The sequence below is a fragment of the Chrysoperla carnea genome, chromosome X, assembly GCF_905475395.1.
Source record: "Chrysoperla carnea chromosome X, inChrCarn1.1, whole genome shotgun sequence".
Lineage (NCBI taxonomy): Eukaryota > Metazoa > Arthropoda > Insecta > Neuroptera > Chrysopidae > Chrysoperla > Chrysoperla carnea.
Genome location: NC_058342.1, coordinates 9,230,586 through 9,302,674, shown reverse-complemented (window position 1 = coordinate 9,302,674; position 72,089 = coordinate 9,230,586). Strand labels below are relative to the sequence as shown.

General features: G+C 30.9%; 1 protein-coding gene and 2 long non-coding RNA genes across 3 annotated transcripts; 2 read left to right on the top strand and 1 right to left on the bottom strand.

Moving 5' to 3' along the window:
- Positions 1 to 18,393: 18,393 nt before the first annotated feature.
- LOC123302874 lies at positions 18,394 to 20,112 on the bottom strand. The gene has a single exon (XM_044885968.1). The coding sequence runs from the start codon at positions 20,110 to 20,112 to the stop codon at positions 18,394 to 18,396; it is 1,719 nt and encodes a 572-aa protein (XP_044741903.1).
- An 18,307-nt stretch (positions 20,113 to 38,419) lies between these two features.
- LOC123302425 lies at positions 38,420 to 39,364 on the top strand. Its single transcript, XR_006535506.1, has 3 exons — positions 38,420 to 38,581; positions 38,993 to 39,138; positions 39,206 to 39,364. It is a non-coding gene; the product is annotated as an uncharacterized LOC123302425 (long non-coding RNA).
- A 1,828-nt stretch (positions 39,365 to 41,192) lies between these two features.
- On the top strand, positions 41,193 to 42,146 carry LOC123302426. Its single transcript, XR_006535507.1, has 3 exons — positions 41,193 to 41,354; positions 41,766 to 41,911; positions 41,979 to 42,146. It is a non-coding gene; the product is annotated as an uncharacterized LOC123302426 (long non-coding RNA).
- The last annotated feature ends 29,943 nt before the right edge of the window (positions 42,147 to 72,089 follow it).

Genomic DNA, 72,089 nt, shown 5'->3' with positions numbered 1-72,089 from the left:
GATCGGATACAGAATCATCATTTAAAAAATCTACCAAACAAAGCACTGGGTATGTTGAGGGAAATATTCAATTTTTCCCTCTCCAACAATTATTTTCCAACTAAATGGAAAGTAGCCACAGTCATCGCCTTGCCTAAGCCAGGCAAACCATCACACCTTCCATCCAACTACAGACCTATTAGCTTGCTATTTACATTGGCTAAAGTTTTTGAAAAACTAATTCATCATCGTCTTCAACGCCATCTAGATATCAATAACATTATTATTAATGAACAGTTTGGTTTTAAAAGAAAACACGCAACGACACAACAACTACACAGACTGACACACGACATAATTAACAATTTCAAACGTAAAAGGTCTACACTGATGGTCTGCCTGGATATTGAAAAGGCGTTTGACTCCGTATGGCATGACAAATTAATAATTAAACTTCATAAGCTTAATTTACCATCCTATTTAACAAATATTATAAATAAATATATCAGAGACAGGTGTTATTATGTAAAGATCGGTGATATCAAATCCAACCTTAAATCAATCCCTGCTGGTGCCCCACAAAGATCAGTTTTGGGCCCCACACTGTTTAACATATTTGTAAATGATATACCAAAAACAAAAAATACCAAAATCAGTATGTTTGCTGATGACACTGCCATTTATACAAGTTTTTATAGAGCACGTGAACATCTTGCAATTTCCACAAATGAAAAAGCCCTTAACAATGTAAACAATTATTTCAAAAATAACAATATTCAAGTTAATACAACCAAAACCGAAGCAATTATTTTCTCCAAACAAAGCAGTTTACAAAAGTCTGTAATAAATTTCAATAACAAAAAAATAATTACAAAAAATTACATAAAATACCTAGGAATCGAAATGGACGCTAAATTAAATTATAACATCGCAGCTAAAAATCGTCTCGCTAAATCAAAGGCAATTGCTAATCAAATCAAACCTCTCCTTGTAAATATCTCCCCATTGAGAGGAAAATTCACCTCTATAAAGCTTGTATACTTGGCACATTAACTTATGCTATAGACGTGTGAGGTCCTCTTGTGGCCAAAACACATAACAAAAAAATTCAAAGTTACCAAAACAGATGGCTGAAGTTGATGTTGGATGACGACGCATCCAATTATAGTGACATTAACCACCAACGTACTAACATGGATAAAATAAAAACTATCATCAAAAAGCGGGCTTTAAACAGTAAATCTAAAGTATTAAATCACACAAATCCGCTCCTTAATACACTACACATAACAAAAAATCTATCAAGACGATCAAAAAATATAAAACTTCCATTTGAAATTTGTTAACAAACAAGAGCCAAAGGATTTTTCCAAAGAGCGAAAGGATTTTTCCACATTCAAACCTTCTTTGTATTGTTATTGTTTTTAAATATTTATATTGTTATTGTTAATTAATTTTTAATTAGTTTGTAAGTTAAAAATCATGTAATGAGGTTTTTGGAAATTTTGTCCTCTAATTATTATTTCATTATCATTATTAACTTTATTATCATCTTACTTAAGCATTGTTATTTGTTATTTATAAATTAACGTATCAAAGAACTTAGATTAACTCATATTATTTACTTAAGCAAACAAATGTAAAAACTATTGTATTCATTATCAATTAATAAACTTGAATTTGAATTTGAATTTCGGCGCTCACATACATTACAATACTTGTGAGGTTAACACACGTGTTATCCGTTCGTTAAAATATTGTAAATAAAATTTTATTAAAATGACTGGCAGAGGAAAAGGTGGAAAGGGTCTTGGAAAAGGGGGTGCAAAACGTCATAGAAAAGTTTTGCGAGATAATATCCAAGGTATTACAAAACCTGCAATTCGTCGTTAAGCACGACGAGGTGGAGTAAAACGTATCTCTGGTTTAATTTATGAAGAAACACGTGGTGTACTTAAAGTATTCCTTGAAAATGTTATTCGGGATGCTGTTACATATACTGAACACGCAAAACGTAAAACAGTTACAGCTATGGATGTTGTATATGCATTAAAACGACAAGGTCGTACTTTGTATGGTTTTGGAGGTTAAGAAAATATAATAATTTACTTAAAATATTTAGTAAATTTACTAAAGAATATTTAATACATCCGATAAATTTCAACAGGCTTTCCTTTTTGGGAAGCCACTAATTTTATTTATATAAGACTAAATAAATTTGTTAATAAATATAACATATTATATAAACATTAAATATAACAACAAATTATTTTGTTTATAACATACATTACCAAATATTTTTTTTTGTATTATATCTGCAATAATAAATTATAATTTGTATATTTTACAATATCTATTTTATTTTACAATAACTTCTTGAAGCTTTGATAAATTTTATTATAAAATAATATACTACAATATTTTTTATATATACAAGTTAAGAGTAACAAGTATCGATAGTTGATTATCGAATATATAACTAATAAAACATTTCGCCTTAATCAAAGATATTAAAGAATTTGCTATAGGATTTGTTATACTTTCAATAAATATTTTATTATTAAATTATATTTTTCATTTATTTTTTAAAATTATTAAAAATATTTTTCTAATAATTATAAGCGTACATAAACAAGTAGTAATGTAAAAAGAAAATAAAAAGGTAATGTAATGCATTGGCATCACACTGATTTACGATATATATTCTTATATCTTTTATTATATTTAAAATGAATAATATTGATATTCCTAATAATAGATATATTCAAGCTAATATATAATATTTTACATTACATATTATTATATTAATTGTTTATTTTATTTTTTTGTATATATAAAAATAATTTACTCTTATTTAAAAAATTTGATGGCTCTCTTAAAAAGAGAGCCGCTTTTATATGTTGATGTATTTTTATGTTATCAATTAAATAATATTTTCGATTTATTTATTTTGAACTTGTATACTTTGTAACAGCTTTAGTACCTTCACTAATAGCGTGCTTTGCCAATTCACCAGAGTAGATAAGCTATACCGTTTCTAGCCTACTTTTGCTTATTTTTACATGTTGTTTCCCATAAGGAATTCTAAGGTCCATTTTGCACTTTTTTGTTCCTTTTTATGTAATGCTGGTTGCCCAACCTTAACGCATAATGTATGTATATCGTATTCAATTACAACCCATCTGAATGACACTTATATCATACTCTTTACTCACCATTATTTGTAATTTAGCATACGTAGCGTACGTTGGTATAATTGTCAACATAACTTCTTCATGTATTAACAGCGAATATTATTAATATTATATGGATTGCTTAAAAAAAATTTACTTACTACTATAAGATTTGAACGCGGGGCCTCGTGAGTGGAAGTCTACTATGCTAACCACTCCCCCACAAGAGCTTGTTATACGATGGACAAAAAAAGTTAATAACTTAAAAACGTTTTTACAAAAATAATTTAAAATATTATATTCATGAAGGTCAACAACTGTTATTAATTAATATTCAAGTATATTATTTATACATAGTTTTCAATATAATCTTTTTGAATGTAATTTGATATTTAATTGTTTGTTACGTATATATTTAAACATTTTAGTAGAAATCATTAATTTGATTCCCATTTCTTAACTTTTTCTCACATCCAAATGTATATATGTATTATATATTTTTTATTTAAAGGAATATGATTAATTTTTCCAATAATAAAAGTTGTGAATTATTATTATTTAACATTCACAACTATAAATGCAACTTATATGGGCTAATTCAAAGGTACCTCACCTACTAACTTGGCATGACTGCATTTAATATACAGTTTTATATAATACTTATCGAATGTAACAGATACCAATAATACAGATAACAACAATTATGTAGCATTTTACAAGCGAGACCATCTGAACATAATTAATTTATAAAACTAATTCTGTATTATAAAAACATCATGAAGATCATTACCAAATGTAATTAAAAGCATTTTTTCTCCAGAAACTTACCTGCAATAACATCTACATAAAAAATTAGAAGCTCATCTGTAATAATGTTTAGATACAAATTTGTATCAAGGGAATATTATTCAAAGTGTTTTGTAAAAAGAAACTCAATTACATTATTTAGATTTTTATTTTATTAGTAAACAATATTGATATACAGTATAATAATATTAATATATACTAAATTATAAATAGATAGCTTATTTACAAGGTAAAAATAATTCTGTTACAAATTGTTGGCAAACTAATTATACTTAATTAATTAGTAATAAATTATGCAAACAAAAATGTAAAATATCAAACTTTAAATCTGTCTGTGACGGTACATATTGAATTGAAAAGTTTACTCTGTCTGCGACTGTACCTTATTGTTTTTCAACTTTAGTTCTTTTTATTACCACCAGTCGGTACACAAAAAAAACACAGCTTAGTAATTTTTCAAGTACTCTCAGCCTCTTTGTGTTTCGAACTGTCACAGGAACAACATGTTGGAATAATTAATTTAAATTATTTATTCCAGCATGGCTTCACTTTTTTTTAACACACCTTTTAGTGTGTGGCAATATAATTAAATTTATTAATTTTTAATTCTTTTTTTAATTCTTAGTAAGAATTCATATTTAGTTGCAATACGACAATGTTATCAAATATTTTGTGAAATGTCGTTTCATTAAAAAACGCACAGTTTGAATAGTGTAAAAGGACACTCTTCAATTATTTAAAATTGTGTAATTTAATATTGGTTTTTTCTACCTGTGTTTTTGTGACTTTTCGAATCCCATATGTGAGCACAGCCCCTTATAAGATGTAATTTAAGGAGCTGGATTCACGGTGATGGCAAGCTACATACAGGAAACTTTTCTTTTTTATTATATATTTTATATATAAGTAAATTTTTTTTCTAAATTCATATCGAAAGATATTTTTCAAAAACTTTGTATTTTGGTTTTAAGTTCAACATGTGAAATTTCATGTAAGTTTAAAAAAAAGGCTGATGCCTTCTGAATTTATATTTTTCTTAAGTATGTAAAGTCAGAAATTTATATTTTTTTTGAATTAATCAAATAAACAAACTTTATAGTTTTTTTTTATTTTAAACGTAGACTTTTTTTTATTTGTATTGTTAATACTTTCTGGGGGGGAATCGCCTTCGGCGTTATCTTTGGGCCTAGCACGCAGTTTGATCTGTTTCGGTTTTATTTTCAGACCGGGATGTTTCCCTTTAGTGACGCTGTTTAATGTTTCTTTTCTTTTTTTTGGATATGGTAAATATTAATCCGAGTGTTCTGGGGGTTGCGAGGAATTTTGGCTGAGGCTTACTTCTTGTTCTCGACGCAAGTCGAGAAACAATTAAGTATTTAAATTTAGGGAAGAGAAAAAATTCGTTTCTTTTTTTTTCAATTTCCTCACCAAAACATAATTCCCGCAACACTTGGTAGCGAGCGTATCACTTTGTTAGCAGAGCTTCGAGATCTACGTTTTACGCAACACTTTGTTAGCAGAGCTCCGCGATCTACGATTTTCGTACATTTGGTAGTGAGCGTAACACCTTTTTAGTTTTTTGCGTTATATCTGGTTACATTACTCTTTAAAAAAATCTACGTTTAATTTTCTCTAAATTTATTTTTTCTTGACTAGTAAAGTTTTCTTGTATGTAGTTTGTGGAATCACGTAAGTTGAATATTTTCGTATATAAATTAAATTTTGAAAATTAAAAAATTTTTACGTAATATTGGATATTAAGTAAAATAATATCTAATATTTTTTTTGGTATTTGTTCAAGGAATTGACATTATAAATCCAATTATATAACATTGACTAGTTTGAATTAATTAGATTTTGTTCTTGTCTTTTTACACATTTTATGTAATCTTAAAATATATTGCTATTTTGATTACTATAATTGGTCTACTGTTTACGTTGTAAATCCAAATTTTATTTCATAGTTTTTTTTTTGTATGTTTCTTTATTGGCTATTTTTAAATTAAAAAAGAAAAACTTTTTTATTTACATGAATATTTATTTTGAAACAAGTTCATATTTCATCAAAATTAATTCAAACGTTTGTAATTTTTACTTTGTTGAACTTTACTAATTTCTTTTTTGTTTCGTTTCGTTAATTTTTTTTGAGGAAATCGTATATATAAAAAAAAAAAAAAATGTCGTCGGACGACGAGGATTTTCTTGGTTTTCCAAAGCCTGTTAAAAACGAACAAGCCAACAACAAAAGAATACAAACAGAATTTGGTATGCTCGACAAAGATGTTCAAGTATCAGTTAGACAGGAGGATAAGACAATACAATGTTTAATAGATCCTGTACTGTCAACGTCGTGTGAAACTATGCAAGCAACAAAATATATTCATGTGGATCATTTAACACACATTATTTCATCACTAAATACCAAGATAAGTAAAGAGAAATCTCAAGATTTTAAATTTAGATTTGAATCTCTTACAAATAACATTAAAATTTTAGATTTATTTGATACAAGTTCAATTATTAATTTTATTATTGAAACCAATAGTGTTGTTTCATTAAGTTTAGTTGATGAAAATTCTCTTATTAAATTTTTAATTACAAAATGTAATTCTAATACAAAACCATTTTGGTCTAATCAAATTTCAAATAATAAAACTTGGACTTATATTTCAAACATTTTATTATCTGAGTATATATCTGCTGCACAATTGCAAATTGCAATTGATAGATACATTAGAAGAAGACAACTTCCAAATGAAAAGTTTTCTGATTTTGTAACTGATATTTTGAAATATTCGCAAATACTAATGCCTAAAGAGGACATTAAAATAGTTATACAAATTATATTTGCCCATGTTAATCAGAAAACCTTTAATTTGATTAAATTGCTTCCAATTCCTGAAACTTTAGTTTCCTTAAATTCTTTTGTAAGAAATTTACAAGAAATAATAACAAGAGAAAATTCATTTAATAAATTTAACTTGTATCAAAATAGAATACAGAATAGTTTTAATGATCAATATTCTGGTTTAGTTAATATTGAACAAAATGTTCAAAATGTTCAAAATGTTCAAAATGTTAAGGATCTTAAGCCTGAAACTACAGGGCAAAATGATAAAAAAGCTTCTGTTCAGATAGAAAAATCAAATTTAAATAAAAGTAAATCTATATTTTGTGTTTATTGTAAACGATCAGGACACAAAATTCAACAATGTATAAAATTAGCCAATAGAGACACAACAAGTTCAAAAAACTTGAACCATGCCACACACTAGGTTCTTCAAAAAATGCATCTTCGATGCCCTTAATTTATGTTTCTGTGAACAATATTAAAATATTATCTCTTTTAGATTCGGGATCAACTATAAATGTTATTTCTAGAAAAATGTTTAGTAAATTAAAAATTAAGAAAGTTATTTATGAAGATGAAAAAATTACTGTTACATTACCGGGATCAAATTATGTAACTATGAAGAAGAAGGTTACGTTACATGTCAAGATGAGTAATTTCAGCTGGAATTTAGAATTTTACTTAATGGAAAAATCCATTTTTGATATGATTATTGGAGCACCGTCTCTCAACAAATGTGGTATGATTTTAGATTTATGTAATAACAAAGTATTTTTTAATTCATTTAGAAATATTGAAATTCCTTTTGAAGAAAATTGCACACAATTTTTCGTTAATATTATTTGTGAATTACCACTAAATTTGTCAGAAAAGGATAAAGAATTTATGGATTCATTATATAAAAAGTATAAGTCAGTATTTTCTGAAATTCCTGGCCGAGCAAAAAATTATGAATATCATATTAAACTTAAAGATGATACACCAGTTTATAAAACTGCATATTTTTTACCAAAAGATAAATCTTTACTCTTAAAGCAACATTTAGATGAGCTTTTGAAATTAAATATTATAGTTCCTAGCCAGTCTAGTTATGCATCTCCTGTGTTTTTTGTTAAAAAACAGGATGGTTTTCGCATGGTAGCTGACTATAGGTTCGTTAATAAAAAAAATTGTGTTTGATCCGATTTCAAATGTATCGATCAATCACATATTTTCTAGTCTAGGAGGCGCAAAAGTGTTTTCTATCTTGGATATGTCAAAGAGCTTCTACCAGTGTAGCTTGAGTAAAGAGAGCAGAGATATTACTGCTATTAATACGCAATGGGGACAATTTTCTTTTGTTTGTTGTCCGTTTGGACTTAATATTAGTTCCCAATGCTTATATCGTTTTCTAATTAAAGAATTTAACGATTTGTTGAATGTGTGTATCTTAATTTATTACGATGATATTATAGTTTTTTCAAGCTCGATTGATGATCATAAAATTCATTTAAACCAGGTATTAAGTAGATTTAAAAAACTTAATTTAACTTTAAATCCAAATAAAAATAAATTTTTTATGGCACGTCTAAAAATTCTTGGCCATATTATATCATCAGAAGGTAGACGTCCTAATCCTGACAAAATTAGTGCTATTTGTGACATGCCAATTCCAAAAAATATAAAAGAATTACAAAAATTTATCGGAATGGCAGCGTTTTTTGCTCGCTATATTGAGCATTTTAGTTCTATTGTTGCACCTTTGAATGAATTAAAAAAGAAAAATGTTCAATTTAAAATAACTGATGTACATGTCAAAGCTATTTCTAAATTAAAAAGAGCTTTAACATCTGCACCAATTTTGAAATTTCCTATTTTTGACGATAAATATCCCTTTGTTGTGAGAACGGATGCGTCATCTGTTGGCCTAGGAGCCGTTTTATTACAAAATATTAATGGGAATTTACACCCAATTGAATATTGATCTAGAAAATTAAATCCCGCTGAAATGAGATATTCCGCGTATGAGTTAGAGCTTTTAGCTGTAATTTTTTCATTAAATACTTTTAGTGACTACCTTGTCGATAGACATTTTTTCTTAGAAACCGATAACAATGCTTTAGTGTATCTTTTTAATTCACCACAAAAATTTAACAAACTTTCGAGATGGATTTTGACACTGTCAAAATTCAATTTTACACCGAAACATATTAAGGGCATAGATAATACTGCAGCAGATTGTTTATCTAGATTGTTTTCGAATGGTAATTTCTCTACAAATAATTTTTTATTAAAAAATGATAATGGTAGTAATTATTCGGGTGAAGATCCATCTTTAGTTGACAATAATAAGTTGGTCAAGGATGAATCTTTACAAAACGACCCGGTTTTTCTATTAAATACTTTAGTTACTGAACCTCAGGGTTTTCTTTCAATTAAGCTTGCACAAGAGAATTGTAATCAGTGTAAATTCATAATGGATCAATTAAAAAATGGCCATAATGTTAATAACTTTTCACTTAAAGACGGTCTTTTGCTGCGCGAAGTTGGACGGAATAAATTAAAACGAATAGTTCTACCAGATTCAATGCTTGAATATGTCATTAAATATTATCATAATTCTTTATATGGTCAGCATGGTGCTGTAACTAAAACTTATAGAGAAATTGCCAAAAGATTTTATCATAATTTATTATATAAAAAAGTTGTAGAATTTATTAAAAATTGTACAGTTTGTCAACAATTTAAACCTTATAATAAAAATACGAATGTGCACACAAAGTCAACGGTTCCCACTGGTATTTGGGATAAACTTTACATAGACTTTATCGGTCCTTTAATTCCATCTTTGGATGGTGGAATGAAATATATTTTAGTTATTCTTGATTCATTTAGTAAATTTGCTATTACATACTCTACACGTAGAGCTACTGCGGAAGTGGTTCTTAAATTTCTTCATACAACTTTTATGCAATTTGGTTACCCTGCATGTGTTGTTAGTGATAATGCCAAATGTTTTGTGGCTCAAAAATACAAAAATTTTTTATTCAATCATGGTGTTAGAGCAGCTTATATTTCAAGCTATCACGCATGTGCTAATATGTCAGAGAGATTAAATAGAAATTTAATAATTAATATGGCGTGTATTATAAAGCAATATGCCTTGGAGCATAAAGCTTGGACTAAAGTTTTACCATATTTTACTTTTCAATATAACAATAGTTACCATACTTCTATTGGAACTTCTCCAGTCGAAATTTTTTTTAAACGACGTTTAAATAACACCTTGGATTTAGGGCTAGAAACTTATAATTATTTTACGGCAGATAAACCACCAACACATGAAGAGGTTAAACAAGCATTAGTTAAAATGAATCAAATTATAAATAAACGTAAAGGTAATACTGTAGATGTTAAATACAGGGTGGATCAGATAGTCTGTGTAAAACTTCCTAAGTATCGTGCGACCTTTGATACTGACAGTAAATTTTCAGTTAAATAAAATTTTACGTTTTACTGGACCAGTGTCGGTCGAGCTTTTTGACGAGAATGATAATACTTTATCTCGTGTGCATATTAGTCACCTGAAGCCCTATCAACCACAAATAGTGCAAAATTAATTTTTTTTTTCTTCTCTCTCCGCTTTATTCTCTTTTTCTTTATTCTTCGAATTTTTTTAGGGCGGGGGAGTGTTACAAATTGTTGGCAAACTAATTATACTTAATTAATTAGTAATAAATTATGCAAACAAAAATGTAAAATATCAAACTTTAAATCTGTCTGTGACGGTACATATTGAATTGAAAAGTTTACTCTGTCTGCGACTGTACCTTATTGTTTTTCAACTTTAGTTCCTTTTATTACCACCAGTCGGTACACAAAAAAAAACACAGCTTAGTAATTTTTCAAGTACTCTCAGCCTCTTTGTGTTTCGAACTGTCACAGGAACAACATGTTGAAATAATTAATTTAAATTATTTATTCCAGCATGGCTTCACTTTTTTTTAACACACCTTTTAGTGTGTGGCAATAATTAAATTTATTAATTTTTAATATTTCTTTTTTTAATTCTTAGTAAGAATTCATATTTAGTTGCAATACGACAATGTTATCAAATATTTTGTGAAATGTCGTTTCATTAAAAAACGCACAGTTTGAAGAGTGTAAAAGGACACTCTTCAATTATTTAAAATTGTGTAATTTAATATTGGTTTTTTCTGCCTGTGTTTTTGTGACTTTTCGAATCCCATATGTGAGCACAGCCCCTTATAAGATGTAATTTAAGGAGCTGGATTCACGGTGATCGCAAGCTACATACAGGAAACTTTTCTTTTTTTTATTATATATTTTATATATATAAGTTAATTTTTTTTCTAAATTCATATCGAAAGATATATTTCAAAAACTTTTTGGTTTTAAGTTCAACATGTGAAATTTCATGTAAGTTTAAAAAAAAGGCTGATGCCTTCTGAATTTATATTTTTCTTAAGTATGTAAAGTCAGAAATTTATATTTTTTTTGAATTAATCAAATAAACAAACTTAATAGTTTTTTTTTATTTTAAACGTAGACTTTTTTTTATTTGTATTGTTAATACTTTCTGGGGGGTAATCGCCTTCGGCGTTATCTTTGGGCCTAGCACGCAGTTTGATCTGTTTCGGTTTAATTTTCAGACCGGGATGTTTCCCTTTAGTGACACTGTTTAATATTTCTTTTCTTTTTTTGGTTATGGTAAATATTAATCCGAGTGTTCTGGGGGTTGCGAGGAATTTTGGCTGAGGCTTACTTCTTGTTCTCGACGCAAGTCGAGAAACAATTAAGTATTTAAATTTAGGGAAGAGAAAAAATTCGTTTCTTTTTTTTTCAATTTCCTCACCAAAACATAATTCCCGCAACAATTCAATGATTAAAGGAAACAAATACATTTTTTAATTTATTGGTAAACAATTGATATACAATACAATAATATTAATACTAAATTATAAATAGATAATTAATTTATAAGATAACAATTCTATTGCTAAAAGAAAACTCTAATTAATTTGTTTAATTATATGTAAATAATTTAATATATAAGTTTCAGCAAGTCCTATAACAAATTTTAAAACATACGATTTTTTTTATAAATGAGCATATATTCAATTTGTTTTAGAGGTTATAAAAATTAATTTTACGTTACACACACAATCACACCTCAATAAGATGACATTTTAAAAATCAACAAAAAAACATTTTAACATAATATTAAATAGGTAATAATTAATTAATTAATTAAAGTTTACACTGATTTTTTAACAATATTGAGATTATTGAGATAACTTATGAATTCAAGAATTTCACTATAAATGATATGAGCATCGATCTCTTCAATGAATAAGTGATATTGTCATGCTCACGAATTAACTATACATTTTTTCTTTTTGATGCAAGGTTCATCTATATATTCAGCTTTTCGTTTATAGGTTATAGTATTCAAAGAATAGTGACCCCAGGGTAGTGTATCATAGGAACCAGGTATAATATATCGCTTATCATCATAAGGGCTTAGAGCAATTTTTGTCTGAGTTTGGGTGTAAAGCTTAAGTTTATCAGATTTTATGAGGTTTTGATCAACTGATATCTCTTTAAATTCCTCTAAACATTCAACATAATCTTCAAATGTTATTTTCGTACTAAGAACTGACCTTTTAACTCCCTTAGCTTTTTTTGTTAACCCAAGATTATTTGATTCTTGTTTAATATTCCCATGATTAAATATAGCATCATCAAGTGATTTTGTTTGAGTCTCTACAAAATGAGTCATAGGAGTTCCATTGTTTTCATCCTTCATCATACCAAGCACTTTCTTATTAACGCAAGGTATATTATAAACATTAGAAGGATGGTAATCACTGGTATCAAAATACTTGTGACAATCTCTTTTTATCATTTCATAGGGATCATGGTTTTTAATTTCGTAAATAACCGAGTCAGTATCTGTATAGATAGCGGTAGAATCATCACCCAGCTGTGTGTGTGTTATATTTTTGATAAAACCAACCATTTTTGAGATATTTCAGTTTTGAAAACATTTTGATTAACTTTTTGATAAAATCAATTACTCTCAAGAAATTTAAAATTTTTGAAAATTTGTATGCTCCTTAAGTAAGATTAATAATTTGTTTATGTTGTTAATTGACTACCCATAAAAAAATTTTTTTCGACCTTGCAATTTTGAAAAAATTTAGTTGCATTCTTCAATCTACAATCACGCCTCAATGAGATGACATTTTAAAAATCAACAAAAAAACATTTTAACATAATATTAAATAGGTAATAATTAATTAATTAATTAAAGTTTACACTGATTTTTTAACAATATTGAGATTATTGAGATAACTTATGAATTCAAGAATTTCACTATAAATGAAATTAGCATCGATCTCTTCAATGAATAAGTGATATTGTCATGCTCACGAATTAACTATACATTTTTTCTTTTTGATGCAAGGTTCATCTATATATTCAGCTTTTCGTTTATAGGTTATAGTATTCAAAGAATAGTGACCCCAGGGTAGTGTATCATAGGAACCAGGTATAATATATCGCTTATCATCATAAGGGCTTAGAGCAATTTTTGTCTGAGTTTGGGTGTGTAATATACTGACGTATATTATAAATAAGTTCCAAATAAGAATAACGATTTAACGTATAATACAATATTTATTTAACACAAATTATAATGAAATACAATATACACAAATTTAACTTCCAGTTCGAATAATTGTTGAACATTCACGTTTGATGGTTGAATTACAAGTGAACTCCTTAACCACTTAATGGCGGCAATGACCCATAGCCGGAACATCTACGAGACCAAGTATATTTACTACGTGATTCTACGAAATAATACACGGAGCCACTTCTATGATATAGCTACGAATATTAAGTCAGCCATCTATACGTACTATCGAACATCGATGTACCTCTATGTCCGTAAGACACCTGTACTTAGTTAGACTATTAATTACTTAAGTATTCGCTATCACCGGTCATGCTAATTTGAACTTTTGATCAATAGATGTCACATATACTACAGCACCCCCTTTAGTTCGCTTGTATTCTAAAACATAAAAAAAATTAAAAAATGTATAATAATTTTTAACAAAAAAAATCATTCTTTAAATGAATAAATAAAAAAAATATATCCTTATTTTTGGCACTCCGAACGACATTGACTCCGTAGGTTATAACGGGGCTCCTCACGTGTGAGTTGAACTTCCTCGTTATTTACGGTCGCCGTTTCGGGTTCGGTTGACGGCATTAGCTGTGGCGATCGTAGGGTGTGGGGCACATAAATATTATCATCTTTCAACGCAGGCTCCGCCGCTTTTATTATTTGGTTTGCATGGCGCTTCCATAGTTTGCGTAAGCCTGTGACTGAGATTAAGTAAATTTGGCGTCCTAATTTTTTAGTAATTATTCCTTTAGTCCAAGAAACTGTAGTCTTTTACTAAAACAACGTCCTTAATTTCCAATATCTTTTTAGCTTTTCCTTTGTAGTTTTCTTTTTGCATTAGTTGCCGTTTTACCACTTGATCGCGCACAACATCCACCGAACCTCTGCTTCCAGGATCTCTGCGCGGATTTAATAAATCAAATCGATTTCTTATATTTCGGTTAAGCATTAGTTTAGCTGGTCTGTCTCCAGTTGTATTGTGGATGGAATTCCTGTAATCTAATAAATACGCCTGTAAATATTGGTCCAATTCACTTGCCTTAATACCATGTAAGGCCTTCTTTAATGCCAATTTTACTAGCTTCACTCCGTTTTCGGCTTGTCCGTTAGATGCGGGGTGTCCAACGGGACTTCTCAGATGTTTTATGCCATTAATTTCAAGAAACTTTTGAAATTCTCGTGACACGAATGTGGTCCCATTGTCCGAAACTAGAAATTTGGGTATTCCAAACCTTGCAAAGATTGGCCTTAACATTTGTATGGTGTGATTGGCTGTAATTGATTTGTTCATGTCGATACACTCAAGCCATTTACTATGGGCATCGACAATTATTAAAAAGTATTTTCCAAATATAGGTCCCATAAAATCCAAATGAACCCTTGACCATGGTTCGTCTGGCCAGTTCCAATTTATTAATTCACTCTTTGGGGGTGTATTCCTATACTGGAGACAACTCTCACAGGATTTTGCTACATTTTCCAAATCCTTATCTAAATTTGGCCACCAAAAATAACTTCTAGCCAGCGCTTTCATTTTACAAATCCCAAGGTGGGTTTTATGGATTTCCGTCAAAACTTTAGGCCGTAACTCGTTTGGAATTATTAGCCTATAACCCCAAAATACACAGTTGTTCTCGCTGGACAAGCTGTCGCAACGTAATTTATAGGGTGCTAATTCTTGTGTGACATTTTTTGGCCACCCAGTATTAATATTTATTAAAACTTGTTTCAACAGTTTATCTTTTTCTGTCACCTTTTTTACCTCATCAAAAGTTATCGGCAAGGCTTGTGATTCGTTAATGTAGTGTACGTACACGTCTCCATCGTCAACAAGATAATCCTTTTCCGAAGCAGGTAGCGGTAACCTTGATAAAAAGTCAGCGATATTTATTTTTGTGTTCACGTATTTAATGTCGAACGTGTATCCTGACAAAATCAATGCGTAACGCTGTAGCCGATTTGCTGCTAAGGGTGGTATTCCTTTTTTGGGACCAAATATAGCTACGAGCGCCTGGTTGTCAGTTTCTAACAGAAATTTCCGACCGTATAAAAATTGGTGGAATTTTTTTACCCCATACACAATTGCTAAAGCCTCTTTGCTTATCTGTGAGTAGTTTTTCTCACTTGGACCCAAAGTCCTTGAAGCAAAGGCGATTGGTCGAACGACTTTATTAACATATTCGTGCGATAGAATTGCAGATATGCCTACTGGACTTGCATCGACTGTTAATTTTACGGGTACTTTTGGGTCATAATGAGCCAGCACGTTATTTGATGTCAACGCAAGTTTCAGCTCGTTGAATGCCTTCGCCTGATTTTCTCCCCACCGAAACTCGACATTAGTCCCTAACAGTTCATAGAGAGGAGCACAAACTATGCTCATGTTGGGTATGAACCTTCTATAATAATTGGTTAGCCCCAAAAAGGCTTGTAATTCCTTGATACATTTGGGGGCTTCTGCGTTTTTCATAGCTTCTGTTTTATGTGGGCACATATGGAGGCCGTTTTTGTCCAAGATATGCCCCAAATAAGATATCTTGTCCTTGAGGAATTCGTATTTTTCCTTACGCACCCTTAATCCTGACTCCTGTAATCTGCTCAACACCCTACTTAACCTCTTTAGGTGCTCGGCTCAATTTGTGGCTGTGACCAAAATGTCATCCATAAAAACAACTACACCCGGGTACCCAGAAAACAATGAATCCATAGTTTTCTGAAAAATAGCCGGCGCAGAAGCTATTCCGTAAACTAACCGTGTATACCTAAAAAGTCCTTTTGAAGTTGAGATGGTTGTTAGGTTCCTACTTTCCGGATCTAATACCAACTGTTGGTACGCCATAGAGAGATCTATTTTTGAAAATTCCTGTCCCCCATGCAGTTTTGCGAATATTTCCTCGATTCTCGGTAATGGATATTGCTCGACTTTTAAATGCGGATTAAGGGTGACTTTATAGTCTCCGCAAATTCTGATATCACCGTTTTTCTTTATAATCGGCACAATCGGTGTACCCCATAGACTATAATCCACCGGTTCGAGTACTCCCATTTTGACAAGCTTGTCTATTTCTTTTTCAACCTTGGCTTTAATTGCCAGTGGAACCGGTCTTGGTTTGCAAAATTTTGGTTCCGCCTCTTTTGACAATTTTAACGTAACCACTGATTTATTGAATTTACCTAATTCGTCTTGAAATACCTTTTTATATTGCTCTAACACTTGTAAAACCCCATCGATAGATAAATGTTTAATTTCCTGTAGCCCTATATTGAAAGCGTACATCCAATTTCTCCCCAGTATAGGAGGACCCCCAGAATCAATCACAAAAATTTTTAGAGGTTTACTGGAATTCTGAAATCGTACATTTATCTGAAAAATACCTTTAATCTTCATTAGATTACCATTATAAGCTGCCAAATTTGTCTTTGTTTCTACCAATGGGTACTTTGTAAAATATTTTTGATACATCTTGTAGGAAATGGCCGAAATCGGAGATCCGCTATCGATTTCCATTATTACCGAAACTCCATCCATGCACACTTCTGTACTAATTGGTTCGCACTCAACGTTTGTCCTGAAATGAAACATAGATATATTAGCATCATCCTCGAAGTTAATGTAATTATTGTAATTAGTGTAATTAGTAAGGTCCTTATTTCTACACATCTTCTTTAGATGGCCCTTGGACCCACACTTCTTGCATCGATAATTCTTAAATCTGCACTGACTTTCTTGATGGTTTGTGTACCCACAAACACGACATTTCTTCACTGCCTTTTCATCATTTGATTTCCGCTGTGAATTTCCACTTGTTTTCCCTTTTCTCTGAGCTTGCCGATGATTCTTTATATCATTGTCAATCCTGTGGATTCCCATCGTACCCGGTTCTGATTTTATTTCTGTACCGGTTGAATCGTATTGATGACTGATGCAGTCAATGGAATTTGCAATTCGAATGGCTTCCTCAAAAGTCAACTTTTGTACATTTTCAGAAAATAATTTGTCTTTAACCGGCCCAATTGGCATTCCCATGATGAATTTATCTCTTAGAACCATGTCTAAATGATCCAGAAATTCACATTTAGTTGACAATGCACGTATTCTGGCTGCCCATTCTGAAATTGTTTCGCCTGACTGTTTGGTTGCTTCGTAAAACTTGCGCCGCTCTGCAAATTCGGAATGTGGTGGTTTGAAATGTCGTCCCAAAATATCAATTAATTTCTCATAATCTTCCGAATCAGGGCTTTTCGGATGACTCAAATTGATTAACAGCTGTTTTTCGAAAATATTCCAATTATTGCATTCATGATTAAAACGTGGAATTTGTCCGAAAATACCATGTGATGTTGACGCGGTTCCAGTCATTTTGTTAATCACCAATGAACAAAATGTTAAAAAAAAATACACGTGGTGTTATTTTTCGCGCGTTTTCGTTAATATCCTCGTCGCCACTGTAATATACTGACGTATATTATAAATAAGTTCCAAATAAGAATAACGATTTAACGTATAATACAATATTTATTTAACACAAATTATAATGAAATACAATATACACAAATTTAACTTCCAGTTCGAATAATTGTTGAACATTCACGTTTGATGGTTGAATTACAAGTGAACTCCTTAACCACTTAATGGCGGCAATGCCCCATAGCCGGAACATCTACGAGACCAAGTATATTTACTACGTGATTCTACGAAATAATACACGGAGCCACTTCTATGATATAGCTACGAATATTAAGTCAGCCATCTATACGTACTATCGAACATCGATGTACCTCTATGTCCGTAAGACACCTGTACTTAGTTAGACTATTAATTACTTAAGTATTCGCTATCACCGGTCATGCTAATTTGAACTTTTGATCAATAGATGTCACATATACTACAGGGTGTAAAGCTTAAGTTTATCAGATTTTATGAGGTTTTGATCAACTGATATCTCTTTAAATTCCTCTAAACATTCAACATAATCTTCGAATGTTATTTTCGTACTAAGAACTGACATTTTAACTCCCTTAGCTTTTTTTGTTAACCCAAGATTATTTGATTCTTGTTTAATATTCCCATGATTAAATATAGCATCATCAAGTGATTTTGTTTGTTTTTCTAGAGGGGTTGCTATTTTTAACGTATATAATTTTGATCGTAATCCTACAAAATGAGTCATAGGAGTTCCATTGTTTTCATCCTTCATCACCACTTTCTTATTAACGCAAGGTATATTATAAACATTAGAAGGATGGTAATCACTGGTATCAAAATACTTGTGACAATCTCTTTTTATCATTTCATAGGGATCATGGTTTTTAATTTCGTAAATAACCGAGTCAGTATCTGTATAGATAGCGGTAGAATCATCACCCAGCTGTGGAATCATATAGCCATAATGAAAATCATAAATTGCAGTTTTAGCTAAATCTAAGATTGCCATACCAATATACAAAGGCTTATTGAAGAATATCTCCATCTTTTTCAATTCAATGGCCACCAAGTTTGGATTGAAAATTGTACAAGAATAAAATTGGGGTTTAGATATATAAGCTTCTGCCCCATATCGACCCTCCCATTTTGTAACAAGCTTTACATTAGAATGTTTCCTAATATTTTCCATTGTTTTTCCAAAGACGGCATTGTTCATTAATTTATACAAATTTTTCTCAAAATCATTATTAGCATTCTTTCGTAGTTTGGTATTTAAATCAATATATGATTGAAGCCAAGGCGACTGTTTAAATTTTAAAACTTTATGAATTTTTTTTAATTTTAGCCCATTGTTTAATGCCTGCTTCAATGTTCTATAATGAATTACATATCGCTCTTTATCATGAAGAGTACCCATCAATTTACTCTGTTTAGAATTAGGTGCTGATCTATGTTCAGGGCAAAAAGGTAAATCCTTATGTTTATCATGAAGTTTTGCAGGATATTTGAGATCAACTTCTAAGAAATATCCATTATCAGCGTCATCTAAAATCATCGAAACATCAATATCTGTTTCACAACACTCAAAACCACCGTAAGGAAGACACTGACTCATCGCCCATCCATATTGATTGTTAATGTCTGTATAAAGTAAATACACTTCAGGCTTGGATGGATCAAATCCTAGAATGTATTTATTATTCGCTGTGGAACGTCGTTTCATACATTGACTCAAACCACCGCGAATTCCTCGTTCAACAAACATCATCATATCTATATCAGTCAACAATTCGAGCTCAATATTTGTATACTTCAACATACATTCCCACGTAAATCCAGGAAGTGTATAGTAATTTCCCGGATCAAGGTTGTACGTAGACAGGCAGGTTGCTCTAAACGTTTCGAAAATATCCGTAAGTAGCATTATATCCGTTTCCATATAGAGATCTACATAATCACCTAAATTTGAACAATTAAATGCTGACCAAACGTTTTGCGCATGATGATACATTTGTCTAGAGCACTGTTTCTCCTCCAATCGATTATAGAATGCTTCTATGTTCGGTAGTTGAGTGTAATTAAATTTATCAAAAGAATCAATTAAATCATATGGCATTACACCTTTCTTTTTCAACAATTCCAACTGATTTTCTGAAACTTTAGAAAAACGCTTCTTCATGTTAGGAAATTCCGACAAGTATGATGCTAGCTTATCAAGGGAACAAGCTAAAAATCTGAATGAATCTATGAATCAAAATTTTATAGATGAATCTTCAATGTTTTTGGTGAAAGAAATATATTTTTTTTTTTGGTAACAGGTAAAAGTTCAACGCGCCCTCCAATCTTTGTCGCAACATCTTCAACTATCAGCATCCCATCATAATTTGACATATTATGGAACACTACAGGAACAACATGGCTATCTTGATAATTAATGTTACATGATTCGTGGGCAGGACCTCTGTAATTGGTACCATCTTTATATCCACCAGTTTTCGATGCAAGATGAAAATGGTCTCTAACTTTATTTTCCTCATCCACAAATGGTTTATTACATATATGACAATGTGTAGATTTCTGAAAATCTTCCTCTTCAATAGTAGTTAATGGATCCATCTCATACGAGCACAATAAAATTGTTTCCACTTCTTCAGATATTTGTTTTAACTCCCTTATAAACCAATCCATACAATCCACTCCACGATATGAACGATAATATGATAATGAATCATCATAAGCACATTTAAAATAATACCCAACAACAGCAGGTATATGTTTTTGATACCGAATTTTATCATCCAGTGGTGCCAATACAGATTCGATATCCCCGTAAATGGTAAAAGGGGTTTTCTCTTTATTTTTAAAATTTTTTAATTTTAAAATATTTTCTCCTTCTTTAGGCATTCTTATCGCACAATCATTCATTTTCTTACAGTTTTCATAATGGGTGTTCAATTTTTCTTCTGAGTAGAAATAATGTAAACATCTATCACAGAAAAACTTCCTATGACTATCTTTATTAAGTTGTGAAGAAACCAAACGTGATAGATTTTTAACCCAAACGTAATGATAACGAATGGGTAATAAATTATTATCATCATCATCAACATCTTCATCATCATCATAATGATTCTGAGTCATCAATAAGTTTATATGCTTAATCGTTTTATTTTTGCTCAGATAACATGGTGCAACTTTAAAGGTTTTACAATGTTTCTTCAGTACATAAACATTTATCGATATTTCATTTTGATTTTCAAAGTTAGGTATCTGTTTTAGTGTCATTGGAAACTGTACACCTTTCAACTTCAACACTTTTGAATAATGTGGATATTTTGAAACACGCTGGGGATGCTTCTCAACTGGATACAATGCTGACGTCACAGGCCACGCAAAGCATGCATTATCATCATTCTTTACGTTTATACAAGCTTTTAGTCGTTTGATTTGGGTAGGCAGTTCAATATATGACGATCCAAGTAATGGTGTATATTTAATATATTTATATTAACACCAAGGTTAATAATGTTTACTAGAGTCCAACCACTGTTGCGTTCCTCGAATTCTTCCAAATCACGTGTTATCGAGCCGACAACATTCTTCCCAAACCATTCATTCACATCAGTATTCTGATATATTGGATTATTTGAAGTAGTGAAGTATTTGTGTTCAGTTATCATTTTGTTTGCAGATACAATTTGAAATTCTCCACAGAAAATAACGTTAACTTTTATAGCTTCATGAATTTTCAGAACGTTACTTATTCTTCGTCGAAAAAGTGCTTCACAATCCTTCAAAAATGCTTTAGGATCTTTATGTTTCAGATTACTAATAATACCAGTTCTAAGCCGACTCTCAAATGCAGATAGGGAATCATCCCATCGTACTCTCTTTGCAGCCGTCTCTTTTCGACTTTGAACACCTGCTCCGTGCTTTAACATACACTTAAGATTGCAACGATAACTTTTTACAAGAGCCAAGTTTGCTAACAAATTCTGCTTTTTACCAACAGATTTTGCAGCTTTCAATTTTTTACATATCCGTCGAACAGCAATATTGCAATTTTTCAATCCATCTCCAATATTCAATTTATTAGCAGTCATGGTGTCGATAGATTTTATTTTCTCCAACAAAGTAGACATTGAGTACGTCATTTTCACTGTATGAAACCTAGAAATGATATAAGAAAAAATAGGTTTTTATCGTATAATATATAAACAATAATTATAATTCAAATACATGAAGATAAACCAACTTTTACAAATATTACTGATATTATCACATAGAAAAAATAAAATTTTATTGTATATGTGTACAGTAATGCTGAACCTAAAACATAATTTTGTAATAGTTTAGATTTTCATATAAACCAAACATTCTCAATATCTATATTTTATATACCTAAATCATATAGATAACTGCCCGTTTTGTAAGCGGGTCTTACAGATATCATGATTTGATACAATCACCCATATAGAGCTACTTCATTAAGACACAGATAGAAAACGTTGATTTTAATAGTATACAATCTAATCGAAACAATAAAACTATTTCATTTTCCACTTTACTTCAAACCCTTTACGACTCTAAGATCCTATAAGTATCTCAATTTTCATATAAACCAAACATTCTCAATATCTATGTTTTATATACCTAAATCATATAGATAACTGCCCGTTTTGTAAGCAGGTCTTACAGATATCATGATTTGATACAATCACCCATATAGAGCAACTTCATTAATACACAGATAGAAAACGTTGATTTTAATAGTATACAATCTAATCCAAACAAAAATATATTCTAGTTTTCACTTCGCTTTATCATTACAAAGTAATAGATAGATGACGTGTTCGTGTTATGAAACTTACCTTACAACAACAATAATCAACAGTTATATATTTTTTAAGACACACAAACTTTACAACAATGTTCACGATATATAACACACTTTTATTATAATAATTTTTAAGGCACTTTTATTATAATTATTAATAACTTGTTCACTTTCACTATAAATATTCAACTGAGTCAGGTCAAGGTAATAACGCTGCTATACGTTTTTCAAAATTGAAATATTTGAACATGTTTTGACATGTAAAAAATTGTTCTAGAACATTATTTTATAGTTTAACAATTTGAAAAATAGATTATATATAATAGACAAAAAAAGTTTTTATAAATAATAGTTGTTACATTTCCATTTTTAGTGTTTTTTTTTTTTTTTCAAAGTAAAGGATAATATTATATAAAGGGATAAAAAAATATATTTAAAAATCCCTCTCCCCAGCCTCCTTCACACTTCCTAGATCAGATCTCATTTCATTGAACACGAATACAACTAAATTTTTCAAAAATTTTCCAAAATTCAAAATATTTCAAGAACGGTTGATTTTATCAAAAAATAATCAAAAATTTACCCCCGCACTCCCCCCGGTCAGATCACACACCACAGGAAAAGAATACAACTAAAAATTTTTCAAAATTGCAAAGTCCGAAAAAATTTTTTTATAGGTATTTAATATGTTACTTAAGATATATACAACATAAACAAATTATCAATCTAACTTTCAAATGCATACAAATTTTCAAAATTCGAAATATCTCGAGAACGGTTGATTTTATCAAAAAAATAATCAAAAATTTACCCCGCACTCCTCCGGTCAGATAACACACCATAGGAAAAGAATACGACTAAAATTTTTCAAAATTGCAAAGTCCGAAAAAAATTTTTTTCATGGGTATTTAATATGTTACTTAAGTCATATACAACATAAACAAATTATCAATCTATATACCTTAAGAAGCATACAAATTTTCAAAATTTGAAATATCTCGAGTGTGGTTGATTTTATCAAAAAAATAATCAAAAATTTACCCCCCCCCCCGCACTCCCCCGATCAGATCTCACACCATAGAAAAAGAATGCAACTAAATTTTTTCAAAATTGCAAGGTCGAAAAAAATTTTTTTATGGGTAGTCAATTAACAACATAAACAAATTATTAATCTTACTTAAGGAGCATACAAATTTTCAAAAATTTTAAATTTCTTGAGAGTAATTGATTTTATCAAAAAGTTAATCAAAATGTTTTCAAAACTGAAATATCTCAAAAATGGTTGGTTTTATCAAAAATATAACACACACACAGCTGGGTGATGATTCTACCGCTATCTATACAGATACTGACTCGGTTATTTACGAAATTAAAAACCATGATCCCTATGAAATGATAAAAAGAGATTGTCACAAGTATTTTGATACCAGTGATTACCATCCTTCTAATGTTTATAATATACCTTGCGTTAATAAGAAAGTGCTTGGTATGATGAAGGATGAAAACAATGGAACTCCTATGACTCATTTTGTAGAGACTCAAACAAAATCACTTGATGATGCTATATTTAATCATGGGAATATTAAACAAGAATCAAATAATCTTGGGTTAACAAAAAAAGCTAAGGGAGTTAAAAGGTCAGTTCTTAGTACGAAAATAACATTTGAAGATTATGTTGAATGTTTAGAGGAATTTAAAGAGATATCAGTTGATCAAAACCTCATAAAATCTGATAAACTTAAGCTTTACACCCAAACTCAGACAAAAATTGCTCTAAGCCCTTATGATGATAAGCGATATATTATACCTGGTTCCTATGATACACTACCCTGGGGTCACTATTCTTTGAATACTATAACCTATAAACGAAAAGCTGAATATATAGATGAACCTTGCATCAAAAAGAAAAAATGTATAGTTAATTCGTGAGCATGACAATATCACTTATTCATTGAAGAGATCGATGCTCATATCATTTATAGTGAAATTCTTGAATTCATAAGTTATCTCAATAATCTCAATATTGTTAAAAAATCAGTGTAAACTTTAATTAATTAATTAATTATTACCTATTTAATATTATGTTAAAATGTTTTTTTGTTGATTTTTAAAATGTCATCTCATTGAGGCGTGATTGTGTGTGTAAGGTAAAATTAATTTTTATAACCTCTAAAACAAATTGAATATATGCTCATTTATAAAAAAAATCTTATGTTTTAAAATTTGTTATAGGACTTGCAGAAACTTATATATTAAATTATTCACATATAATTAAACAAATTAATTAGAGTTTTATTTTAGCAATAGAATTGTTATCTTATAAATTAATTATCTATTTATAATTTAGTATTAATATTATTGTATTGTATATCAATTGTTTACCAATAAATTAAAAAATGTATTAGTTTCCTTTAACCATTGAATTATTATTACCTTGTAAATTAGCTATCTATTTATAATTTAGTATATATTAATATTATTATACTGTATATCAATATTGTTTACTAATAAAATAAAAATCTAAATAATGTAATTGAGTTTCTTTTTACAAAACACTTTGAATAATATTCCCTTGATACAAATTTGTATCTAAACATTATTACAGATGAGCTTCTAATTTTTTATGTAGATGTTATTGCAGGTAAGTTTCTGGAGAAAAAATGCTTTTAATTACATTTGGTAATGATCTTCATGATGTTTTTATAATACAGAATTAGTTTTATAAATTAATTATGTTCAGATGGTCTCGCTTGTAAAATGCTACATAATTGTTGTTATCTGTATTATTGGTATCTGTTACATTCGATAAGTATTATATAAAACTGTATATTAAATGCAGTCATGCCAAGTTAGTAGGTGAGGTACCTTTGAATTAGCCCATATAAGTTGCATTTATAGTTGTGAATGTTAAATAATAATAATTCACAACTTTTATTATTGGAAAAATTAATCATATTCCTTTAAATAAAAAATATATAATACATATATACATTTGGATGTGAGAAAAAGTTAAGAAATGGGAATCAAATTAATGATTTCTACTAAAATGTTTAAATATATACGTAACAAACAATTAAATATCAAATTACATTCAAAAAGATTATATTGAAAACTATGTATAAATAATATACTTGAATATTACTTAATAACAGTTGTTGACCTTCATGAATATAATATTTTAAATTATTTTTGTAAAAACGTTTTTAAGTTATTAACTTTTTTTGTCCATGGTGTAACAAGATCTTGTGGGGGAGTGGTTAGCATAGTAGACTTCCACTCACGAGGCCCCGCGTTCAAATCTTATAGTAGTAAGTAAAATTTTTTTAAGCAATCCATATAATATTAATAATATTCGCTGTTAATACATGTAAGTTGTTTTAACTGATTTATTTTTTCTGAAAGAATATATAAAGAAGTTTTACATAATATTCAAAATTATAATAATAATTAAATAATACCTGAAAGAATAAATTAAATTACAGGTTATTAATACAACTTAATATTTCTCTTCTTTATAAATTATTACGTACATATGTCAAAAAAAGCATAAACAGTTTACTCTATTGTTCTCTTGGTAACACACAAAACAAATAAAACATATAAAGTCATTTACACCTCCCCCTCTGAAGTCACTTTTTCTGGGGAATAAAGTGACAATTTGCTACTGTGGAAATAATTAGATATTTTCTTAGTTTTTCCACAGCCAACCTCATACATGTTAGATGAAATACGCCTTAAAATTGGAAAGGGACCAATTCTGACCCTATCCATTTTCTTACGATTGAGTTTATTTCCGTTTTCTACATACACTTGATCTCCTATTTTTAATTTATATATCTTCCTGTTTCTGTCTATTCTTTTTTTATTTAGCTCAAAACTTTTATTCGAATTTCTTATAGCTTCTTCTCGATCACGGGCTAAATTTCTTGTTCCTAAGACTTCAATTGGTGTTATATTAGATATTTTTCCTAATAATAAATATTGTGGTTCGAATTTTGTTGAACTATGAATGGTCTTGTTGTATTCGGCCACACAGTCATCCGCTATTTTTGTCCAGGCTCTTCGATCTCCACTATTAATCTTGCATCTGATTCTATTTGTCAGAGTTTGGTTCAGTCTTTCGTTGAGACCGTTTGATTGAGGACAGTCAATTGAAGTAAATATTAATTCAATATTCATTTTCCGTAGATAATCTTTAAGTTCATCAGAATTTAGTCCGGTGTATTGATCAGCTAGGATGATATTAATTCTATGCTCTCTTGCAATGGGATCTATCAGTTTTATAAAGTCCTTCGCACACTGACCTGTGGTAGTAGAGACCCACGCGTATCGACTGAAATGGGCAACCAATATGTGCATGAACTTCTTATTTGATCTATTTCCACTAAAACCACCTACGGAGTCTATGGACATAATTTGGTATGGTTCCACTGCTGGACCCAGTTTTGATAATAAACCAATGGGTCTGCTTCGACGAGCTTTATTTTCCGTGCATATTGAACAATTCTTGCAAAACTTTTTAATTAATTTATCAAGATTTTTGAAATAATAAAATTGTCTTATCTTTTCTCTTAGTTGGAAAACACCAATATGGCCATAATTTTCGTGAACTCTTTGTATTAATTTCATACCAAATGAAGTAGATACAAATATTCTTGATCTACCCCGTAAATTTTTAAAAGTAATATTATTTCGTTTTTCCGTATTTGTAGCAGTGTTGAGTTCTTGAATATTTTCTTTTTGATCGTTAATTATTTCATTTAATTCTGTAAGATTCACTACTTTAATAGCGTCTTCATTTTCAAAATATTCTAAAACCGGTTGTCTTGATAGCAAATCCGTTAATATATTCTCCTTGCCTTTTTTGTATACAATTTTGAAATTGAATTGAGACAAATAATGAATTAAGTCACCTAATATTTCATCCGTTCTTGCTTTAGTTTTTAGATTTTCTAGAGGTTTATGATCGCTGCAAACCACAAACTCTCTTCCAATAACGTAATATTGCCAATACTTTATTGCATCCTTAATTGCTTTGCACTCTAAGTGAATGACGTCCATTTTTTTCTCATTCGCTGATAATCTTCTTGAGAAATAGGCAACAGGATGTAGTAAACCATTAGTTTGTGGCTGTTTAAACGTTGCTCCTATACCTTTATAGCTAGCATCAGTTTCAATAATTAATTCTTTGTTCATATCATATATAGCCAATATCGGGGATGAACACAAGTATTCTTTTATTAAATTAAAAGAATTTTCACAATCGTCAGTCCATTGAAATTCAACATTTTTTCTAAGTAACCGATGTAAAGGTTCAAATTTTTGAGCACTATTCTCAATGTATTTCAAATAAAAATTTATTGACCCTAATATGCTTCGAACACCTGATTTATCTGTTGGGCGTTTGAGGTTTTTAATTGCAATCAGGTTTTCCTGGGCCGGGGATACTTTATTTTCTTGTATAGTATGTCCAAGGTATTTAACCATCGTAGCACCAAAAATGCATTTTTCTAATTTTAGTTTAAAACCCTCATTTTTCAAGGTGTATAATAACTTTTCAATATGATGAATATGTTCCTGCCATGTCTTAGAAAATATTAATATATCATCTATATAATTGATGGAAAAGTCGTCTAGATTATTTCGTCTTAAGATGTTCGATAATGTACGTTGAAAAATTGCTGGGGCGTTCTTTAATCCAAAGGGAAGAACTTTAAACCTGAACTTGCCAAATTTCGTTACGAATGATGTTTTATCTCTATCTTCTTCTTTTATTGGAATACACCAAAACGCTGAATTTATATCCATAACCGAAAAAAACTTGCAATTAGAAACTTTATCTATCACATCAGTTATTGTTGGAAAAGGATAACATTCAGGTACAATCAATTTATTTAATTGTCTAAAGCCTATGCAGAGCCTAGTCCTACGACCATCTTATTTTTTATAAGCCAGAGTAATTGATGACGCAAATGGCGAATCTGACTCTTCTATTAGGCCCGTTTCCAAAAGTTTTTTCACTTGCTTTTTAATTTCATTTTCATCCGGTATAGAGCACTTATATGCTCGAGCAGTTACGTACTCATTTCTTAACAACTTAATTTCAGCTTCTTTGGAAACTCTTCCAACATCAAATTTGTCAACCGCAAAAATATTCGCGTATTGTTGCAATAAGTTATAAATTTGTAATTTTCCTGTTTCATTTTCAACGTGATTCAAGTTCACTTTATCTTTTATTGATTCTACGTATTCATTAAATCTCACTTCAGTAGAATTATCTAATTCTACTTCTTTATTTTTCTTCTTCTCAAAAGTATCATCTTTAATCTCTTCTAAATTAATTAATTCATCTGGTTTCACTCTTTGTAATACATTCAAATTATCATCTTGTAAAAGTTTAAATTTTGTAATGGCATCTAGGCCCAAAAGTAGGTCATAAGAGAATTTATTATTTTTAACAACGTAAGTGTTAAGTTTGTTTGTTAAAGTTCCTATTTTTAAGGTGATGTTTGCCCGGGCTGTGCAGAAATTCAATCCATTAATTGTTTGGAATACATCTTTATGTCTAAGTAAATTCAATTTTAAAGCGTCTACAACTCTTTGATTAATCAAACTTACATTTGAACCACTATCATAAACCGCTTTAATTTTCATTTTATTGTCGACAATCACGTTTAATTTTATTAATGGATTCAATTTCTCCGGGCTATTTAGTTTAAATATTCATCATCTATTTTAATATTCATCGTCTCATTTGTTTCATTCTGAACTTCATTTAGATTTACTTGTTTCTTATTTATTGATAAATTTTTATTTCTACATTCTGTAACCGGATGGAATCGATTAGGCCATCCTAACCCCTCACATACGGTACAAGGTTTCTTTTGTACATCATTTGATTTTTTTTTAACTTCATCCATTTTTTTTTTGATTTTTCATTTCGCTTATCCGTGTTTAAATTAATTATTGTTTGTTTTTTATTGAATGAATCATATAATGTTCTTAATTCAGTAAAAAGTTCGCCAATAGTTTTTATGTCTTGACGATCTAGTTTGTTTTGTACTTCTATGGGTAGTCCAACTACAATCATGTTTATACGTGAAATTTCTGTACCGTTTCTCTCCATTTCTAAACATAGTTTTTCTTTACTTAACGCGTAATCAATTAACGAACCTCCTAGAAATTTATAACTATGTGCTTTCCTGACTTTTGTCCATCCTTTATCCTCAAATACTGTTAAAAAAGATTCCCTCCATTTCACCCAATCTACTAAACCAATCTTTTTTAAATTAGATTCGTACCAGTCTTTAGACGAACCTACTACAAAGAAGCGAAGAATTTCCACCCTTTTTGAAGCGTTTTTTACGTTATGTCTATCACATTCTTCTTCAAACCTATTCAAGCATTCTGTCGAATTTACTTTTCTATCGAATTTTTACAAAATAAACTTTTTTTCAACTTCATATAACTTCAAGTCAGCACGATTTAATTTTAATTCCAATTCTTCGATTTTTTTAATTAAAATATTGTCAAATTCAGTTTGTCCCAATCCACTGTCTTCTAAAGTTGAATTAATTTCTTCTAATGGAATATCTTTGAAACACATATTCCCGTCATCATCAAAATATTCTTCTTTTAATTCGTCATAAATTTTTACAGCAATTTTCCGAAATCCATTAATCGGTTTAATAGCTAAAACAGCTCTCTTAACCGCTGATTTTGCAAATAATATTTTGTGATCGTTTAAATTTTGGTACTCTACAGGTAGTGTATATCACAATGTTTTATTTTCTGATAATCCAGCTAATTCAAAATCTTTTTCATTCCTCTTGATAATGTGAACAAATAATTTTAACTCTTTATTTTTTTCAGCCATTTTTGATTTACGTATTTAATAATTGTAATTTAATTTTTAAGTTGTTTTAACTGATTTATTTAGTCTGAAAGAATATATAAAGAAGTTTTACATAATATTCAAAATTATAATAATAATTAAATAATACCTGAAAGAATAAATTAAATTACAGGTTATTAATACAACTTAATATTTCTCTTCTTTATAAATTATTACGCACATATGTCAAAAAAAGCATAAACAGTTTACTCTATTGTTCTCTTGGTAACACACAAAACAAATAAAACATATAAAGTCATTTACATACATGAAGAAGTTATGTTGACAATTATACCAACGTACGCTACGTATGCTAAATTACAAATAATGGTAAGTAAAGAGTATGATGTAAGTGTGATTCAGATGGGTTGTAATTGAATACGATATACATACATTATGCGTTATGGTTAGGCAACCAGTATTACATAAAAAGGAACAAAAAAGTGCAAAATGGACCTTAGAATTCCTTATGGGAAATAACATGTAAAAATGAGCAAAAGTGGGCTAGAAACGGTATAGCTTATCTACTCACCAGGTAATAATAATCGAACTGTGGTTTGAATTTCCCGACTTGTGATTGTTGAACGTTTATTATAATGTGCTAAACGTGATGCTTAAGCAGCAATGCGTTCAAAAATATCATTAACAAAACTGTTCATGATACTCATAGCTTTACTAGAGATACTAGTATCCGGATGCACTTGTTTTAATACTTTGTAAATGTAAATTGCATATGATTCCTTGCGCTTCCTCTTCTTCTTCTTATCACTCTTTGATATATTTTTAAAGCTTCTGTTGCCAAATCATCTCCTACAAAAATTAAAAAAGCAGCACCAAAAACTTTAATAATATATTGAAATATTTGATTATTTAAAATGAAAATAACATAGGCCTTAATGCAGGCCACAAATTAATATTTGATAAGAGTAAATTATTTTTTGTATAAATATTTTATAAAATAATAGTTTAGCAACATTTGGCACAGTCAGTACTTGGATGGGTGACCACTTGAGAATACTGTGTGCGGTTGCATTTTTATTAAAAATATATGGTATAATAAATAAGTGTATATTTAAATTGATTACTTCATTGAAAATTTTAATAATATACTTTAATCTTAATGACATTTATGAAAAGTATATATTTGTAAAAATTTTCATTTATTACCGGCAACAGCCATACCACTTTGAAAACACCGGTTCTCGTCCGCATACTTAACTAATCTCTCGTACTGCACGGATGTGTTTACCATACAGTGCGACCATTAGTAAAATACAAACTTTAAAATTTTATCAAAAATTTTTATTTATGTGTTTGAACGATCATTTATTTATAAGTGCCCAAATAATACATAAGTGAATGTAATAAATAATAAATTTAACCTTTAAATTAAAAATTTAATACAACAGTGATTGACATTCATCCATTTTGAATAAGAATAAGTTTAAACGTTAAAGAGCAGGAGCGTTCCCAAACCAAAAAAAGAAGGGGCGTGAGTAAAAATGAGTATGATAACTACCTGCTTAAGCTGGCACAATCAGAGGTCCACCAATACCACACCTACACGGCCCAAGGGGAAAGGCATCACGCCTTTGTGCTCGGTGGCTTACCTGGGAATGTCAGCACCGATGACATAAAACTGGACATCGAGGATTGTTACAAAATAAATGTTTTAAACGTATTTAAAATGAAAAATACCAAGAGACCACTCTTCCTCGTAGTGATGGATCACACAATAATCATAAAATTCCTACAAAAAACAATAAAATATGTTTATAATGTAAAAATTGATTGGCAAATACATTTCAACAGCAAAAAGATCATACAATGCCACCGGTGCCAGCAATGGTCACATGCCACAAGCAACTGCCGGGCAACGCCAAAATGCCTTAAGTGTGCCGAAGAACACTGGACCAAGGACTGCCAAAAATTCCCAGTCCGGTTGGATGCCAATCTTACGAAACTGAAATGCGCCAATTGCGGCGAAAATCATCCCGCAAACTCTACTAAATGCATAGAATATATTAAAAAGATCGAACACATACACAACAGACGCCAAACTTTACCTAATAGAGCACCAGTCGCACCAAAGTTTGTACCAGCCCCAGCACCCACCAGCAACGTATGGGCCAGAGGAATCCCCATGGCAAAACCGCAAACACCACCACAGCCTTCCCAACCTTCTCAACCACGCACTCAATAACAAGCATCCAGTAACACGACATTCACCGGCCTGGTAAGTGATATGGATGAACTTAGTCAACTAATTAACATAGACAAGATGTTTAACGCTGTTAAACAGCTAAATCAACTTCTCAAAAACTGTAACAGTGAATTAGAAAAGTTCAAAATATTTTACAACTTTTGTCAGGCCAATTTTAAATAGACATGATCATTAAACTAATGACCTGGAACGCTAACGGACTAAAACCAAAACTATCCGAACTCAGAATATACCTACAACAACTTGACTTAGACATAGCACTAATTAATGAAACAAAAATGACAAACGACGAAAAACTAAGACTAAATAACTATCAAATCATTAGAAATGATCGCACCGCCCGCGGGGGTGGAGTAGCAATCATTATAAAAAACTGTATACCTTTTAAACAAAAAGAATTAAAAAACAAAGTTTCAATGGGAACCATATGTATACAACTACAAAACAAAATGCACATAATTGCCGTGTACAACAGCCCATCCAATAAATTTACCCACCAAGACCTAGATACCTTAACGTCAGTCGGAGATAAGGTACTCATAGTAGGAGACCTGAACGCTCGACACACGACATGGAATAATCACACGAACAACTCAAACGGAATCACACTCTATACATACTCAACGACTAACAATATCATTATTCAACACACAACTGACCCGACTCACTTTCCACCAAACAATATGACGCCGACATACGTAGACATACTCATTAACAAAAACATACAAGACATTTCCAGGCCCATATCCTCCCCTGCACTTACCTCTGATCACAAGCCTATCCTTTTCCAAATAAAAAACATAAATAAAGAATATCAAAAAATACACATTACCTCCTATAAATCCACTGATTGGAAAATGTTCAGGCGTGACTTGGACAACAACATAAACATTAATAAAAACATCTTGACACCACAAACAATCGACGATGAATTATTAAAACGTACTTACCAAGCTAGGGCTTAGAGATAGTAAAGTAAAGTAAACTAAAGTAATGTAATAAGTATTAACTAATTAATAAGAATTAAGTAAAGTTAATTGTCGAATTTAGTAAGAATAAGCACTGAAAGTGTAAATAGTCTGTATTTTAAATAAGAAGAATATTTAATTGATTTATTTAAAAGTTTAAGTGTAGAATTTAAATTTTTGTACGCGCTTCATTCAGAGTAAAAAATTGTGTAGTTGGCAAATTGATTAATCATCAATTTTAATTAAAAAATAGACTCAATAGCTTACGTATATAAATTTTACATTAATAAAAATTTAAAAAAATTATTTTTTAAATAAATAGTGGAGTGCGCTAAAATAAATTGTGCAGTGCAAAATATCTATAAATAATTAATTAATATGGCTACCATCGCGAGTTTAAGCGAAATGCTCCAGAAATTTGCGGATGATTGCAGGGCTGCGTTTGGATGCTTAAAGAAAACTTGTAGTGAGACGAATGATAAAATCACTGCCATAGAGCAAGGTATCCTGGATTTGCAACAGGAAAATCAAGAATTGCGAGTAAAAGTGGAAACAATGGAGTCGAAAGTTGAATTTATGGAGAGACTATTAAAAAAGAACAACCTAATATATTTTGGAATAGATGAAGGTAATGAGGAAACTATCAACCATTTGGAACAAAAAGCTATCTCTTTAATAACTGATAAGCTACAAGTTAACATTAAACCTTACGATATTGCAAGCGTTTATCGTATTGGAAAGCGCAATGTTAGATTTCTTAGACCTGTCTTCATTACTCTTGCTAGTTATAAGAAGAAGGTGGAAATAATCTCAAACAGCAGCAAGCTAAGGGGAACATATATCTTTGTAAATGATGATCTAACACCAAAGCAACGAGAGACTCGCAAAAACTTACAACTTCATGCTAAAAGACTGAGAGAGGAGGGTAAGAGAGTATCAATCAGAGGTGAGAAAATTGTGGTGCACAATGATGTGACAGCAGCTGATGAGGTACCTGGGCCTAACACCAAATGCAGGCACGACTGATGGCTTAAGAAGAGATGTTTTAGGGCGAACTCTCCGATCTAGATCCAATAAAAATCAACCACCAAAAAACTAATTGATTTTAAGAAAAACTTAAGTGTAGTGTTCTGGAATATAGAGGGTTTAAAATCTAAGTTACAGGACAATAGTATTATTAGTTATATAAAAAAGTTTTCTTTTATTTGTTTAGTTGAAACATGGTCACAAGGTGACTTGAAATTCGAATTAGATGGGTATGAATGTTTAGTTAAAAATAGAAGTAGAGTTGTAGAAAGAGGTAGATTTCCGGGTGGATTAGCGGTTTTCTATAGTTCGCAGTTTCAAAATAAAGTTACGGAAATTTTTAGTAGTTTACAAGAGGTAATGTGGGTTTTATTTGAGGATTGTGACACAGTTTTTCTGTTGGGAATAGTTTACTTACATCCAGAAAGTTCAGTTTTGGCCAATATTGATTTTTTCAACCAGTTGCAAGAAGAAATAATAAGCTTGTCTCAAAGGTATCCAAAGGCAGAAATAATTATGGGTGGGGATTGGAATGCTCGAACTGGAAATGCAGAAGGTGATGATCAAACTGAAGTGGATAGATATTGTTGTTCTTTTGCGTATGATGTGTTAAATACTAAAATAAGGGAGAGGAAAAGTAAGGATAAGGTTTTGAATAAATACGGTAAGCAATTTTTAAAATTTGTACGCGATTTAGATTTTATAATTTTAAATGGTAGAACTACAAGTGATAAGGCGGGCGAGTTGACTTTTGTATCGAAAAATGGCTGCAGTTTAGTAGATTATGTTATTGTAACGCCCGCATTGTGGAACGACGGCATCGATTACAGGAATCACAGGTTTTTGTTAAATAAATTAGAAAGTCTTGGTATAAGAGGACTTCCACTTTCCTGGTTTATGTCCTATTTAGATAATAGGAAAATAATAACGGATGTTGAAGGTATAAAATCAAGCCCACTCTGTGCCAACATTGGAGTTCCACAGGGCTCAAATCTTGGACCATTATTGTTCTTAACCTACATAAATGACCTTCCGTCCTTTATACAGTATGGTAAATTATTAATGTATGCAGATGATACCTCTGTGATATTATCTTCAGATAATATACATAGTTTAATGAATGAAATGAATATTGTAATACAACAATTTGCTGATTGGTGCAAAAATAATCATTTAATTATAAACATGACTAAAACAACATTTTTAGTTTTTAAAAATAAAGTTATTGATGCATCAATTATTACGTCATCAATAAAATATCCGATTACGCAAGTAAGCGAAATGAAATTTTTAGGTATAATTCTGGATGAAGGTATGAAATGGAATCGACATGTTGATACAGTGTGTAAAAAGTTAGGCACGGCTTATTTTTATATCAAAAAATTAAAACAAACTCATAACACTGAAGCTTTATTGGCTGTGTATTATGCGTTTGTATATGCTGCTATGCAGTATTGTGTAATATTATGGGGACAATGTTCAGATTGCACACGAATATTTATACTCCAAAAAAGAATTATTCGGCTCATATTTAATCTTGATTATCGAGAATCATGTGTTAATCATTTTAAGCGGAATAATTTGCTAACATTCTATGGCATATATTACTACGAGCTATTAATATTTATCAAAAAAAATTATCAAAACCTACCACTTAGAAATGAAATACATGATTATAACACTCGTCATAATAATGATTTGCATATTGCAAACTATAGATTGCAAAAGTTCAAAAACTCTCCGGAAATTATTGGAAGTGAATTGTACAATAATCTTCCCGGAGAGTTAAAAAACATAGAGAGCATGCCAAAATTTAAACGTGAGCTGAAGAAGCATATTGTAACATCGTGCCCATATGGTTTAATTTAATTTATTTAATTTTCATGTTGACTATACCTATGTACGTTTGTATCTTATGGTGAAAATAAATAATAATAATAATAATAATAATTTAAAAGTGGGAAATGAAAGTCAATCACAGCATTTTCCCGTGGAGGTACAACTGAATTCGATAAAAATGGAAGGAGAAAAACGCTCAGTAGGATCTAAAATCAGAAAGTTTAAATGGAAGGAAAATGAGAGGGATAATTTTTTATGTAATTTGAATGGAAATGAAACTGAGTTATTTTTAATTGGCATAAAATGGATACTTGAATCAAATGATATAACCAATACAGTTTTGCTTATACATAAATGGTTTAGTTTTTTGGGAAGTGAAATGGAAAGTGAGTGTATTGGTCGAGCGCCCAATACAAACAACAAAAACACTTGGTTTGATGCTGAATGTAAAAGCAAGAAGAAAGATTTAAAATGTAAATTACGAATCATGAGGAAAAATGTAAATCAGGAAAGCATTATAAAATATGTTGAATGTCGAAAATATTATAAAAATTTATGCAGAACGAAAAAATTTGAGCACGGATTAAAATATATTTACATGCAGCTTTAGAGGCAAAGGACAATAAAGGGCTCTGGCTGTTATTATAGAGCCAATAATAATAATAATTTTAATAATATTACACCTCATGAATGGATTCAACACTATCGGAATTTATACGGCGAAGAGTGTGATTATGCGGAAGTTAACTTGGGGGAAATTAGCGATGAAAGAGAATATAACACTTACAGCGATGTTTTGGATGCAGCGATAAATATTTCCGAGGTTCGCTTGGTACTAAGTAATTTAAAATCAAATAAAGCTGGCGGCAGAGATGGTATTGTGAATGAATTTTTAAAGTGTGGGTTTTTAAATAATAATGAAGCTTTGATTATTTTGTGAATTTATTAAACAAGTTGATGGAAGTCAAAATATTTCCAAAGGAATGGAATGTCGGTATAATTTGTAATTTATTTAAAGGCAGGGGAAGTGCACTGGATCCAAATAATTATCGAGGATTGACTTTAATGCCGAGTATCAGTAAAATTTACAATAAGCTGTTGTCAATGAGGATTCAAGAATGGGTTGAGACTGAACAGAAAATTTCTAAATATCAAACAGGATTTAGAGTGGGATATGAGGTACTGGACAATTTACTGGTTATGAGAACATTGACTCAAAAAACACTTACATTAAAACGTAATAAATTGTATTGCTGTTTCATTGATTTTGAAAAGGCATTCGATTCTGTCGATAGAAATTTATTATGGAAAAAACTGTTAAAAATGAAAATGTCTGTAAATATGGTGGAAATTTTAAAGTCAATATATATAGAACCTGGATGCTGTGTACGTATCGATAAATATCATGTGTCGGACGTATTTTACACTATGAAGGTGTGGCATTTTTAGAAGACTTTATATTAAAATCTTCTATTAAATTACCAACTGTGGCACAGTTGACAAAGTGGAAGCGTTTTTTATCCGCGATCTTAGTAAGTGTGATCGAATCTGAAAAAAAAATTAAAGTGGACAAAGGAACGGTCTAGGATGGAGTAGTAGTCTGTGGAGCGACTACAACTCTATGGATTAGTCAGTGAAATGTCAAAATTATTTGACAACAACAAAACGCATTTACATATCTTTTTACACTTAAGTTACTTTATTTCATTAAAAATATAAATATTCTTTGGTTTAGAATTCTAAAATTTGGCTTTAAATAAACCATTAAATGAATTTAAAAAAAAATATAAACTAAAAATATCACAGTCAACTACACCATGCTACATAACCTCTTTGTGCAATGTTTTATTTGTTAATTAAGTAAGCGTTTTTCTTTTGTTACATTATTATAAAATGATACTAGTTTGAATTGAACATTTCCGATCTAGGTGTTAAACAAAACAAAACGTTCTCGAAATGACGTAAATTTTGTTCTGTGTAGTGAACCAAATAATTTATCTTCTGTATCCGGCCCGTGACTCAACGTAGTCAAGCATTAACACGGGGCCGAATATGGTGAAGATGACGAACCGCGAGGTGCAACGCAAATCGAAGACTTTTGACACCCTTCCATGGGCAGTCTGGACTCGTTGTCGGCTACACCTCTAAACGCGGTATTGGTTCACTTCACAAAACAATCTTTACCATTCTTGATTAAATTCAAATCGGAAATGTTCAATTGGTTAGTTCATTTAAAAAATACGTATATTAAATTTTTGGAATTTCTATAAGGTAAATCTCCAACAACGATATTATACGGATGGGGTGGAGAAAATATGATAAATAAAACCATACCTTAAAAATCCAGGCAAAACCACCACAGGATAACCGATACACGACCAAAAACAAACAACACCAGCCGTTGATGAAATGTCCAGGTATAATTAATTAATCGTTCATGTACGTCCATTTCTTTGAATTTATACCAATTATCTTTATTTCCAGAGTACATTATTGACTGCAAGATTTCCAGTTTCTCCACGATGGTATAATTATCGATGTAATATTAAAACGTGCTCGCGTTGCGGGCACGAACGTGTATATTATTAATTTTTAATAAATTTTCTATTTGATGTGTACCCTTCAATGGTGATTTGTTTAAGAGCAATTCCGTCGTTGATTATCCCAATCCATGAATTGTCGATGTAATATTAAAAGAGTGCTCGCGTTGCGGGCACAAACGTGTAAAATTATTAATTTTAATAAAATGTTTATTCGAAGTGTATCCTTCAAGGGTGATTTGTTTAAGAGAGCTCATTTTTAAATTGTTTTTGGCTTTTTTGCTCGGTTTTGTATTCCTGCGCCGAACTACGTTGTTATTGTTTGTTAACTTTTAATAATTGTTGCGCGTGGTGGTCATTCACACGTTAGCGTGTACTAACGTCCGTTCACACGCTAGCGTGGTTTTAATTCAACTTTTTTTTTTTTTTTTTTTTTTTAATTGAATGATTTTTCTTTATTTTTTTATTTATTTTGTGTGTGTGTTTAGATTTAGATAGGGTTTTTCTGTCCCAATCCGTATAATGATTTTGATCGCGCTTATTACTATAATTTGACTGATTTTTAATTACTGTCAACCAAACCTACAATCAAAATACTGTGAACCTTATTGAACGGTTCAGTCTCCCCCACTTTAGGGAGAACTACTGTTGTATTTCGGAATTTATTATTGTCTACTAGTTTTAGGTACAGGGATACGTCGCAACCTATTCCTCCCTACAATTTTAGAAGGAGGGAGTCCCGTAACTCATAGCCTATCACATCATCTCCGGCCCGTAGGCGCTGGATGATGAGCCGTAGCTCAGGATCTTCCTCCCGCTGACGTTGCCGAGAGGTAAAGGTTTGTGGTACCTCGTCTAGACTGAAATTTTTCCTGTATGTCCGTCTGTCATATTCGCACTTTGATTGCAGGATTGGCTACATGATAACTTACTTATGGATTCACATAAATATTTTATTGGAGATTTACCTCATGAATATCATGCTTGTGTGATGCGTTGAGTCGTGTTTGGGAACGCATAAACTGTATGACTCTTGATGGTGTGGCGTCCTCCTCTCCTACTGCTGTTGTTGGCGCAGGTTGACCAGTCGGACCTGCCTGTGCTGGTGGCGCAAGAACAGGATGATGTGTTGGAGTTGTATTCGATTGCGTAGTTGGCGCATGATTCACATGATTTGGACACATTAAAAGAGTTTGTTCGTACTGTGGAACACTCCACATCCCATAACCAAAATACTGCTGAGGTTGTGCAGACGACGCAGGTGGGACCATACCAGGCGCAGGATTCAATATCGGTACGTTTCCAGGACTCGTACCAATATTTGTTTGTAGTACCTTTCCAACCAATACTGTCGTGGGTAGGGTGGAATTGGCTTTCGACACTGATGGTGCTATTCTCGTAATACCATGAGCACCTGGAATATCTGGCGAAGTAGCGTAACTTGGTGAAGTTGCGTCGACAATGGTACCCAATCCAGCAGTGTTATTTGTTGTAGTTGTTGACATCTGCTGATGATGTCGTGTGTTTGTTGGACCGTGTAGTCGGCATCCTCCGGCAGTTCACCTAGACGTTACGCTCGTACGAACAATGAAAAAAAAATTTAGTAGTATGTGTTTTTTTTTTTTTTGCAAAATTTATTTAAATTATGACCAAATAATCCTTTTTTTTTTTTTCTAATCCAGACTCGATCAAACTACCCTACGCTATATGCTACCAACTGTGGCATTTGTTGACAAAGTGGAAGCGTTTTTTATCCGCGATCTTAGTAAGTGTGATCGAATCTGAAAAAAAAATTAAAGTGGACAAAGGAACGGTCTAGGATGGAGTAGTAGTCTGTGGAGCGACTACAACTCTATGGATTAGTCAGTGAAATGTCAAAATTATTTGACAACAACAAAACGCATTTACATATCTTTTTACACTTAAGTTACTTTATTTCATTAAAAATATAAATATTCTTTGGTTTAGAATTCTAAAATTTGGCTTTAAATAAACCATTAAATGAATTTAAAAAAAAATATAAACTAAAAATATCACAGTCAACTACACCATGCTACATAACCTCTTTGTGCAATGTTTTATTTGTTAATTAAGTAAGCGTTTTTCTTTTGTTACATTATTATAAAATGATACTAGTTTGAATTGAACATTTCCGATCTAGGTGTTAAACAAAACAAAACGTTCTCGAAATGACGTAAATTTTGTTCTGTGTAGTGAACCAAATAATTTATCTTCTGTATCCGGCCCGTGACTCAACGTAGTCAAGCATTAACACGGGGCCGAATATGGTGAAGATGACGAACCGCGAGGTGCAACGCAAATCGAAGACTTTTGACACCCTTCCATGGGCAGTCTGGACTCGTTGTCGGCTACACCTCTAAACGCGGTATTGGTTCACTTCACAAAACAATCTTTACCATTCTTGATTAAATTCAAATCGGAAATGTTCAATTGGATAGTTCATTTAAAAAATACGTATATTAAATTTTTGGAATTTCTATAAGGTAAATCTCCAACAACGATATTATACGGATGGGGTGGAGAAAATATGATAAATAAAACCATACCTTAAAAATCCAGGCAAAACCACCACAGGATAACCGATACACGACCAAAAACAAACAACACCAGCCGTTGATGAAATGTCCAGGTATAATTAATTAATCGTTCATGTACGTCCATTTCTTTGAATTTATACCAATTATCTTTATTTCCAGAGTACATTATTGACTGCAAGATTTCCAGTTTCTCCACGATGGTATAATTATCGATGTAATATTAAAACGTGCTCGCGTTGCGGGCACGAACGTGTATATTATTAATTTTTAATAAATTTTCTATTTGATGTGTACCCTTCAATGGTGATTTGTTTAAGAGCAATTCCGTCGTTGATTATCCCAATCCATGAATTGTCGATGTAATATTAAAAACGTGCTCGCATTGCGGGCACAAACGTGTAAAATTATTAATTTTAATAAAATGTTTATTCGAAGTGTATCCTTCAAGGGTGATTTGTTTAAGAGAGCTCATTTTTAAATTGTTTTTGGCTTTTTTGCTCGGTTTTGTATTCCTGCGCCGAACTACGTTGTTATTGTTTGTTAACTTTTAATAATTGTTGCGCGTGGTGGTCATTCACACGTTAGCGTGTACTAACGTCCGTTCACACGCTAGCGTGGTTTTAATTCAACTTTTTTTCTTTTTTTTTTTTTTTAATTGAATGATTTTTCTTTATTTTTTTATTTATTTTGTGTGTGTGTTTAGATTTAGATAGGGTTTTTCTGTCCCAATCCGTATAATGATTTTGATCGCGCTTATTACTATAATTTGACTGATTTTTAATTACTGTCAACCAAACCTACAATCAAAATACTGTGAACCTTATTGAACGGTTCAAAGGGATTAAGACAAGGATGTCAATTGTCTGCTATATTGTTTGTTTTATTTATCGATGATATTGTTAATCATATGGAAGGTCTTGAAATAATTTCTCCGTGTATCAAAGGGGATGAAATTAAAATTCTGTTATATGCCGATGATGCAGTTCTGTTGTCAAACTCAGTTGGTGGAATGCGAAGAGCTTTAAAAGGGCTTGAAGATTATTGCGACAAATGGAAGTTAACGATTAATGTGAAAAAAACGAAAATGATAACAATCCAAAATTGGATGTATAATGGTTTCAAAATCGAGGTAGTTGATAACTTTCAATATTTGGGGCTTTTTATTTGTAGCAACGGAAAATGGGTCTGCATCAAAGCAAAATGATTGAGAAAACCAACAAAGCATTAATGGTGATTCGAAGAAAAATTTATAGCTATGAAAATTTTCCACCCAAAATTCTATTAAATATGTTTAGGGTGATGGTACTACCCATCTTATTATATGGGAAATAAATTTGGGGTCTAGAAAAATGTGAAAAGTCTATCGGTATATTTGTTCATAGCTTTTATAAAGAAGTTTTAGGAGTTGCAAAATCATAACCAAACAGTGCGGTTAAGTTGGAGTTAGGGGAAATCTCGATCGAAGCTACTATATTACAACATCTTATAAACTATTATTGTCGAATTCATTTAAGCAACAAAATATTACAGAAAAATTGTTACAGCTTAAACGATACAACTGCAATAATTAAAAACAAATTATTAGAATTAGGATTTAATGCGATGGATGTGGCTCATGACAATTATTTGGAGATCAGAAAACATGTCAAAAGTACAGTGTATGAGTACTTCCTGAAAGAAATGCTATTGGATGTGAGGAATAAGGTTTCATTGGATTTGTATTCAAAATTGGATCACTATGAGGGTGGAGCAATGTATGTAAATTTAACAGACAGAGATGTAAGAAGAACTATTGCTATTTTCAGAATGAGCAGGTTTGCTTGGGAAAATAAGAAAAACCGAAGCGGGGATAGGGTTTGTGTTCTGTGTAACGGAATTGAAACAATTGAAGATCTTATAGAGGAGTGCTATGGGACAGTAGGGAATGAAAGAGACGATCTTTACAGTCGCGGATTGAATAATACGAAACTGACTTTGGACGCTAAGAATATTGTAGATCTTAAAGCAGTGTATAAATATTTGCGGTTCATCTTTGACAAGCGCTCACAATATCTTTGAATTTCAGTTTGCCTTGTTGTACTTGTGACCATATTTTATTTTATTTTATTCATTTATTTCTGATGGAACATTTGGTTTAAAATTTCTATTATTTATATTTTTCATGATGTTTCTTTTTGTAATATGTTATCTTTCAGTTTTATTCTGATTTTTTGTGTATAGGTTATATAATGTTAATTCTATGTATTACTTTGATTAGCCAATTGGCATATCAATAAAGTTTATTATTATTACTTACCAAGCTAAAGCAAAAACATATCAAACGTACATTAATCAACCCACACAAAGACCAACTGACTGACGAAATAAAAGCACTCATACACAAACGAAACTTACTACGTAAAATACACCAAAATACGAGAAACCCGGACATCAAGCACGACTTAAACAGACTCAACTGAACCATTAAACACAAGATCCGTTCCCTCCGTAACTCCCACTGGAATGATAAATTAAAAGAAATATCCCCAAAAGATAACACCCTCTGGCAAATCACCAAAATCCTTAAAAAACCCAAACAACCCATCCCTGCTTTGACCCATAACAACGAAACGCTTTACACTAATAAACAAAAAGCTGACGTCATCGCAACCATCCTTGAATCAACCCAATCCAACACAACCTACTCTCCACTTGAAACAATCGTAACCTCAACACTAAAATCATTCCAGTATAGCCACACCTCACTTGATCCCAAAGACAAATTCCGAATCCAGACTTCTCCTAAAGAAATTAAAACCATAATAAAAACCCTCCCCAACAATAAAACCCCAGGACTAGACGGACTAGACAACAAAATAATAAAAAAATCTGACTAATAAAGCTATAGTACAATTGATGCATATTCCAAACGCAATACTCGTCACAGGATATTTTCCAGATCAGTGGAAACAATCAGTCATCGTGTCCATTCCCAAGCCCAACAAAGACTTAACAAACCCCGTTAACTATCGACCAATAAGTCTACTGAGTGCATTATCAAAACTGGCGGAAAGAGTAATCCTCCTCCAAATTAAATCCTTTGAACACAATGAAGTAGTTATTGACGAACAGTTCGGTTTTAGAGCTGGACATAGCACATCCATGCAGATGGCTAGAATTGCCTGCTCAATAAAAGACGAATTTCTAAAGCATAAAGTAACGTCCATGTGTCTTTTGGACATTGAGAAGGCATTCGACACTGTCTGGATGGATGGGCTAGTCTACAAATTAATAAAAATTGGATTACCGAATCATCTAACACAGCTAATAAGCAGTTATCTGAAAAACCGCCAGTTCAGGGTCCGAATCGGCTCTGCACTGTCGGCAGTCAAAAAGCCCAATGCTGGAGTCCCACAGGGAAGCGTGTTGGGGCCTGTTCTCTTTAATTATTTCATAAACGATATCCCAAGATTTCCAAAAACCCAAATGGCCATCTATGCGGATGACACAGCCATCTTATCATCCTTCTTCAGCGCACAGGTGGCCACAACACAAACCCAAATCCATCTTTACCAAATCCTTAACTTCACCAACGAATGGAAGATTAAACTTAATGAAAACAAAACTGAGCATATAATCTTCTCAAGAAAATACACAAACACAAAAATTACAACGCCACTTATAATAAATAATTTAAAAATTCCTACAAAACACAACGTTAAATACCTCGGAGTAATTCTACACTCGAAGCTCTACTTCAAACAGCATATGAAACAAATTTCAGAAAAGGTTAATCTTGCCATTCGAACCCTTTACCCCCTCCTTAACAAAAAAAGCCCCATGACCATCCAAAACAAAAAGCTGTTGTACACCACGATTATACACCCCTTAATCAGCTACTCCGCACCTGTTTGGTCTTGTGACATTTCTAACACTTCACGTTTACAATACGTTTAAAAGAATATTTTACAACAGCCAAGTTGGCTGAGCGGTTATCGTCACGGACTCGGAATCGAAAGACTAAGAGTTCAATCCCAGCGCCGTCGATGCTAATTTTATTTTTTCTTTTAATTTATTTTTATCTATTATTTCTGTTTTTTACTTTATTTTTTGATTCTTATTTTGTCATTTTCATTTATTTGATTCTCATTTAGTTACAAACATTTAATTTTCTTAGATTCTTATTCTATTACTTCCATTTATTTTCTTCACCATATAATATTCTACTATATCAAGCACAGTTTACAATGTAAAACATATCAATTATAAATAAATAAAATATATCTCCCGCACCACTCCCCAAAAAATATAAAACAGGTTTTTCCACTTCCTTTTCCTGCTACAAATAATCCCAACTGATCCTCCTCTGAATTAATCATTTATTGGCATTTCTATGCTAAAAAATATACAATTTTCTAATGCTTTTTTGCTAAAAATATGTAAGGCTAAGGGTGAAAGCATACTCTGCTAATAACCTTTATATTTAAGACCATGTATTGTTATTTATTTACTTTTTATATTGTAAATTTTTATGTATTTTGTTGAATGATTAAAGTTGTTTTTGATTTGAATTGAATTGGTTCTCGTCCGATCACCGAAGTTAAGCAACATTGGGCACAGTCAGTACTTGGATGGGTGACCGCTTGGGAACACTGTGTGCGGTTGCCTTTTTATATAAAAAATATAAATTATTTTTCTTCTTTTTTTTTACACAACATATATAAATATATGTTATTTAGAAATGTAAATCTTTTATATTATTCGTCAACAAATAAATATTATTTTTTGTATAAAATTTTATTACATTTATAACTCATGTCATGGTTACTTTAAAGCGAGAAGTTTTTTTAATATTTCAAATGAATATAAAATAATATAAATTTTATGAAATTTATTTATTTTTAGAAATAGCAATCGCTTATAATTATAACAGAATTTTAATAATGTTTAATTTTATTTCAATAATTTATATATAAATATATATATATATATATATATATATATATATATATATATATATATATATATATATATATATATATATATTATAACCTTGGAAACGTAAATCGGTTTTAAAATCTTGTGCAATTTCACGTACTAAACGTTGGAATGGTAATTTACGAATTAACAATTCAGTACTTTTTTGATAACGACGAATTTCTCGTAAAGCTACTGTACCAGGGCGATATCTGTGTGGTTTTTTTACTTCACCAGTTGCTGGTCGACTTTTACGTGCAGCTTTCTTTTGTTTTCTTGGTGCTTTACCACCAGTTGATTTACGTGCAGTTTGCTTGGTTCTAGCCATTTTCAAATAATAATGTTTTTACAAAAAAACACACAATTTTAAAAATTATATTCGACAATTTGATACTACAAAGTCAAACGTTTATATGCGAAATAAATGTGTTGTATTTATATTTATATGAAATTTCAAAATTTTTCTTGTCCTATCCTATTGGATGGCTATCAGAGTATGGACTAATCAAATTGTATAGGCGTGGCTTAAAAAATCTTTAATGCTTTATATAAAAAGACATAATTGTACCGGCGCTCACATACATTACAATACTTGTGAGGTTAACACACGTGTTATCTGTTCGTTAAAATATTGTAAATAAAATTTTATTAAAATGTCTGGCAGAGGAAAAGGTGGAAAGGGTCTTGGAAAAGGGGGTGCAAAACGTCATAGAAAAGTTTTGCGAGATAATATCCAAGGTATTACAAAACCCGCAATTCGTCGTTAAGCATGACGAGGTGGAGTAAAACGTATCTCTGGTTTAATTTATGAAGAAACACGTGGTGTACTTAAAGTATTCCTTGAAAATGTTATTCAGGATGCTGTTACATACAGTTACATACTGAACACGCAAAACGTAAAACAGTTACAGCTATGGATGTTGTATATGCATTAAAACGACAAGGTCGTACTTTGTATGGTTTTGGAAGTTAAGAAAATATAATAATTTACTTAAAATATTTAGTAAATTTATTAAAGAATATTTAATACATCCGATAAATTTTAACAGGCTTTCTTTTTTGGGAAGACACTAATTTTATTTATATAAGAGTAAATAAATTTGTTAATAAATATAACCTATTATATAATTTGTTTACAACAAATTGTTTTGTTTATAGCATTCATTACCAAATATTTTTTTTTTGTATTATATCTGCAATAATAAATTATAATTTGTATATTATCTATTTTATTTTACAATAACTTATTGAAGTTTTGATAAATTTTATTATAAAATAATATACTACTATATTTTTTATATATACAAGTTAAGAGTAACAAGTATCGATAGGGGATTATCGACTTTATAACTCATAAAACATTTCGCCTTAATCAAAGATAATAATAAAGAATTTGCTATAGCATTTGTTATACTTTCAATAAATATAATATTATTAAATTATATTTTTCATTTATTTTTTAAAATAATTAAAAATATTTTTCTAATAATTATAAGCGTACATAAACAAGTAGTAATGTAAAAAGAAAATAAACAAGTGAAAAGAAACAATTGACTGAGTTAATTGTTGAAATTCCATGCATAGTCAGTGTTGATTTCTTTATCACATAACACATACAAAAATGTATAGACAGTGTTTGTTTTTTTGACGTCACGTAAATAACAAAAGATATTCACTTACACACACACAACTAATATTCCTATATTAATACATACTATAAAATTTGCACCTAATTAACGCCCTCGTGGGTAAACAGTGATGTTTACAAAAAAATGTTTCAATCAAAAGTTATTTATTTTTTTATAAGGAACATTTTTTACATTTAAACTTTTGTTCTATCTCTAACGGTTTACAAGATGGGTCCTACGGACCCAAGACCCAATTGACCTATGATGCTCATTTACGAACTTGACCTCACTTTTTACGTCCTGAGTACGCTGTAAAAATTTAAGCTCGATATCTTTTTTCGTTTTTGAGTTATCGTGTCCACAGACGGACGGACGGACAACCGGAAAGGGACTAATTAGGTAATTTTATGAACAGCTATGACAAAATTTTTTCCTAGCATCATTATTTTTAAGCGTTACAAGCTTGGGACTAAACTTAATATGCTATGTATATTTCATATATGCATGGTATAAAAGGTAATGTAATGCATTTGCATCACACTGATTTACGATATATATTCTTATATCTTTTATTATATTTAAAATTAATAATATTGATATTCCTAATAATAGATATATTCAAGCTAATATATAATATTTTACATTACATATTATTATATTAATTGTTTATTTTATTTTTTTGTATATATAAAAATAATTTACTCTTATTTAAAAAATTTGATGGCTCTCTTAAAAAGAGAGCCGCTTTTATATGTTGATGTATTTTAATGTTATCAATTAAATAATATTTTCGATTTATTTATTTTGAACTTGTATATTTTGTAACAGCTTTAGTACCTTCACTAACAACGTGCTTTGCCAATTCACCAGGTAATAATAATCGAACTGCGGTTTGAATTTCCCGACTTGTGATTGTTGAACGTTTATTATAATGTGCTAAACGTGATGCTTCAGCAGCAATACGTTCAAAAATATCATTAACAAAACTGTTCATGATACTCATAGCTTTACTAGAGATACCAGTATCAGGATGCACTTGTTTTAATACTTTGTAAATGTAAATTGCATATGATTCCTTGCGCTTCCTCTTCTTCTTCTTATCACTCTTTGATATATTTTTAAAGCTTCTGTTGCCAAATCATCTCCTACAAAAATTAAAAAAGCAGCACCAAAAAAGAAATGATCTGTTACTTTAATAATATATTGAAATATTTGATTATTTTTGTTAAAAAATTAAAATAACATAGGCCTTAATGCAGGCCACAAATTAATATTTGATAAGAGTAAATTATTTTTTGTATAAATATTTTATAAAATAATAGTTTAGCAACATTTGGCACAGTCAGTACTTGGATGGGTGACCACTTGAGAATACTGTGTGCGGTTGCATTTTTCTTAAAAATATATGGTATAATAAATAAGAATATATTTAAATTGATTACTTCATTGAAAATTTTAATAATATACTTTAATATTAATGACATTTATGAAAAATATATATTTGTAAAAATTTTCATTTATTACCGGCACCAGCCATACCACGTTGAAAACACCGGTTCTCTTCCATTCTCTGTACGACAGCTGTAGTGTGCACATCGTCATCACTACAAGCACAGATAACAGAATTATATAACCAAAAATTGTTTTTTTATTTACAAAAGTTCAACAAAAGTTAAAAACAATCAAGTTGCTGCATGAAGCCTAAGCCTCGTGCAGTAAAAAGGCTAAATAAGGATGGGCAAGCCCAATCCTTATCAACTAACAAATTAATATTGGTGGATACACCTAGCACATCCACAAAAATCTGTGAAAATAGTGAAAAAATAGTGATAAAAGACACCAAAATAATTAGTGATAGAGACAAATGTGATGATATACCCCCAATAATAGACAATAGTGCCTCAACCAGTGAAGCAAATAAAATAAATAAAGGTGAAACCCCAAAAAATGTGATAAATCACAACGAAAGTGTTAATAACATCATGGATACGGACGATAAATGGTTAATGATAACAATCAGGTAACCGAAATGAATATAAGTGCGTTCTTCACGCAGCCAACAACGTCAAGAACGTCAAACGTTAAAATTAACAACCTCCCGAATATACCACTAAAAAATCGTTTTGCACCTTTGCAAAAAAATAACGATGAAAGCGATGACGAAGTGAGGATGAAACACAAACATCCAGAAACTTTTGAACAAGAAAACAGAATCACTGACTCGACAACGTTTAAATTATATTTAGATTGATTAATTAAATCAATCGAAAGAAAAAGATCCATTCAGATCGAGAAACGAATTAATAATAATAATAAAAAAAAGAAAAAGTTATGAACTCAGTTAGCTTGGCCGGCCCGGAGGCCGACCAATTTGAAAATGAGTAAACAAGAGCCACAACACAACGATGACTGTGATTGGTGGATTCTTGGTATAGTCAGTTAGTACCAACTCAGTATTAATTAAAATCACCAAAAAAAAAGGAAAGACCCTAAACTTTGTGAAATGGCCTTAACATTAACCTCTATATATATGACCAAGAGGAGTAAAAAAAATACCTAAGGTTACTGCAAGGGAATGAAACCCTGCAGTACTATACGTACACCCCCAAAAATGAACGCAAGCACGCGTTCATACTAAGGGGAATGGACAGTACCACAGACATTGAGGAAATTAAGGAGGAGGTTGAAAGCGTGCACAAGATGAACGTGGACAACGTTTTCAAATTAAAAAACACAAATAAAGGATTATTCTTGGTAGTATGTGACAGTACAATCTCACTAAAATACCTAAACAAAAACATAAAATACATCAATAGAACCAAAATAACTTGGGAAAAGAGACACAACATGCCCCCATCACCCAATGTAGGCGATGTCAGGTCTGGGGCCATTCAGGAAGCAACTGCCACTCTACGCCAACATGCCTAAAGTGCGCAGGAAGCCACTGGACCAGGGACTGCGAAAAAGTAAAAAAAAAAGCCCAAACACCAGCAAAAATATAAAATGCGCCAATTGTCAAGGCAACCACCTTGCATTCCACAAGGAATGCCCGAATTTCCTAAAAAAACTCGAACTAAAATGAAAAACATCACAAGAGAGACAAGCAATAAAATATACACCGGCGCCAGTGCCAACTACATACCCATGGCTTAAAAACACAAACAATACAACACCAATCATGACACACGCTTACAACTTACAAGTGAGCTAAATCAACTCATAAACGTAGAAAAAATGCTATCGCTTGTTAAAGAATTAAACGAAAAACTTAGGTCATGCAACAATGATCTAGAAAAATTCCTAGCCTTCAATAATTTCATTCAAAACAAGTTTGCACAATGTCCATAAACATATCGTCATGGAACGCATGCGGACTTAGACAAAACGTTCAACTACTGAGACATTATTTGGAAAAATACGACATCGACATTATGTCAATTAATGAAACAAAATTGACACCAGATGTCAAAATAAAAATAAAAAATTACAACATAATACGTCGCGACCGTACTGCACATGGAGGTGGAGTCGCAATGATAATCAAAAATAGTCTACAGTATCAATCGGTGAACACCAACAACAATACATCGATTGAACATGTAGCTATAAAACTGGTAAACAACATATTTGTTATTGCGGCATACAACAACCCAAGAAACATAATTACTGAACAAGGCATAAAAACACTGACTAACGTAGGAGCCAAAACTTTAATTATTGGTGACTTAAACGCACGACATTACACATGGAAAAACCACATAACCAATACAAACGGACGCTACAAAAATACGTGAGTAATAATAACTTAATTATACTCCACACAGAAGAGCCTACGCACTTTCCCAACAACAACACTACACCTACATACATTGACATAGCTATAAATAAAAACATAAATAATATATCTAAACTCGAAACGTTCAATGAATTAACATCGGATCATAATCCCATTAAATTGACGTTACATAACACACACAACAAAAAAACACAAACAAAGTGTACGTCATATAAAAACACAGACTGGGTCAAGTTTAGACATACACTCGATAAAAACATCAACATAAACAAAAAATTAAAAACAACAGGTGATGTTGACATGGCGCTTCAACAAATAAAAAGTGCAATTATGAATACAAAAAATAAACATACAAAAGAAATAAAAATAAAGTTGTCTAAACTTGACCTTAGTCAAGAAATAAAAAATTTAATAAAAGTGCGTAATGCTCTTCGAAGACTAGACCACAGACGAACTGCGTTAAACGTTAAACCAGACATAAACAAAATAAACAAACAAATCCGACAAAAAATTAGACAACAATTGAATCAACAATGGGAAAATACATTAAAAAACGCTCAAACCAGGTGACAAAACCCTGTGGAGAATAGCAAAATCTTTCAAAAACAAAAAAGAAAACATTCCCACATTATTAAAAGATAACATCAGCTATATGACAAATAAGCAAAAGGCTAATCTCATTGCTGATTCAATTGAAGCTACACAACAAAACAATAACCCCTCCCCCCTAGAAAACATAGTCTGTCAGTCCGTATTACAAATTGAAAACCAAACTGAAAAACTTAAAACACGAATAAAACAGACCTCACCACAAGAATTAAAACAGACGATTAAACGACTACCCAATAACAAAGTCCCAAGACAAGACAAAATCCAAAACAAGGTAATCAAAAATTTATCAACAAAAGCGTTAGTGCAATTAACGTACATTGTTAACGCAATGTTTGCATTGGGGTATTACCCCGTGGCCTGGAAGACAGCTGTGGTCGTCCCAATATTGAAACCTAACAAAAACCCCACAGACCCAAAAAACTACAGACCCATCAGTCTGCTGAGTTCACTCTCAAAAATTGTTGAGAAAGTTATTCTATCCAGACTGAACAAGCACATCGACAAAAACCAAATATTCATCGATGAGCAGTTCGGTTTCCGGGAGGAACATGGAACGACCATGCAAGTTGCACGAATTGCAAACGACATAACCACCAACTTCAAGAAAAACAATGTAACTTCCATGGTCCTACTAGACATCGAAAAAGCTTTCGACACGGTCTGGATAGACGGTGCTATCCACAAACTTATCAACATCAATCTCCCACTGACACTCAGCAGACTGATGGCAAACTACCTAAAAAATCGAAAATTCAAAATAAAAATTAATGACAAATATTCGACAATCAGGAACATTAAATCTGGGGTCCCACAAGGATCAGTGTTGGGACCGACCATTTTCAACCTATACATAAACGACATGCCAAGGTTCGCAAAAACTAACCTTGCGATATACGCGGACGATACCGCAATATATGCGCATTCATTCAACGCGCAAGTTGCGACCAAACAAGTCCAGATACACCTGGATATGATCCTAAAATTCACAGAAATGTACATTAAGTTTTCGGAATATAAAAACGAATCTAAAAATAAAAAACTTGCGAAGTAAAATATTAAATAAATACGTACTAAGGAGAAACTTACACAAGAAATTTAAACCAATAATTTTCGTACTTTAGTAAAAAAAATTAGGCCTTTGTTAAGTAGGTGCTTGACTATAATCTAAATAATACTTTGATTGTTTAAAATTAAATTTTGATGTTTAATAAAAGTTGTGAAAAAATTAAAACGTCATAACATTAGAGGGGAGGAGGGAGATAGTAGGGGGCTAACGATTATCTTTTGTTCTCATATACAGGTGCGTGTAGGTATGAAGTCACCGAAAAGTTGCTAATGTAATACTAATGCTTCTTTACGGAAAAGTTACCCAATAAATTTATGTCATTTTTATAAATTTTTTTCGAAGTATTTTTTTCTCTACGGGATTTCACAACTTTTTTGGGCTGATGTAATTGAGTTTAGAGGAATTCTGTGACATCTACGCCTTTTTACACATATATGTTTTTGGTGGGATATCACTTCATTTTGCAAGGAAATAGTATTTAGTTTGAAAGTGTTTGTAACGATTTTAACTCACCTTTATGAATACATTGAATTACTGTTGAATACTGAGCCTCGTACGTCAAGAGAGATGCCGGACAAGATGTCATCAAAATTGTGTTATTTATAAATATTGTAATGAAAATTTCATTTTCATATAACTGATATTGATTATTATATAATACATTCTATATAATTTAATCTTTTTTACATTAAAATTTTCGTTCTATCTCTAACGGTTTACAAGATGGATCTCACAGACCCAGGACTTAATTGACGTATATTGCTCATTTACGAACATGACCTCACTTTTTACGTCCTGAATACGCTATAAAAATTTCATCTTGATATCAATTTTCGTTATTGAGTTATCGCGTTGGCAGACAGACGTGCAGACGGACAGACAGATATTATGTAACTGCAAATATTTAGGCTTCATGGTTACTACGCACAGCTTGATTTCATATAATAGTTCTGCACATGGATTGATAATGAATATTACAACGGCTCATACAGGGACCTTATATTTTGTAAGTGCGCATATTTGGGTCTTATATATTGGAAGTGCGCACAGATTAATCACAAATTAAAGTTCTGCGCATGCATTTATCCTGAATCTTAAAACTGCGCATACGATGAATTTATATTTTTTTTACTGCGCATATGTAGGCCTTATATATTGCTAGTGGACTCATGTGGATTACATGAAATAGTACTGCGCATGAGTTGATTCCAAATATTACAACTGCGCAAACAGGGACCTTATATTTTGTAAATGGGCATATTTGGTCCTTAAATATTGAAAATGCGCATAAATTAATCACAAATTATAGTTCTGCGCATGCATTTAACCTGAATCCTAGAACTGCGCATTAGCTAAATTTATATTTTGCTACTGCGCATATGTAGGCCTTATATATAGCTAGTGCGCACATGTGGATTTTATGTAATAGTACTGCGCATGTGTTGATCCTGAATCTTGCAACTGCGCATACGTTGATTTTATATTTTGTTACTGCGCACATGACGGCCTTAAATATTGCTAGTGCGCACATGAGGATAACATGTAATAGTACGGCGCATGGGTTGACCCTGAATTCAAGCAAGTCTCTGTCGAATGTCCAAAATCGCATCTTTCTTTAATTTAGAAGTCCCTTAGAATTGGTAAAGCTGAATGATTCTCTTTATAGATAAATCAATTATAGTGGAAGTGATGGAAAAATAATAACGCCACTAACTTTACCATGTTTTGTTATCAAATCTAATCGTGTATACAAAATTTCAACTCAATCGGTTGAAGATATTTGCTTTAAAAATGAGTTATAAGATTCCCCTCATTTAACAAAATATGGCGGAAGCGACGGGAAAAATTCGGCAAATTCAACCATAAAAATTCAATGTCATTCAAAATCAGCGTACTTACAAAATTTCAAAGCAATCGGTTGAGGGTGTCACTTTCAAAATTGGGTTGCAAGATTATTTATTGTTGAACATAACAATACCATTGTTTTTAAGAAAATAAAATTCGTTGTCATAGCAACGGTTAGTTGTGAACGCTACAAGAGATATGATCAAAATGGTTTAAAACTTCTTGTGAAATTATATTTATACTTTTTTTAAATTTAAGGACAAAAATAGTTTGAGTTTGCATTAACGAAAAAAACAGGACTGGTTATTTACTTTCTCGAGGGAAAATTATTGTTTTTTCGAAAAAATGTTTCAAACAAAAGTTGTTTAATTTTATGCAAGGAACATTTCTTGCATTTAAACTTTTGTTCTATCTCTTACAGTTTTTGCTATAAAGGCAAATTAAAATTTTCCTAATCAATGCGAAAAAATCATTTTGATCTGTTTTCTACATGGTACTTTGAATTTGATAGGGTCTTATTCTTTCGAAATATTTTATCTAATTTGTATAATATTTTAAGTTAGAAATATTGAAATACACAATTAATTTTTAATTATTTATTCAAATTTAATAAAAATTATATAAATAACAAGTTTTTAAGCGTATTTTAGTTTTCCCATACAAAGTGTATAGGAAAAAAAACTAGCCATCTGATTGGTTGATATTTTAACATTTAATTAGCTAAATTTCCCATTTCCCGTTAAAAATTTTGATATTTGGTATTTTTTCTGGGGTATGATTTTTCTCTAATTTATTTTAACGAAAACCGCATCTTTATACCATTTCTCAGTTTTGCTGTGAATTTATATGAGTCAGTAACTAAATTTCGGTGCGTGGCCGTTTTTTGACGCGTTATTGCTCGGAAACGATGAGAGCCGTGAACGTGAACGTTTTTGATTTACGGCCTCCCAGGGTATATATCTACTTAAGTTGAAAATTTCAACATTATAGCTCAAGTAGTTTCTGAGATATAAGGGTGTGAAAAAGGGCTATTTGACGTCCTGTATATATAGTCACAGCAAAAGCATACACATTTCACATACGTCATCATACATTACACTTTCAAACATTACACTTTCAATTTTCGATTTTCCATTTTAAAATAATCTACGCTTCGCACTGCTGTGCTATATGATAGGAACAAATTTTTATTATAATATTGGTGTTCATAAATTCACCTAATAAGTCCTTTTCCGGTTGTCTGTCTGTCCTTCTGTCATCACGATTACTCAAAAACGAAAAGAGATATCAGGATGAAATTTATAGCGTGCTTAGAACGTAAAATGTGAGGTCAAGTTCGTAAATGAGCAACATAGGTCAATTGGGTCTTGGGTCTGTAGGATCCATCTTGTAAACCGTTAGAGATAGAACAAAAGTTAAAATGTAAAAATTGTTCCTTATGAAAAAATAAACAACTTTTATTTGAAACATTTGTTCGTTTCTTTATTTATTTAAACATTACTTTTTACCCGTGAGAGCGAAAATTATGCGCAAATTGTATAATATTTATTATATGGAAATATCAGTTATATATGTGTGACATGTATGTATATGTAATGAGAGTCATCAACACTGTATATGCACGGTATTTCAACAAGTAACTCAGTCAATTGTTTGTTTTCACTTGTTCTTAGATGAACTTTAACGGAGATATTAACGTTCTAAGTCCGCATACCCGCGTGAACACCCCATGTTTTGAGCCTTTTGACCCTTTCAGATGTTATAGTCCTTAAAATTACCTTCCACATGCTTTCTGAAAAATCAAAATCGATGAAATATTACGGAAGTTATCGTAAAAAAAACAACAACAACAACATTTTTGAGCTTTTTGGAGCAAAGTAAATTTATAGCACCTATATGATGACAAAACGTATAGTATGTGTTTTTGTACCATCTAGATATATGAATATCACTAGTATGACAGAATACATGCGTTAAGCAATGCCTCTAAGTGAGAGGTATTATACATATGTGTGCAACAAAACTTCCACTCTCTGCATGCACACAACAGAAGATCTGTGTGTACTTTTTGCCCTTAGAGGGAAAAACCACCCCTTATAAAAAAATGTGTAAAAATTAAATAAAGTGTCTTAAATTGCTTTGCTGGATTAGGTAATCATAAATCTTTGATTTTTAAATAGAGATGCATTTGAAATTTCAAATCAGAAGTGATATTAAAAAATGTATTCTATGTTAGAGAAATGAAAGCGAACTTATTAAGTTACTCAAGTATCACAGATGAAAACTCAACTGTGTCAAAGAGGAGATTGCCAAAAATATATAACCCATATAGAAAGGTAATAGGGGTTACAATCAAAGATGAAAGATTATATAAGATGGGAAGTTATGTAAATGAAAATACCTTGGAAGCAAATTTAACGAAAAGTAAGATGACTGTGAAGAGAAATTCACAGTCATAGTAAACTTCAATAATTTAGAAATGATGTGCAGGAATGAAACATTGTAAGGATTGCCTAAAGAGACTGAACGAGAATATTTTAGGTGTGCGACATGCATAGAAAATAAAATGCATAACTTACCTTTTCATAATAACAGAAGAAAAGCAGATGGATAAGCTAAATAAATCTTTGTATGGCCTAAAAGAGAGCCCACGCGCATTGAATGAATGTTTCAACAATTTTTTGACTGAACTAGATTTTGGAAGATGCAAATATGATTACTGTTTATATTTCAAAAAAGAAAAAGATGTAACTGTTTATATCCTGTTTGTTGATGATTTGTTGATTTTCTGCAGAGACCAAAATGTTATTGATGATATTAAAAACAAGCTTTCACATAAATTCAAAATGAATAATTTAGGTAGGCTAAAAAATTACATTGGTATAGACGTTGAGTATAACTATGAACAAAACAACATTTTAACTCTGAGTCAGGAACGCTACATTGAATCTTTAGCAAAACGCTATAATATAGAAAATGGTAAATTATACAAAACACCTATGGAAATAAATTTGAAATTAGAAAAATGTTAATTAAATGAAGACATCAAGTATAGAAATTTAATAGGAGCATTGTTGTATATTAGTTATGGTACTAGACCAGATATATCATTCTCCGTAAACTACTTAAGTCGTTTTCAAAACTGTTGTAATGAGACACATTTTAAGTATGCTCTTAGGGTGTTGAAATATTTGTTTTCGACTAAGACATTAAAACTAAAATATTGTAAAAATTACAATGCTGATATATTGGATTGCTATGTTGATTCTGATTGGGCAGGAGATGTGTTAGACCGAAAATCTACTACCGGATATGTAATTAGATTGTATGGAAATGTTATCTTGTGGAAATCTAAAAAACAAAACTGTGTGACAAAATCTTCTACCTTTGCAGAATATATTGCCTTGTCAGAAGCAGTAACTGAAATCAATTTTTTAAGAAGCCTTATTAATGATGTATTTACTAAATTTTTATCCCAGTAAACCAGTAGAAATGTATGAAGATAATTCAGGCGCGGTAGCCATAGCTAAATATGGAAATTTTACTAAGAACTCTAAACACATTGAGGTCCAATACCATTACATTCATGAAAATGTCAAAGAAAAGTTTATTGATGTTATCAAAATAGAATCTGAAAATAATATTGCAGATGTATTAACTAAAGCTTTGGGAAGTGTCAAATTTCTTAAATTCAGAGAATCCTTAAACATTAAAAATTAGAAAATAGTATATTAGTAAGTTCTTTTATATGAAACTGTTAATTTTTAGGAATCTGTTCTTTAATCTAATTTTAAGATTCGGATTACTTATAGATTGCAATATAAATGTAAGGAGGCTTGGTAACTATACATTTATTTGGCAACTGTATTATTATTAATTATGCGATCATCTGTTTTTATAATTATTATTGACAGTTAAATCGAATAAAGATGTGTTAAAAAAGGGTTGATTTATTTTCTTTAATAAAAGTGATTATTCAAACAAGTATTATTCTTCATATTAATAGTAATATCATAAGCCTTTAATAAATACTGTAGTAGTTTTTTGTGAAGCTGTTATTTCTGGCTCCCGTGTGGTTTTTCTAGTAAATTTAACATCGTTTTTCATGACAACAAAGAACCGGAATTACTTCATATTCTTATTAGACTAGACTTTTCTTATTATATGACTATCAATTTTTGGAAAGTTTGTCATCAAATAGAATTTTCTTCATAACAACCTTAATTTTCATTATCATTGAATTTTCATTACCTAAATTTTTTATTATCATTGAAGAAAACACATTTCGATCTGAGCAATGAGCATGCTTATTGAAAGCATCGTATAGCAGCAGCTTAAAATCGTAACTTGAATATAATTTTGTGTGACGTAAATAATTTTTTTTTGTACCTATACAAGGTTTATAATCTTGCCATGTGTGAATTAATTTTGTAAATTAAAATATATATTTTTGTTATTATAGATGAATTTTTGTAGGTAAAAGTTTGTAATGCATATTGTACAGAAAATTTTGTTTAATTAATTTAATTTTATATAAAAAATAATGATAATTTCGCATACGAAAGCAGACAAATATTTTAATAAAAAAATTTTTTCAATTTTAAGAATTTTAAGTACAAAATTGTGTCATTTACTTATTTTATATGTACAGTGCCAAACAAAATGTTTATAAATTTTATACGTTAATTTTTTAAATAAAATAAAAATGAAATAAAATAATATTATTCAAATTAAGATGAGCATTTCTGTGGGCTGTATTATGCATTTTGTTAAAATATATCCCCTTCATTCCATTGTATCCGGGATCAACTCACCAACATACAAGATCGCGAAATGGCTTGTGTCAGAATTTAATAAAATCGACAAGCCAACAGGCGATAGTGTCATGAATTCTATGGAACTCATAGAAAAACTTAAGGGTGTCAATTTATTAGATGGGGATAAGCTTGTATCTTTTGACGTAACGGCCCTTTTTCCTAGTTTGCCAATTAATAAAGCGTTGGACCACTTGGAGGAATGGTTGACGGAGCACAATGTGCCTGAACTGGAAAGAGGAGAATATCTCCAAGTAACCAGATTATGCTCGGAAGAAACTTATTTCCGATTTAATGAAAAATTTTATAAACAGGTACAAGGAACCAGTATGGGCAACCCTTTGAGCTCTTTTTTAGCAAATATATTCATGTAAAGATTGGAAAGGAATTTAAAACAAGCAGCGGAGTATTTCCCACAACATTGGTATCGTTATGTAGATGACATATTTACAATTGTAGATACTAAGAAAATGCCATTTTACCATTTTTGGATTGAAAAATATCCAGAAATAACGACAAGCTGACGTTCAACATTTACAGGAAGCCGAAAAATGTAGATAGGTTTATTCCAAAGGACTCCTTTTCTCGTTTGAGCCACAAAATGGCCGCTTTTAATTTTCTTGTTCACGGGTGAACAACATATCCATTATCCACAACAAACTACAAGAAGGAATTGGACTACATAAAAAATGTGGCATTGGTCATTGGAAATTGAAAAAGGCAAAATGGTGGAAGTCCCTAAAGAAGCAACGACATTGTCAACGGAGGAACTAGTCCAAAAAACATCTTTGATCTTTTACGGCAAAAAAAAACCGTTCTGAGTATCTGAGGCCATGCAAAAATACAACACAAACCTACAAGTGGCCTATGCAGCGAAAGGGAAATTGAGATCAATGTTATGTAATACTAAGGATCGTATTCCAAACAACAAAAAGTCAGGTATTTATAAAGTTGATTGCGCAGATTGCCCGTGTAGCAGAAAAAAAAACTAACCCTTATTGGGGTTAAAATCTGCTGATAGTGAAATTTTGATTGTAATCAAAATTTCCAATGATATAAATATCTATACTGTAAGATAAAATTGTCAATGAAAAAAGTGTGTGGGCCCATAAGCATGTGCTAATCGGAGTTAACACATACCCCTAGAGGAAAGTAGACCTTTCACATGGTATGCGGACGAAGCCGTGTGAAAATAGAATTCGGCTTCACCGAAATCCTTACTCTGCTTTGGCGCTGTAAAAAAGGTTAATGAAAGATGGTTTTTACTAGGTACAAGAGATAATTTATTTAGAAACCAAAGTTTTCATTCTTTATGAATAAGTATGTACAATTTATAAAATAGGAAAAAGGTATATACAAAACTTATTACAAAACCAAAGGTTTCGATTCTATAGAAAAGTATTTACAATTTCTATAAAGGCTTCTATATACAAATCAGAAAACAATTTGCCAATACTTATAGTAAAAATCTTTCAAACAAAATAATAATCTCACTACAAGTGATAATTAAGAATAACTATTGTAACCAAAAAATAATTAATCTATAGTTGGCCATTGAATAACACGTGCAGAAACATTTTTAGGTTATTAAAAAAACCAAAATGTTATATTAATTATATTAAAAAAATAAAATCATATCTCACCGGGTTAATGGTAACACAAAATTGTCACGACCATTTCAGTAAATCAAATTATCAATAATTAGTTTAATCAAATTAAAATATATATTTCTCCCATTATTCATGGTTAGGTTCCATTCGGTATGTATGTACGCTATGCGTACTCAGTCAATTAATTTTACTTAACTGTTCAAGTGCTGATGTTAGAAGAAGTCCGTATACATATCAAAAGCATGACCATAGCTAGAGCGACTACAACGCCACTGGTCGCTAATTAAAAATATACCTACATATTTAGGCTTGTCCCAATAAACAAGATTGAGTATTGAGTATGAACTTTTTGTTTGTTCAGCTAACAAAAATTTCATAACACCCGAAAGGTTATATGGGCCAAACAGCCTGTTCCCTTAGCGTACGCTACAAAGAACATATAGCGCATTTCAACAATAAAAGGAAGGAAAAGTCATCAGTGGCATCACACGCCATGGAAACTGGACATCAGGTCGTTGAGATAAAGTTGTTAAAAATTAGTCAACATTCCATCGAAACTAGATGCCTACGAAAGTTTGTACATCAACAAAATGGGAAAGAACGCTTTGAATAGCGACAAAGGTCCAGTACCGTTCTCTGACTTGTACAGCCTATGTGTAGATGCCAGCCAATCAGCAAAGGTCAGCCAGCCGTTGGATTCAAACAAAAGAACCAATCAAGGGCCGGTACCTCAACGAACGAAGCATATAAGACAAGCGAAAATCATCAAATTTTTTACAGTTAACTAGAGTACATGTGACGATTAAGTTTATTGCTTAATTATACTTGTGGTGTACATTTTTTACCGTTTTATTTGGGATCAAGGTATCGAATCAGTGTTTCTTTTAGTTACCTGTTTCATTTGTGTTGTCTCGAGATACTATTTTCTATTGTATTTTTCAACTTTATTTTTATTTATTTCTCTTTCCTATTATTATTTTTTGATTTTTTGTTTTTGCCTATATTTTTACTTAATGTGATTTTTGTTTGTTTCAGATAGTCATTTGGTAAATTTTGTTTTTTTCATTTTATTTTATTTTATTTTTATTTATTTTATATTTTTCTTTATAATTTTGGTGATTTTCTTTTATAATTTTTGGTTTTAGGTGAAAGCAGGCAGTTATATTGTTTTAGAGTGTGTAACATAAATATTTATTATTATAATCTGGTAAATCATTTTATTTTAATTTAAAGAGTAATATTTTATTATTATTTGTTTCAGGGTATTGCGGCCTTTTTCGGATTTTTGTAATTTATTTATTTTTTCATTTTAAGATTTTTTTAATTTTAAGAGGTTTAATACTACTGAAGAGGTTTTCCAAAGCAATCGAAACCGGTCTAGCTAATTAATAATAATTTTATAATATAGCTAAATATTTTTTCGTGGGTCCTGAAAGGGATTTATTATAAAAAAATGTAAAATAATATGTTTGAAGTTTTTTTTATTTTTAAATAATATCCTAAAAAATTAATAACAAAGAAATGTATTGAAAAAATTTAACTCTTTTGTTTTGCATTGAAAAATGTTTTTTGGTGTAGCTAGATAATCACTCTATCACTAACAGGCCACTTGAGTCAACTTAACACTGTCTGTTATGTAAGGCGCAATCTACTTGTTTTTACGGATCATGTTATTATAGTTGCCGCCTTCGATTTACAGTGTCATTCTATTTATGTTTACTGTGTTTTTTAGTGTAATTGAGTAGAGATTTAAATTTTATATTGAAGATGATGGTTATTGCTTTATTTACTAGTATTTAGCTCTAAGGTTTCTCTTAATATAATTAAATATTTGTAATTCATATTTGCTGTTAAAAGAGATAATAAATTTTTTTCATCAAATTTATCATACTCCAAGCTTTTTGTTTATGTGTCAGGCAAAATTTTTTGTAACAAGGCGAAGTCTTAAGTATTCTATGTCTACGAAAAAATCTTGCACGAAGTTGCGCCTTTTCTTTTTAAGATTAAGATAAGAGTCTATTAAAATAGCCTTACTTAAAAGTTCAAAAAAGGATCAAGCAGTTTCCCAGTGAAACTTTACAACTTATAATTCCAGAAACACATTACTTGGAAAAAACAAGCAATAAATAAGATAAAAAGTATCTCAAAAGCAGAATAAGTTTAAAAAAATTGTAGAAGAAATTTAATTATTTGAGTTTGAAGACGAACTATGATGAAGACAAATATGACTAAAATTTTCTTTTAAATTATTGCCAAATAAAAGGTACTTTTCCCTCTAAATAGTTTTTTTAATCAATTTTGTGCATAAAAATCCTTAAATTATATTTTGTCCAGAAATTTCATATAAATACTCCACTGAGCGTTTGAATTTTTTTAACCTGTTACAGAAATGTTAATAGATGGGCATGCAAAAGGCTTATGGTTTAACCCTTCAGATTGGTTACGTAGTAATTCTCTCAGCCTTATTCTAAAACGTTTTTACTTCTAAAAATTTCATGCTTTTTAAGCTAGTGAATAAAATTATTTTAAAAAACTCAATATAAAGCAACAAAAATATTTATTAACAGCTGTGAGAATTTTTTTCGTCACTTCGGTAAAGTCAGTTAAAAAAATCGCATTTCGGATGGCTTCGTTATACTTCGGTTAACTCCGTTTATATACTATGTTTTCAATGACAGATGACAGATAAATAGAAGATTTTATAAGTAATCTTCCAGAACATTTAATAAGTAAGTAAATTTAATGTGCTATTCTTTCATATGAATAAATGTATTTTCACACGTAAAACATATTGTCTATGTAAACTAAAAAAAAAACTAAAAAAACTAAAAAACTAAACTAAAAAAACATATGTAAACTAAAAACATATTGTCAACAAATTTTAACGAAAAATTAATTACGACGAACGCAAATTAAAGCACTGCGCGGTTAGCTAACGTGGCGCAATTTTACGTATATGGTGGTCATGAATAACGCAGGTGGATTCTGTATAGCGAAATGACGCTTGTACGCTATACGCCGCCAATTTTTATGGAGTCACAGCGTACAAACTGCACCACCTAGATATAGGGAATGCTTTACATAACCAACTATACACAAACCACACGCGTTATTCACAGACCTTCATTTGCATAAAACTTAGCAACGGCAGCTCATTAATATAAGTCTGAATTTAAACTGCCCTTAAAGGCGTATGTCGGACGTTCGTTAACCGATGCGAGCGCAATAACACAATTTTCACATTCAAAGTGTTTGGTTAATTATTTCTAAAAGGCTTGGCACTAATTTTATGAGAATTGAGTCTCAGGCAAATTTACTCATATTGCAAGATTTTTAGATTTTAGCAGACCTTTGGCAAATGTAGCAATTTTCGTGCCCAATAAACTAGATAAATAATATTCCAGAGGTAATGTAATTTGAAATCTACAACATTTCACAAGATCTACAAGATGTCACAATATGAACAAATTTGACCAATGTTATAATGGATTTGTCATTAATAATTTTAATTTCTTAAATCGTTGGTGTTGATTTCACTTTTAAGAATTAAAAAAAATTTCGCGGTTTCAATTATCATCCTCCTTTTCTTCATTAATAATAAGAATTTCTTTAATTGATGGTGCTGTAACCACTTCTAATTGGATCAATGGTATAAACTTTTCCCTTGTAAACTTGTCCAGTATTTAAAATTTTTTATTTCAATCGTTTCTCTCAAATAAGTTATAAGACTTGTAGGATCATCGCTTAATACAGTATCCTGCATTTCAACTGCCATATTTCAATATAAAAATTATTTTTTACAATCTTATGGCATAAATTATTACCAATAACCTCAAAGTAAGATGAAACCCTTGTTTATAAAATTTACAAATAAAATATTTTTTCTTTAATTTTTATAGATTCAAATTATAATTCAGATTAATATTTTGTTTTTCTTTACTGTTATTTTAAAACGGTTTAAAATTGACTTATAGTCGCGGATTTCATAAATAAACTTTGTGTTGAATTCACCGCCAATTGTGATTTGATGTTCTTATTCAAAGAATAGATTATGGAGTGTAGAGGTAAAGGAGCACAATATCTGTGTTAAAAAAGTGATCCTCAAGTTGCATTAAATTAAGATGGCGCGGGTGTTTCAGAAGACCATGCATATAGCTATAGAGAAGCTGCATGAAATAGCAGGACGATTTTAGCGTCCATGGTTGCAAAAATTAAAATGTTTTGGGTTATACTGGATTGTGTCTCAACTAAATATTATTGTCTTGGATAATATCGCCAGAAAAAAATTAATTTTATCAAATATTCATTTCCATAGAGAGTATATTGACACATATAAATAATTAAATCCTAAAATAAATATGATCACCAAACTGTAATAAAGTAGTGTCCAAATTGGTTAAAATAATTTAAAAATAATGGATAAAAATATAATTCTATTAGTATAATTCATCATGATATCTTTTTTTATCATCTTTTAATAATATATTATGGAAAAATATCAAGAAATGTATTGCATATTCCCATAAACAGAAAATACATGTTTATTTATATTAATAAAATCTATTTGTTTTTTTAAACTGGAATACAATGTTGTATTCATATTAAGTGCATCGAAAATGTTTTCAGCTATTGTTATTTCTGATTTTATATTCACATCACACAATACTTGATCTTCGTCATTTAATTGAAAATATTTACATTTTTAAAAAAATGATACATTAATCGATTTCTACATAATCATCACCATATCTTTTTTATGCCAAGTATATGAAATATATCAAGCTATACTGAGTTTAGTCCCAAGTTTGTAACGCTTAAAAATATTGAAGCTACGAACAAAATTTTGGTATAGGTGTTCATAAAATCGTCTAATTAGTCTCTTTTCGGTTGTCTGTCCGCCTGTCTGTCTGTCAACACGATAACTCACAAACGAAAAAAAGATATCGAGCCCAAATTTTTAAAGCGTGCTTAGAACATAAAAAGTGAAGTCGAGTTCGTAAGTGGGCCACATAGATCAATTGGGTATTTGGTCCGTATTTCCCATGTTGTAAAACGTTAGAGATAGAACAAAAGTTAAATGTAAAAAATGCTCCTTTTAGAAAAATAAACAACTTTTGTTTGAAATATTTTTTCGTAAACCTCACTGCTTACCCATGAGAGCGCAAATTAGGTGTAAATTATATAGCATGCATTATAAATAATTTATAAGCTTTATTGATATAAATTAGTAAAGTTTATCCAAATAAAGTCCAAAATTAAATAACAAATCATGACGAATAATTAAATATAAAATTAAGAAAGTAATAATACTAATAATAATCACAGAAATAATAATATAATAATCGTAATATTATCAAGTAAGAAAAAATAAAATAATAATTCACCGAAGAAGGCAAATGCATATAGTGTTAGGCCCTGGACAGCGTTATCCTTAAAAACGTGGTTCTAACACATTAAATCAATCAAATTATTATCATTAAGTAATAATATTTACTAATAACCTTATTTAAAATATTGGCATTAAGTAAGTCAGCAAATTTATATTGTACCTTATATTGAATTGAGTTCTAATGTGTAATGGCAACATGGATGACTTTAATTATATTTTCTTGTCAGCAAAATTAACATTTAATATTTTCATTTTTACGTCAGAATATTTAATATACTGACCTAGAAATTTTGTATTTAAAGACATTGGAAATTAATTAGAAGCATACAGTGATTATTACAACTTGAACGTCAACTCGATTATACTGTGATTATTACAAACTAAGTTTTAAAAACTATTAACTTCAACATCAAGTCAAACAATAAAGTGATATTATCAAACATTAAAAAGTCGTTTTCATTCTACAAAGGATTCATAAGGTCTCTCCTTTCTAAATACAAAGACCTTTGGTGGCAGCATCATTCTCTGGACCAACCCAGGTACACGACAATAGAGTAAAAAAAGAAAAAAAATCACAAAGAAACAAAGTAAAGAATTTACAAAAGAAAATTTTTTCTTTTTTCCAAAATCTCGCTTATAAATTTACAAACTTTCACACACATTAACTTATCTGTCACATTTAAAATATTGTCAACTGTATCACCCAATTCACGTATAATATCATCTTTAATTTTTAAGTCAACTCCTGCACAATTTAAGGTAGTACCTACACGAAAGTGATATTCCAAGAATTTCTCAAAACTCAGAATATAAAATATTTAATTCATAATACACTTGCTGTTAAAATTAGAAGATGATTTACCATGCCATACATGAGATATTAGCAATTAAAAGTGACGCAATTTGTACGTGTACATGGGAGAAGTGTATAAAAATACACAAATTTACAAATATTATATTTATTTACCAATGAATGACGTCCACCATCTCTATGAAAAACTAATATAATGTAGAATACTATATTTAGAAAATATATAAATAAAAATAAAAATTATTTACCATATAGTTTCGATAAAAAACTTAAATAAATAACTCGTTTTAGCGATGATTTTTGTGGAAAAGATATGAAGACTAATGTTAAAGGCATATGTCATAGTGTGTGTGTTTATATGTATACTAGAAACAGTAGTGAGGAACTACAGTCTTGTGAAAATAATATATGGTATATGTATAATAGTCATAGCACAGTTAATGCACTGAATGATAGTATTAGTCCAAAACTTTTTGACTGGACGGTCGCGGAGGAACTACCTTAAGAGAAGATGATGACCTGACTCGCACCCATTGCACAAAACACTCACACGTTCTCCATCTCTCTTCTCCTTGTTTAGCATGTATTATAAGGGAATATCAGTTGAGTGTGTGTGACATGTTTGTATATATGTTTGGCTATCTTTCTTTACTTATATGACGTAAAAAAAAACGACTGCGTAATCAACACTGTCTTTACATGGTATTTTAACAATTAACTCAGTCAATTGTTTATTTTTACTTGTTTTTAATTGACCTTCCATTAAATGTTTTTAGCTAATTTTTGAAGCGAAATGGAGCTATTAGTAACAACTCAACAATAATACTGAAAAAAGAATATTTGCAAAGCCAAAAAAGAATTCCTGTTTGGCATATAAAAAACATTGACATTGTAGAACGTGGACTAATTCTGATAAGTTATCAGGTGTATATATGTGTTTATTATAAGAGATATATATACATATATACGACTGTGGTTGCGGGTGTTCCAAAATGATTGATAATAATAATTATATTGTTGAAGATAATATCGTTAAGCCAACAAAGAAAGTGTTTGTGGATAATGTAACTCTATCACAGTTATCAAAGAATGTACCATCAATTAGTGAATTTCTTCAGTTTCGGAGTCGAAAGGAACATCAGCCTCATTAACATTATCAGCATCAATTATTTTCTCATAAATGTCGTCAGTGATTGGTTTATTAATACAAGTGCCTTCATCTATACAATTTGCACACATGTAAGTACAGTGAAGACCGGCTTTTCTGCACAAACATGTGTTTTTTTACAGTTGGTTTTGGCACATCTGCATGATATCTGAAAGAAGTTCCGAACTTTAATTATGAGTGCAGATTTACCTTAAAAACTAATTTGTAGAATAATATTTCAACACTTTTAGCCATTAATAATCATTTAGTTATTAAACTTACCAATTTTAGCAAATCTTTTGGAGCCGGTACCAGTTCAGACTTAATCGGTATCAGAAATTGATTTTTTCGTTTCCAGCCCCACTTTTCAGCATCCAGGGAAACTCCCAGCCACTGTTGTATTTGAAAATAAACTCTTTTGACGTGTTCTGTTAATGCTGACCGAGAAGGTGGCAATGAAGCCAATATTTCTTTTTTAGCCTTTGCTAGTGAAGCGCTGAACAGTCGGTATCTGAGCTCATCTATTAGTAACTCATTCCACTCGTTTTTGGCGTACAAATTGTCCACGATTTTTTCAGAAACAACATAAAGTTCATCAAGATTACTATCCTTTTTGTAAAATATTGAGATTGAATCGCATAATTGTTTTTTAGTTTGTAGTAAGTCGATTATCGTTTTTTTGCCTTTGTTATAAAAAGCACTTGTTGAATCACAACCCCCTAACGCGTGGGCAAACAATATAAAAGGTTGGTATTCTTTATAGTACTCTGTCGAATACAGTACTTTCTTTTGTTTACCACTTGATGTTATTTTATAAAAAAACATTATATTGTCCTCGGAAGAAAGGCCAATGAGCAACAGAAACAAATCAACATCGTTTCTTACCACTACAACTGTTGGATCTGTTGAACTTCTGCGATTCTGGATATCAATGCCCGTGCTCACAATCAAGTTAGCGGCATCTTCATTAGCTATCACTGCTTTAACGCCATTCACATTTAAATATGCTGACAATAATTGAACAAATTTAAACTTGTTCGCAATATTTGCCAGAAATTTAGCTTGTGTAGTGATCATTAATTTGTCTAACGCAATTTCTACATCAGCTGCCATGCATTGTTCCTTACGACGCAATCTTTCATAAGATTTGATTCCAATGATGTCATCCCGGTATCCATCAAATATTATCACGGCATCTTCTCGGAAAAATTTAACGATGTAGGACAAGTAAAGGCCGAAAATTTGGTTGTAAGTTTTTCCACGAGGCCACACTACTTGTCTTAATAACCAACCTCCATCAACTACAAATGTGCAATTGTCCAGAATTAATTGAGATTGGACAGTGGCTTTAAATAGCGTATATAAATCAGATTTTCGGTTTTTTCTCATCCAACCTTTCTCATCGAACAGACTCAATGGGGATGGAGCAAGCTCATACTTCATTGCTTTCTTCAGTGGCTCAGTATTATTGCCAATACATACTGAGATTCTTTGAAAGAGTAAATAGCTATCAATATTGGGATACGGTTTATCATCGTTCAGATGAACTTCTGTGCCAGCATTTGATAGATTCTTTACTCTGTATAGTCGTGACAGAGAAACGTTCTCGGAATTTTTACCAATCATCGTGGCCATTGCCTGTTGTCCTTTTTCAATTGCCATGTGACAATTAATTTCAGACCCACCAGAGCGTTGAGCCAGAATAAAAGCTTCTGAATATCTTGTTTATCGCGTGATATTCTGCTCTCCCCAAGATCGACGTGTTGTTCACTGTTCGATGTTTTTATGTTGCAATAGTTCTCAAGTTTTTCCATAATTTGGAATGCAGCGGGCATTACAAGCAAATATCGTGTAACAACACTAGACGTTACCCCTTTTCCATGTTTGAGATCCGTACCAAAAAATCTGTTGAGAGTCTGTTCAATTACCATATCTCTGGAAATGCCTGCCCACGCTTTGTCAGATCTACGAATAGTGAATCCACCCTTCGTAAATTGATCGAATTCCACAGGATCCATTACCAATTCTAGATTTGCCATGTCTTGTAAATATATCTGTGCTGTTTTTGCATAGGCGTAATGACCCTCAGCATGAAATAAAGGTAGAGCATCCCTAACAGGTAGAAGATGAAGTTTCCAATCACCTAACCTTTCATCCTCAACAATACGCAATGCGGTATGAACACATTTGAAGTACTGAATCCATAGCTTGCTTGTGGAACCGTTATTCTCAAGGACCTCAAGTTAATTCATAAATGCTTTGGCCATTTCGATAATTTGTTCAGTTCTGCAGTCACCTCTTGTTATTGTTGGCCATTCTGCCATCAATGTTAGCATATGTTCTTTCCACTCTGGAGATCCATCAATGGTACTACAAATTTTAATCCCAAGGGCTGTAAATGTCAGAATATGAGCACGAAGTTCTCGGGCAAATGCATGACCAGCCAGCATTTTTTTTACTGATTCTGGAGCATATATAACAGACCACAATTCTTCAATACCACTACCTTCCATAGTGTAACCAATTGCTCCTAAGTATGACATTAACAGATGGAAAATTCCAAGGAGTACAACAACGTTTTTTAAAGTTGTCTGGG

Coding starts and splice junctions, on each gene's coding strand:
- LOC123302874 (XM_044885968.1), bottom strand. CDS start 20,112: ATGAAGAAGCGTTTTTCTAAAGTTTCAGAAAATCAGTTGGAATTGTTG.